The 72,089-nt window shown below is 44.5% G+C and overlaps 1 protein-coding gene across 1 annotated transcript; it reads right to left on the bottom strand.

The window, feature by feature from the left end:
• Positions 1-25,620: 25,620 nt before the first annotated feature.
• angpt2b (angiopoietin 2b) lies at positions 25,621-47,347 on the bottom strand. The gene is made up of 9 exons (XM_030347957.1): positions 46,303-47,347; positions 39,148-39,300; positions 38,298-38,419; positions 35,052-35,284; positions 34,580-34,704; positions 31,424-31,525; positions 28,739-28,905; positions 26,229-26,359; positions 25,621-25,864 (listed from the first exon to the last, which is right to left on the bottom strand). Exons 1-9 carry the CDS (start codon positions 46,663-46,665, stop codon positions 25,704-25,706), a joined length of 1,557 nt encoding a protein of 518 aa, XP_030203817.1. The 5' UTR covers positions 46,666-47,347; the 3' UTR covers positions 25,621-25,703.
• Positions 47,348-72,089: the final 24,742 nt, after the last annotated feature.

The raw sequence follows: 72,089 nt of genomic DNA, 5'->3' as shown, positions 1-72,089 counted from the left end.
CAGGACGTACAACACACAATAATTTCGTACATCAGGTGCCAGGACATACAACATATAATAATTGTGTACATTAAGTGCGAGGACGTAGAGGTGTGTGGAGGGGGTGGGATGGGGGGGGGAAGGGGGAAGGCTATGCAGAGTCTAAGTGAACCCTGAACAAGTGAGTCTGAGTCAACTGCCGAAGCTGGTGAGTGAATCTGCGGTCCTGACATCGGCAGGGAGCTCGTTCCAGCACTGCGGGGACAAAACAGAGAGGAGTTGTGACTTTGATGATCGACCGATCATCGATATTGCAGAAGAAACTAATGGAAACAAAATACCAATTGAATAATGGGTTCAAAAATGTACCATAGCTTTGTTGTTTTAAATTGTAAATATTCAATGCAAACAAAAGCTAATCTACGGTTGAATGTGCTCTGATATGCTAGCAGCTCTTAGTTAGTGGCAATACAATTCACTGCTGCCTCTAATTAAAGATGGTGACAGGGAGGCCTCTCTGTTTTTTTTAACACATTGTGTCAACGAGGGTTTCTACACGATTTTTTTTTTCAGACTGCATGCCTTAGCTCGTTATTTATCTCCCTAAGGGTCAATCTGTGTTGTGTTTCCACTAGTGCATGTGGGATACCCCTGCCTGACTGAATGTAATACACATAGAACTCTAGGTGGACTTTAAATCAATGGTTTGTTGTCTGTTTTTTTTGCAGTTGTTCCACTCGTCTTCTCAAGTCAACAGGGGGGTCGATATTGTTGAGTTGACCTTCTCCTCACGTGACATCTGCATAGTGACAGAGCCAAGCTCGCTGAGTGTGTGTGTGCGTGTGTGTGTGTGTGCGTGTGTGTGTGTGTGCGTGTGTGTGTGTGTGTGTGTGTGTGTGTGTGTGTGTGTGTGTGTGTGTGTGTGTGTGTGTGTGTGTGTTTGGGCGGAAGGGGGGTAGGGGTAGGGGGTCATGCATGGAATAGGCACAGGTCTTGCATTTTGTCTTTACCGGTCTTGTGCCCATACCCTGCCCTATTTTATATCCGTCACCTACTCAGATGTGATTAAAAGACACAAAGTGTCCAATAAGTGTAGTGAAGCTGCAACAATGTACATTTTTGACTTTTGTTGGTCAGCTACTGGAGTGTAATTACAACATGATTTATTAATTAGGGAATCCTGCCACTGAAATATTAAAAGCTATCTGATAGCCTCGTGTCAGGGGAATTGAGCTGCCTTAATTGGAAGAGCACTCTGAGTGGTAATAGTGACCATAAAAGCAGTGTATGAAAATTACTCAAAAGTTATTTATCTTCTTTGGGTGTAGCATCCCCTGCCACCTCCTCTTCCTCCACCCCACTTGGGCCTTCTCCTTTATTAATCTAATAAAGTAGTAACACTTAACTTGTTCAAGAAAAGAAAGCGTAAGAGCTTATCCATTATAAATCCCAGATGAAAGGAAGACACGATTGCTAAATGAAGAAATGAACCAGTTAGAATCTTAAAGTTGTGTTACAAATCGTGTGAACACCATCAGGAACATTTATGAAAATAACTGAACACTTGAAAATGTGTTTTGCCCAAACTTTTGTTTTTATAACCATATCTCAAGGACATACCTCTTTTTCAAACTCAGGATATCACGAAAGTGAAGTGACTCAATACAACATTGAAACATTCTGCAGAAGTTCAGGATTATGTGAGCTGAAATCAATCGACTGATGGCCACCTCATTTGAAAAGATATTGGTACAGGGGTATTTGTTAAAGTGATAAATTGTGCAGTTTCAATGCTCAAAGGGGACACACGTTGTTGCCACAAACCAAAGCTATGTGGACTGACAACTGTAGATAATACATGGCAATGAAATACACCAAACCTTTTAAAGAAATCAGTTCAGTATTTCTAAATCGATTATCACTTGCTGCTATAACTACCATCACATCTAGCCTGTAGGAGAATACAATCGACTGGCTCTTTCAAATACTTACACATTTCCTGTTCGACAACATTTGTCCGGTCCATTACCTTATATATTGATGGTGAAATTATAAATATTTCATACATTTAATTTCATACCCTCCTCCCCTGATACCCATGTATTACCAAGATGTATACGATACAATATTGCATTGATTTCTGATGGAGATATTGTGATTCTGTCTATATATTGACATGACATTTTCGATTTTTTACTTGACCTTATCTTTCGGGGTTCAGACTCTACAAGTCTGAAGTTGACCTCCACTGTTTTTATATGAATGAAGCTGAACAAAGTTTGATGCAAATCAAGTATAGGCAAATACACTATAGCTCCATGTGTAGGAAAGAATATATGTGCCCTAAGATTAGATATAAGATTCGAAGAACTATGACTAAACTATAAATATATAAATCATATCAAGTAATCAATTCAAGTATTGCAGAAGCGAATAGTCCCAATGCTCACATTAATCGATCTCCCTCCCCCACCCCTAACATAAATGTGTTAAATCCTAATTCATATTATTCAAGGAAATTTGGAGTAGAGCCACAGGTTTTTTGCACGATAACTTGCAGGAACTCAGACAGAAGGTAAAGGCCGAGGCAGCCACTGACACATGAAACAAATTTCTCCATTGTCGTAGCTTTCCTCTTGTTCCCAGGGACAAGGAGACACGTTTTCATGGACCGTTGGCCTGATCTAATTTGGTGGAAGAGAACACTCTATGTCTAAATTTGTCACTGCATCCACCAAGGTTGGCACCAAAGGATGGATCACTGAGCATGCGGCCCTGTCTCCCATATCAATTCCACAGCAAACTCTAAAAATACACTCAATTATAGCGAGGAAGGGGGGACGTTAGCACCTATTGAGAGAGAGAGAGAGAGAGAGAGAGAGAGAGAGAGAGAGAGAGAGAGAGAGAGAGAGAGAGAGAGAGAGAGAGAGAGAGAGAGAGAGAGAGAGAGAGAGAGAGAGAGAGATGTCATCAGAAGGCCATTTAATGCCACCTCCATGAATCTGAGCGAAACGTGAAACTTTATCAGCTGCACCGGTTGCCTATTTGTGCTTTCCCTTAATCAAATCAATGTTTATTCATGTGTCTGCATGAAGTGTAAAAAACAAATCAGGACCTCCATGTGACAAATATTGACTAAGACAACATCAACAACCTGTAGAGCCCCAGCCACAACGCATTGCTCATGCATGATTGATGCAGGCGTGGGTTTCCTTTTGCAGTTTTTTCTCCTCAAGCAAAGTGCTGTGTCCTCTGTCCATAGGCAGCCATTCAACACTGTCAAATCAGACTGCTAATTGGCTAGTAACAAAAACAATCGTTAATTAGACTTCCCTGGAGTGAGCAATTAATTAGTGATTGATAATGACCCCCCCCCCTCCACACACACACTCACACTTACGCACACACACACACACACAAACACGCCCATAAGCTTAGAAACACACACATAAGCACACGCCAACACACACACACACACAAACATACACACACACACACAGACACAAACACACATGCATGCGCACATACGCCCACATGCACGCACTCCCACAAGCCCACACACACTCACGTACCCCCCCCCACACACACACACCCACACGTACCCATCCATTTATCTGCTAATGATTTGGTTCAAACATAAAATAATGCATTTTTAATAAACTTGTATTACCTCTAAAACATAAACGGAAAAGTCCATCATTAAAGCAAATGGAGGTGACTCTGGCTCAGGGCAATTCTAAGGAGAAAGCTGATTGAGTAATTTAAATGTACGTAAGTAAATAAAAGGCCAAGAATAATTAGGGATTGGCAGAAGAAGAAAAAAAGGTATTCTGCCGAGAATTATCTTGACTCGTCTATACTCTGTTCTTACATTCTCTCTCCCTCTCCTCCTTGGCAGTCACCCTCCCTTTTGTATTGTGTATGTGCATATTCGCAGGTGTGTTTGGGTGTGTGCGTGTGTGTCTGTGTTCCTACTTGGTAAAGTAACAGCCTGTGCTTTTGCGTGATGTTATTATTATTACTATTATTAGATTTGATGTCTCTCCTATACATATACAGGAGAGACGGGCTGTAATTCTAGGTCTAGTTTTCCCTGCATTAAATCCATCAGTCTTGATTCCTTTATAGAGCGGGATGGTATTGGCCCGTACATACAAGTCTTTAAAGCTTGAAAGAGTGAGACAGACAGATGTGTCTTGTAATTTGTTTTAGATATTCTTCTTCAAACTTCAAACATTCTTAGTTAGCCTATTGTGCGGGTCCAAATACAATGAAAAACCAAGAGATTAATACAAACACTTCTCTTCCCTCAAGCCTTTTCCGTTTCTGCCAAATGTGAAAAGCAAAAGATCTAATTACATCTTGATGTTATTTTAATGCCATTGATTTAGTTTTTGTCAGTGTGCTCACCAGCGGTATTGCATCCAAGACCTTCCTATTGGCTGAACATGTTTTCTCTTCCCCTAATATCGGCCAATCGTAAGAGAGATGTTGATGAGATCTCTGAGCTGACAAAGGAAAAATTAACAATGATGCATTTACCAATGATGCATTTAGAGAGAGAGAGAGAGAGAGAGAGAGAGAGAGAGAGAGAGAGAGAGAGAGAGAGAGAGAGAGAGAGAGAGAGAGAGAGAGAGAGAGAGAGAGAGAGAGAGAGAGAGAGAGAGAGAGAGAGAGAGAGAGAGAGAGAGAGAGATACAGATACAGAGAGAGATACAGATACAGAGAGAGAGAGAGAGAGAGAGAGAGAGAGAGAGAGAGAGAGAGAGAGAGAGAGAGAGACCAAGGCAACAAAATACGAAATAAATACAGGGAGAGAGAAAGAGAGAAGCCCAAAGGACGGATCACTTGGAGAGACAGGGGGAGACAGGAAGTGGCAGGCAGAGGAGACGAGCGTGGAGAGAGAGAGAGAGTGAGAGAACAGGTGAGCTTTGAGCACCCCCTCACCACCTCTCCCTCCCTCCCTCCCTCCCTCCCTCCCTCCCTCCCTCCCTCCCCTCCCCTCCCTCTCCGCCACTGTCAGAATAAAATAAACCCAGGGGCCCCGGGGACCCTACCGGATCAGGACGCCGGCCCGTCAGCTGTCCTGTTAACGCGTCAAAACAAACAAACAAATAGAAAAAAAGACAAAAGGAAAAAACCGACACACACACACACACACACACACACACACACACACACACACACACACACACACACACACACGTATAGTGAGGAGAGTGGGAAAGGCAGAGGTATCACCGCGCTCGACGGAGGAAGACGGAGCCTGTGCATGGAGAGGGTGCGCTGCAGAGTCCTGCGGACCTATCATTAGTCACTGCTCCCGGTTCCACGCCTCTCCTCTCCTCCCTGTCTCTCTCTCTTTATCTCAAGCTTCTTTTTTTGGTGCTTTTTCTCATTTTTGGGGAGGCAGGCGCCGGGCGGGGGGGGTGGAAAAGCCTGGGCTACATTTAGGAAAAGAACGAAGGGGTCTTGAACCGCCACATTCTGGGACGGCGAAGACGAAGAGGTTGTTGACCTTGGCTTTAACAACGTCATTGACTTTTAATGGCAAGGCTAGGTTAGCATCAGATAGGTTGAAGCACAATTGTTATCTTTGCCATGTGATCTGTTGGTTGTCCTCAACACATGGTTATTGAAGTCAGCGCCTCATCGAAGTGGGTCACAGTCAGCCCCAAATGACAGGGAAAGTAACTCCGCCCCTTCTCATCTGGCGTCTCCCTTGCTACAAAGAGAGGGGCATAAGGATTGGGCAGAGGGTGGGGTGGGGAAGTCTTTGCTGCATGTGGGGTTGGGAGGAAAGGCAGGGGGGGGGGGGGGGGGGGGGGGGTTGCTGTGGACTATTGAAGCCTCAATAAGCCGAAATGCAGATCGTCTATTTGTTTATATGCTTTTTGGATTCTTAATCTTGTCAAGTTGGTTATAGAGCACAGCTGTTGATATGCAGAACAAGTAGGAGGGCTGATCCAATACATTGTAGACTTTTTTTTCCCCTTCTCCTTCCCCTAACTTTCTCTCTTCCTCTTCCGCTCTCTTCCGTTTATGGCGGATGGATGTACAGTGCCCCCTGGTGGTCGTCTGCATTGCTGATCGCAGAACACTGGGGGGATGCTGGGGACGTCTTTAATCCTTGACCTACTTCCTCCTCTTCTGCATGCAAAATCGTGCAGGCATTTCTCCGACTGAAAGCAGAGACAAGCGCCCGTCCTTCACATTGATGTAAGTTATGAATTATACTTAAGAGATTGATCTTGCTCAGTTCTTTCTCAGAAGCACTTTTATGCAGATCTTTGGCTTAATGGATGACAACCCCCATTTGATATTGGTGCCCTCGATGGCTTGTGTAGGACAAAAACACCCAGGGAATCCATTTTATATATTGCAGAATGACGTGCATTTCATTCAATGGCAAGGGTATGACAAAATGTTTGGAGGTTTAATGACCTGTGTTGCATCACCCTCATTTCAAAAGGGCCAACCGGGGAAGACCCAGTTAGCAGATACCAGATCCAGGGCGACTGCCAAGCCCCTGCAGCTCTTGGATGAATAGTGTGAACAATCTAGGAGCATTTTGGAGTGCTAGTCCTGCCTGTTCTCCCTCCCAACCTCATCGTCATCTTCATACCCATTTTTCTCCCTACAAACGTGGACATTGTGGGCATGTTGTATATAGTGCAAATCCCAATACTAGAAGGCTTTCTATTTGACAGATATCAATTTCATGCTTTTCTGTACTATTATCAGACCAAGCGGGGAGAAGATGGGCAATTTCAATTCATCAGGTCATAAAGCCGGATGGGGCAATTTATACCAATTTGCAGCAGCAGCACACCGACCGAAAAGCCACGCTTCCAAACGCAGGAATTACCAAAAATACGACCAGGAACCTTTCTGAACCGCTACCCCGTCCCTCATTAAAAAGAGGCACTCCTCCCTTAGGTTTGTCCAGTGGCCACCTCCCAGCTCCCTGAAAAAAAAGTAAAGCGCATGAACAATTGACTTTGGATCTTTTACAAGTGCAGACTTGTAAACAAGGATCCTGGATTGTTACTAAACCATGCTCTATATGGCTCCTACACACACGCACACACACACATTTGCAAATGTACCCACTTACACATGTGTGCGTGCACACACACACCCACACACACACACACACACACACACACACAAACACATGCTCACACACGCACATACATACATCGAAGTATGCCTACACACACAAATGCAAACATGACCAATAATAAATAACTACTTGGGTAATTTATAGGTGGTGGTGATTAAGTGCTCTCCTGGTTCAGATTTGGGCAGGGTAAAGGCATAGGGCCTGTGTAGTGGAGGAGAGCTTGATGAAGGGCCCAAGCTCCTGACAACTTATTTTCGGCAGGTTTATCCGTCAGCCATGTTGATTCCAACAGCCCCGTATCCTGACAGTGCCAGCAGCGGCTTGGGCACTGGGCCCTATCCGTCTCCCATCACTCTCTCCCACTCACACATACACACACACACAAACACATATACACACACATGCACGCACACGCACAAACACACTTCCGAAAAAGAAAGATGGAGAGTGCAGAAAAGACAGATTGATAGAGAGGGAAACACAGAGGGGGAAGAAGGAGAGCGAGGAACATATCTAGAGCATGTGAGTCCCCTCTCTCACTCAGCCTCTCCTGCAACATCTCCCCCAACCCCCCAACCCAATCTGGTTTCATACAACAGGCTTCGGCTGACAACTATATGCTAGCGAGGCAATGAGAAGGCTAACTGAATTTTCACATTGTATTGCAGTGTCGATACGGAACATATTCTTGGAAAAAACGAAATTAGTGTCAAAACTAAGGAGCTTGTGACATGCACATCATTGCTAAATTACATCTAGTCTGGGCCTATTTTATGATTTCTGTCTCTAATTGGAAACGAGAACAAAGCGTAATAAGCCTGACAATCATGAGACTCATTCAAAAGATTATGTACTCAAGATAATGACGATTACAGTGATCGTGGGGAAAGAAGAGATAATTATTGTGGTAAATGCTCAAACCACTCATTTCATCATTGGCAATGCCTGATTGGGCTCGGTAGCACTGTAATATGGTCTTTGTGTGCGGGACTGAGTTTTCAAAGATGACAAAGGTTGTTGGTGTTTTTTTCCTTTTTAATCCCGTTATCTTTTTCGAACCACATGGATATCTGCTGCTCATTTGCTGTTCGGACCATCCAAATTCAATCCCCCGGAAAACCATCCTAAAAAGATATTTTGTGGCCAGTGACTCATCGGTTCATGTGATATCCGTCCCATTTTACTGCAGCTGAATAGAATCTGTGGAACGGGAATGGGGTCAGGCTGCCATTTTTCATCTTCGAGCTAAAAACTCATATTTTCGCATTTCCCTCCATACCTCTCTCTGTGATGGCTGCTCAAATTCAAGTCTCTTGTTTTTTTGGAAAATGGTTCTTTCCTTAGGATAGAGCTTTTTTCTTCAGGCTGTAAGCCATCACCAACCCTGCCATCACATTATGGCCACTTCGCCTTAATGAGATAGATCTGTCTCCAAGACCCGCGCACACTGTTGGCCAGTTACCGGCACCTGCGTTTTGACGCAGGTGGCGAATACTTGGTTAAGGAACTGGGAAGTCTGTTTTTATGTCAATTTTTTATGGAATTTATTAATATTAATTTTTTGCTACTAACATCTCACTAGCGCAACACACTTCAGGCCACAAACTTCTGCTTCAAACAACGTTTTAGTATCCTTTTTCAATCACTCTCATGTGGCTAGCCGATTTCATAGAACAGTGTAGACTCATCTCCGGGTAAACCAATGAGAAAACCAAGAGGAAAAAGGTAGTGACATTGGAACAGCCTGAAAGCTCAAGCACACAAGTCCAGCTAAGCCCAGCGACCATGCTTACATACTGTGTCTGACGGAGGCATGACTTACCCAGCTGGTGCCAAGAAGAGTCAAAAGCCAAACTGAGTCCTTCGCTGTTTACCATGTGGACAGAAAGGAAGAGTCCGGTAAATCCAAAGGGTGGGTTTCATGACTGACAGCAACTAGTGCAACCCCAAGGACATCAGGAGGCTCTGTAGTTCCTGCTTGTCGAAACCCTGGAGCATCCGACAATCTCCTTCCGTCCATTCTACCTTCCAGAGAAGGTCAGCCTTCTCAGTCGTCATCACAGCTGACTACCAAACAGGCTGACAAGGATGTGTCACTATCGGACCTCCATGATGTGTTATGCCGGCATCAAAACAGACATCCTGACCAAGCAATGTTGTTGGCTGTGAACTAATGGGGCAAACCTTGAAAAAGTTATGCTTCGCCTCCATCAACATATTACATGTGCCACCAGGGTGTAAAGAACTTTGGACAACTGTTATACCATTCAAGAGAGGTTTTAAAGGATGTATCTCTTCCAGCATTCGGCAAATCAGAAAATGCCGCCATTTTCAGCTCAGTGGTGTCATGCTTTGAGAGGCTCATCAAGGATTTACACCTTTGTCTTCCTCCCTTTTACAATCGACCCGTTGCAGTACACATATCGGCCATCTCTCAGGTGCTGCACACCACCCACTCAGTCTTATCATTACAGCTGGAAGGGATGCTATGTGAGACTGCTGTTCATTGATTTCAGTTCAGCTTTCAACAGTGCAGTTCCCACCAGACTGGCTGGCAAGCTGATTAAGCAGGGACTGAACATCCCCCTGTGTGTCTGGATCCTTGACTTTCCGAGAGGACAATAGCATCCTCATGAATGTCCCCAAAAACAAGGAGCTGATGGGGGGCCTTTAGAAGGGCACCCCAATAGAGGCAACACACCACTGTGGATTAGCAGGACTACTGTGGAGAGGGTGAGCAGTTAGAAAAACCTGGCAGTCCACATCACAGAGGATCTGACATGGTCAACAAACAAAGACCCCAAAGGAAAGGTAGCACTTTTACCACCTCAGGCAGGTCTCCTGAGACTCCCTGCGGATCATTCAGTCCTGCTACTCTGGAGCTGCGGAGAGCATCCGACTGGAAGCATCACTGCCTGGTCTGGCCACAGCTCCACTCAGGAGCACCACGCTCTGCAGAGAGAAGTGCCCTCGGATGAATGCACCATTTGGACTACACTCCCCTGCTTGCAGGAGTTAATACACAGGAGGGTGCAGAACCAAGGCCTGCAGGAAACCCATAGGAACCCTTCTGAAGGATCCAGGATCCTCTCCACCCCAACAAGAGACTGTTTCATCTGCTGCTGTCAGGCAAGCGCCTGCACAGTCAAGCTGTTAAAACAGAGAGACCGAGACTGAGTTTCTTTCCCCAGGTCATCAGGACTGTGAACATTGATCTCACCAGGGCCCCCAAGTTCCATACGTTTCCCCACTTATGCGCACACACACACACAAACACACACACACACACACACACACACACACACACACACACACACACACACACACACACACACACACACACACACAATATCATTCATTTGGGTGGCAATGGATCTGACCATGACTAAAACTCTCTTGTGTCTTTCATATTTTTTCATTCCTTCAAGCTTGTGCCGAAACAAGTCAGGCTGGAAGGAGCTTGGCTCAAATTCAGCATTTGACAGACCAATTTGTATGACGCCCTAGAACTCATTAGCAAGCCAAAGCTAATTAAAGCTTTCTGAATGGTTCCCTGACCTGTGAAATCTGCAGAACAGGCAACCAGCGGTTAGAAGGCTGAACAAAGTAGAAATCTTGATTAAAAGTCAATAGGAAATCTGTTTCCCCAATGGATTGTTTGAGCTGAGAACATAGACCATTGGGAGGTTGTGCTTTTGAAGGCCCTTTCTGCCACATTGGAGCGTAAATGATCAAATGGGACGGACTGAAAATAACATCAGAAAGACGAAAGCGCAATCAGTGGTATGGACAAAGCACTAATACAGGGGAATTGGTTGGAGAGAGAAATCTTCTATATGGATAGAAAAACATGTGTCCTAGTTGATGATCTTTTTTTTTTCCCAGACCTTTATTTGATCAGAAAACCGTTGAGAAATCATTGAGAAATACTGAAATTGAGAGATTTTCGATATTGTTGATTGCTCTTGAACTCCCCCAAAATAAGTGTGTGTGTGTGTGTGTGTGTGTGTGTGTGTGTGTGTGTGTGCGTGTGTGTGTGTGTGTGTGTGTGTGTGTGTGTGTGTGCGCGTGCGCGTGCGGGGGGATAGGTTCTTACATCAGTTTCCTATCCAGGTCTATCCCCGAATGGGGTGCTGGTGCATGGGTCGCTACTCCAAAGTATCCATTAAGGATTCCTTTCAGCGGAAGTTCACCCCGAGGTACCTCCCGCCCCAATCGCCACGGCAACGGACCCCTATATTTTATTCATCCGCGGCCCGGCTCTGACATATTTAAAAGCCAAGGGAGGTGTGGGATGCATGCCGGGAGGGTGGGTGTGCATGTCGAGAGGGGCCCCTGATGGAAATCGTTGCAGGGCCATCCACAGATTTCCATAGTCTGACACTAGCAATGTGGCTCAAGCCTCCAGAGCAGACTCAAAGCAGACTCACACCCGGAACAGGGAAGGGGTTGAGGGGAAAGGGAAGGAGCGATGGAGATGATGAGGGAGAGGGAGCTGGATGGATGGGTGATGTGTGTGCGGGTGACAGAAGAGAGATGGTTGTATAAACGGCTGAGAGTCTCCTTGACCTTGTCTCGCTACGGCCGGGTGATGTAAGGAGAAAATAATTAGAAAAGAAGGAAGTGAGCAGAGGTTTTTTCTTAAAGCTCACAGGGGTTTTCTTATTTATTTTTTGGGGCTGAATCCCACAGGTGCTTCTCTAAGTCTGACCTCCACAAAACGAAAGCAAAATGAGGGGAACTCTGGCCAGCCGGCCTTCTGAGGAAGTTTGAGGTCAAAGGAGAAGAATGTGAGGGTACGGCGGAAGAGCTTTGTTTCAGGCCTCTCCCAACTCACTTGTTTTGGAAAACGCATTAGAATGAAATTGCGGTGAAATGAGCTTTATCAATTAACACCTGCCGGAGATTGAGTTTACAACCTGACTGAGATCATTTAGATAAAGGCGAGGTTATTAAGTAGGGAATTGCAATTTGTTAATACTGCATTCGTGAGCTCACATATTGAACAACAGGCATGCAGACACACACACACACACACACACACACACACACACACACACACACACACACACACACACACACACACACACACACACACACACACACACACACACACACACACACACACACACACTCACACACACACACACACACACACACACACACACACACACACTCATAGCAGTCCAACTGGGTCAATTGTTCATTACGTTTAAGCACAAAACTGAAAAAGTGTTTGTTGTAAAACACAGGAAAGTTATCCACATAAATCCCATGGTGAATCATGGCTTGAAGTCAAATTCAATTGAATAACTTCATTCCACTTTCTCTTCATCCATTTTTCCTTGCCCATTATCTCTGTTGGTCGTATTTCGGGCTGACTCATTCCAATCTCAGTCTGTGTCCGACTCGCTCTTATCTCTCAGACTAGCTCCATCCCCGCTCTCCTCTCTCTCACTTTCTCTGTCTCTCTCTCTCTCTCTCTCTCTCTCTCTCTCTCTCTCTCTCTCTCTCTCTCTCTCTCTCTCTCTCTCTCTCTCTCTCTCTCTCTCTCTCTCTCTCTCCAGTCAGGATCGAGATCATCATTATTTTGGGGGCTGGTCGATGGCTTTAATGCAGTACCGGGGTCTAGATGTACCTGTAAAACGAGGTACTGTAGTACGGCTCCAAAACGGCCCAATCCAATGGCTCCCAGCACCGTGCCCGGAATCGTTTGAGACGGTCTGAGGCTTTCCGTGTTAAAATAGCGAGTTCGGTAATCAGAGAAGGTTACTCAGTGTCGTGCCTCTTTTGAGTGAGTTTTCTTTGGTTACCATTGTGGGCCTGCTCATCAAGATTTCTAGTTCCTTGTGTGCAGTGCTTTTGTTGGGAAACAAAACATCATGAATGTGTTTAGGTTGTTGACAATGTGTCCGACTCCTCTATATTTTGACATTGTGGTAGCCTTGACAGCTAAACCTGTACACACACACTGCACACACGGATGCACACGCACGCTACAAACACACGCAAACAGAGGCAAGCATACAACCATAGCTAACGTAATAAACATCAATCCTTGCCGACACACACACACACACACACACACACACACACAGACACACACAAACGAAAACAGGGTGACACATTCGTAAACTCTTTCTTGAATTACTTATTCCAAAATGTGCTCACTGCTGGCATTAAGTACTGATCCAGTCGACTAAACACAACAGCTGGCGTGCTGACTTTATTTTTTTGGTCAGGAAATAGACAACTTAATGACAATCAAGTGCAGGAGGCAAGATTAAGCAACATTTCTGATGGGTACTTATGTTTGCTCTGTTGTTCATTCTTTTGGGCTTTTTGAAAAAGCAATACATAGTTACATAGCAATATGCTTATGAATCATGAACACAGGCCATCTGTGGATCGATCCATCTATCTATCCATCCCATGTCAATCCATTTCATCTGGGACTTACAAAGTATCTTATCTTCATACCTCCCTTGATTGGTCAAGCGAGGGATGATCAATCATCTATCTGTCTAAGTGTCCGTCTGTCTGTCCGTCTGTCCGTCTGTGTGTCTAACAGTCTGTATATTTTGATGGTGCGGTGGAGCTTCCTCCACAAGTAGCGTTTTTTTATCAAGGGGAGGATGAAGCTTTGCAGCATGACTAATACTTGTGAACCAGCAGCAGCTGTTTGTGAGCCATCCAAACAGCTGCTAACCCATCCACCCACCCACACACACACATACACACAGACACACACACACACACACACACACACACACACACACACACACACACACACACACACACACACACACACAAACTGCTTTGATGGTCTATCAAGTGGAATTGAAGAGTGAAATGTGTCCACATATTTACTTATCTACAGCTGTAAGCCATTATTTGATTTGGTTTTCTCCATTAATTGCACTCGTATTTGGTCAAGCAGAGTATCTTGTTCTGGTGAGTTCTACATGGGGCGACACAAACAGCAGGGTCAAGTAGATAGAGATGTCAAATGTGTGTTTATGTCTCTACCAGTTTGTACATGTGAGTGCAGGCATGTCTGTGTTTGTTTGTGGGTGTTTGTCTGTGCTTATGTTTGTGTCTCTGCATGTGTTTCATCTTATCTTCATCCCTAACACACACGGGGGGGTGTGTGTGTGTGTGTTTGTGTGTGTGTGTGTGTGTGTGTGTGTGTGTGTGTGTGTGTGTGTGTGTGTGTGTGTGTGTGTGCGTGTGTGTGTACATGAGTGTGTGTTATTTTCTCTTCATGTGAGGTCATGTGTGTCCAGGTATGCTTGTGAGTCTTCATCTGTGTCTCTCTAAGTGTGTGTGCTGGCATGTGTGTGGTTTTGTAAGTCCGTGTGTGTGTGTGTGTGTTTGTGTGTGTGTGTGTGTGTGTGTGTGTGTGTGTGTGTGTGTGTGTGTGTGTGTGTGTGTGTGTGTGTGTGTGTGTGTGTGTATGGTGTGTGTGTGTGTGTATGTTTAATGTGTTTGGGTCTCTGCGTGTGTCTGCTGCTCTTCTTTTGTGTGTGCTCCTGGTTATAGTTACAGAAGGGCAAAGAGATATGCCAGCAGTGGAATAATGGTTTGGCATGTGTGAAAATGAACACAGTGATTGGGATTAATGACCTTATGGGAGCCTAAAGTGGACATAATGAGCTGGAAAAGGCATATTCTCAATATAACCACCGCAATGCTAATGGAACAAACTGCCGCAGCGAAGCTGCTCGTGTTGAGGGACACATTGAGGCAAAATTCATATCCCGGGGGGTAAAAGAATTTCAGGAATTTTTAACATTCCATCTCAACGCGCTGTAAGAGTGATTGGCGAGCACTTTTGGCCGGCCTTTGGCATATATTTTCGCTAAGCATTTTATGTGCTGTTGCTGGACTTTAATAAAGCTTCACTCCCTCCAGTAGTTAAGTGGCGTAAAAGAAAGTGACGTGAAGTGTAACTTACTAGCGGATAAAGACTCATATCTACCCTGGTGCTTTAACGCGTCAACGCAGTGCCTCCAGTCCATTATATCGAAGTCGGTCGTGCATTCAAAGACTTTCTTTCAAATGAAAGCTATTTAGCTAACATAGAGTCATCTGGGTTCTATCACTCATCAGCCAAGAGTTAATATCTCTTTTGTTATTTCTTTCCCTTGTCGCTCAACGTCGTGACTCTCGCCCGCTTTGGGGGCTCCTGGGAGCAGATGTTCTCTGGCGTTCACAGCGCCGCTGTGACCTGGGGAGCGGAGAACAGGGCTGAGATGGAGCCGAGAGACGGATGGGTGGGTGTGGATGGGCTGACGTGATGCACGACGGACGGACAGACAGATTGAAGCAGGAGAATGTGAAGCGGTGGAATGACCAGATCAGGGGAGCGCCGGGGCGGTCACAAAGGAGAGAAGGAGTGCACTTAAGCAAAGCCACCAGTCGGAGATATTTTTCTTAGTTTGGCCAACATGTGTCCTCCACATCTGGTTCCTTGGAGCCATGCTTTGGGGGGGGGGGGGGGGGGGGGGGGGGGGTTGGGGGCGGGGCATTAAAGCCACAACTCTGGACATTGCATGCCAGAAAGCATTGGAACCTGGAGTACGTGTGTGAGTACTTCATTACCATTGAGCAGACACTAAAGTAAATTGCAGCCAGTTAAGTAAAGAACAGATAGAGGTCATTAAGTGGTGTTGTCTTCAGTGTGCCTGCCATCGAACTGAACCCACACACACACGCGGCAAAACATACATACACACTACTACACACATCTACGCACACGCACACACGTCCACCCGCGCAAGCACCACCCTCCATCACCACCTGCACTGCACTGATTGCCAGTGTCCCGCCACGGCACTGATCACTTTTACCGACCGTCCGTGTGTACGGTCCCTCTGGGACCGAACCGGGGGGGGATTTATGTGGGCACGGGGGGGGGGGGGGGGGGGGGGGGGCTGGGAGCAGCAGAGGCACGTCGTTCCTGGGACTGAATGAGTGAGGCGCTGCTGGGTTGAGGTAGAGCCTCCGTCCGTCGTCCCGATGGTCCACTTGATCACAGCCTTCACCACCTATTACCACCATGAACACCATCAGCATCATCAGCCCCGCCCACACACCACCACCGGGGAGGGAGGAGGGCGGGGGGGTGATAGTCTGGTGTGTGTTTTCCGTCATGGACAGATGGACAGAGAAAGAGAGAGAGAGAGAGAGAGAGAGAGAGAGAGAGAGAGAGAGAGGGAGCAATTACCACCAGCAATTACACAACAACAAAATGTTTTCCAATGCTTGAGCAAGCATGTGTTATGTAGGAGTGTGTTTGCGTGTTTGGTTGTGTTGGTGCTCATGCGCCACACGTCTTGCAGCGTGGGTTAGATTGCTGCGGTGCCCCACGGGGGTCGTATTCCACTGTTGACCAGGGAAAAGGCCGTCATGCAAGCGAATTCATCACACAGATGAATGTGCCTCACTCCTGGATGACGGAAACCCTCCCTGACCTACCCCTGTTTACTAAGCCACCCGTCACCGTGGTGATAGGAGTCGCCGAGCCCTCGGCACACAGCATTACAAATAAACCCCCGAGAATGTTCACAAGCTCCTGCCAGAGGAGGCATCGTGTGTGTGTGTGTGTGTGTGTGTGTGTGTGTGTGTGTGTGTGTGTGTGTGTGTGTGTGTGTGTGTGTGTGTGTGTGTGTGTGTGTGTGTGTGTGTGTGTGTGTGTGTGTGAAAAACCTAATCCACCCGCATACTGAATACATTACTCCTAAATAGTTGTATGTAGGTTTATGTGCGTTTATTTATATATATGTGTGTGTGTGTGTGTGTGTGTGTGTGTGTGTGTGTGTGTGTGTGTGTGTGTGTGTGTGTGTGTGTGTGTGTCTGTGTGTGTGTGTGTGTGTATGCGCGTGTATGTGGGTCTGTGTGTAAGTGTGGATAATATGCATGCAGGTACATATGTGTATGTGTACGTGCATCACCGATATGTTTATTTACATCTGCGTGCATTATTATAATGTATATGCATTTTCTATATGCGTACGTGTGTGAATCAGTAATATTCTTATTTTTTTCATAATGAATATGCCATTCTGGCTTTGGAATGCTGACTTCATCTCTACTCAGTACAGAGCAAAATGTAGGCTGATATTTGCATGAAATTATTTACAGTCATTTCAAGTAGAAAGAGCGATCCTGGCAGTGCGGCAATTGCCTTATGCTGTGTGTGTGTGTGTGTGTGTGTGTGTGTGTGTGTGTGTGTGTGTGTGTGTGTGTGTGTGTGTGTGTGTGTGTGTGTGTGTGTGTGTGTGTGTGCACGGTGCATTTCGGCGTGCATGCAAATGTACATTTACATATGAGTGTGAGTGCAGACATGAAAAAAACAACCTTTGCAGGAATGCCCCTTGAAGCATTAATCCTTTATGTATCCTCTTAGATGTGCTGCAGAGGAGTGCTTTTACTTTCTCATGACTGTGATACTTTACAGCCCAATTGAGGGTCTGGTGCAGGGAGCCTTACAGATATCCTTGTGTTGAAAGGTTATTTATATCTGCCTGGCTTGTTTGTATATGTTGAATGGGCTGTTATACAGTCATCCATCTTGTGATCGATCATAGTGCGACGGCTGCTTTGCAACCCCCTAGGTGTGTTTTAAAAATAAATATTTGATATATATTTTGACCAGATATAACAGGCCCTTGCCATCCCTAACAAATTGACACCAATGACTCTAAATGTATCCTCATCTGAGGCAATGACCATGAACACTTAAGCCTGTCCTGCACCATCCAAAACCCCTTTACTCTCTTGCTCTGACTTACTTTGGCTGTTGTAAGATATCCGTTAAGTGTCATTTACTGCAGCTCATCATTTTAGGTAACAGACAATATAAAACCTTTATTAGCTTGGGGGGGAGGGGACTGTGATTGGGGTGGGGTTGTCTCTATGCATGCAATCTTGTGTTTTTGTTGTAAACCAAAGCATATTGGTGACCAACTTTATAGGTGAAGCTGTACATCTTTCACTTCCCTTCTTCCCCAATGATCTCTCCCTCTCTCTCTCTCTCTCTCTCTCTCTCTCTCTCTCTCTCTCTCTCTCTCTCTCTCTCTCTCTCTCTCTCTCTTTCAACCCCCCCCACCCTCTGGTGACTATAGCAACACTGCGGTAGCAAGTGAAATAAATAAAATAATAAAGTGCTCACTGTGTTGTATAATTGCAGCAAGTGTGCTGCTCAGTGTGCCAGCAAATTTTATAAAGCCTGTAAGTGGCCCAACTTTCATCAAATTATATTGGTACAGACGTTACACTGAGGTAGACTCAGCCACAGATGTGAGCACGCAATCCAAGTCAGAAATATGAACTCACTCACTTGAGACTGTAGGTTCAACAGATGACGTCGCAATCTCTTTTGGTCTGGCACTTGGATTCTACTATGGTAAGCTGTTTAAGCTTTAAATGGTCTTCGCTTACTCTGCAGAATTTAATTCTTACAATAAATAATTATTGTATTGTAATAATGCTGACTAGTCAAAGTGTAATTTTGTACTAACAATGAGTTCAATTCTTACTAATTTGGGCCACTGGAAAGAGTACTAAAACTGAAACGGATTGCCATATTCCTCAACAAGGCTTCCTGGTGTTAAACTACATTGCTTAATCATGCTGTGTGCATGCCACATTTCCTCTCTCTCTCTCTCTCTTTCTATTTTTAAAAAGGAAGAACCAAATAAAACTCTATTCTCTAGCGGTCGACCAGGGGTAAAGCCCTGCGTGTTGCTGTGAACGCTACTACAATCGCAGAGCCTGAGTCCCACTGCCCCCGGCCAGTAGTTTGCAGCCGAGGACTCCTGGCAAACAGAGAGGGGCTTTTGGGATCTGCAGCCCTATGAATTTTTCATACACTTCTTTCTGCCAAACTCTCCCTCTCTTTCTCTATCTCTCTTTTTCTCTCTCGCCCTCGATCCTCCACCTCACACATACAAACACGCGTCTTCTCCTCTCTCTCGCTTTCTCTCTCTCTCTCTCTGTCTCTGTCTCTGTCTCTCTCTCTCTCTCTCTCTCTCTCTCTCTCTCTCTCTCTCTCTCTCTCTCTCTCTCTCTCTCTCTCTCTCTCTCTCTCTATGTCTGTCTGTGTCTTTCTTTCTCTCCCTCCCATATCTTCTTTATCTCTATCTCTCTGTTGCTGACATACAAACATGGGTCTTCTCTGTCTGTCTGTGTCTCCCTGCCTTGCTCACACTTTCCCTCGTTCTATGTGATCTCAATCCCTCTCTCTCTCTCTCGCTCTCGCTCTCGCTCTCGCTCTCGCTCTCGCTCTCTCTCTCTCTCGCTCTCCCTATGCGGGTTTTCGCGGGGTGTGCAGGAGACCTGCACACAAAACATGGACACCAACAGAGCATGTGGTTGGCAAAAAGCCTGAACGGCAGCCGTCTCGGTCGAGGGCGTTTATTATTTTTCCCACTCTCCATGTTCCTGGCTTTCTCTCCTTCCTTCGTCGTCGTCGTCACCATCTTCCTCTTCGTTTAGCGCTTCCGCTCGTAGGCGGCGGGCGTGCGAAATGGCAGAGACGTGCGCAGACATCAAGGCGACTACAGCGTGCACACAGTCACACGAGCCATGATAAATGAGAGGGAGAGGGAGAGAGAGAGCGAGAGAGTGTCGGAGATAATGTGATTACTTTTGATCTAAATTCCATCCATCTAAATTGCAATCTCGTCCCGTCCATGCCACCTTATCCCCCGTCCCATCTCCTCTTATCAATAATACACACACAGCTTAACTTTGGCATCTCAACTTGAGACTTCCTGGACAGGAAGACAAAGAGGGAGGCAGCTGCACAACGTACTGTGGCGTCCCACTGTCCCCCTGTTTTGTTTTTTTTAACAACAAGCCACCAGATAAGGCCGTAGCTGTCCACTAGGTCACCCATCTGTGCGGATTATCTCAAGCAAATGAGCCACACGTAGAAGCAGTTGAAACCATTTGTTCAAGAGGAGAGCAGGGGGTCTTTTTATTATTTGTAATACACTTCGGCCACCCCCAACCCCCTCCCCCCCCTCTCCCTCGAGACATTTTAGACCTCAGCGGGAGCGATGTCACCTTGGCCTGTTGTCTGATCTTTCCGTACAGGACGTGACAGTTCATGGGGCTTGAAGGTAATGTCAAACCTGTGGGGGATCCCATGTATCCGTGTGAAAAGGTCTTGTCTGTGCAGAGGGAGAGTGAGGGAGAGAGAGAGAGAGAGAGAGAGAGAGAGAGAGAGAGAGAGAGAGACACTAGGAGGATCGGTGAAGCTTTAAGCTGTCTCTTCCTGTGACTGGATATTGAGAGGATGAGACCGAGAAAAAAAAAAGGAAAAGAATGGCTGCCTTCGTGGCCACCGCAGCCTTGACTGTCTTAGAACAGAGAGAAGATTCCTTTGATCAATTATTGATCAAAGCCTTTACAAAGTTCTGTGCGTGGTTGCGTGCTATGTGGTATTCATGTGTGTGGGCTGTATGTGTGTGGTGAAGGACTGAAAGATAGAGAGCGAAAGAATGGAGCTACAGAGGGTCATTTGGAGAGGAAATTCGCAAAACTTTTTCCGCGTTTCTTTGCCACATTCTTTGTGCTGAACACACATACGCCATCAAACCCAAAGCAGAAAAAACTCAGACCCTTTTAATCATTCTTGACTGACCATTTCCTCTGAATTCAGAATGGCTCACAAAGTGTGTCAGCTTGTGACGTGGTCCATTATGGATCCCGGTAAAGTCAGTCCAGAGTAGAGCCGTGCAAAAATGATTACCTAATCCGATACAATGATGATTGGCACCGGTGAGCTGACTCCATTAATGGGAACAATATCGACAACAACAGCCCCCCCCCCGCGCCCCGACAACACCGGATTACAACCATTACATGTTAGATGAAAGGTGGCGAAGAGCCATAATGACAATTGGCAGTGTAGTCAAAAAGCAGAGTGACATTGTAACTATGAGTGAAGGAATACATTGATGATTTCCTTGTTTATCTAGAAGTTGTTTTGTACCAATTCTTGTTTGGTTATTACCATCAGAACACATTGTCTGTTGACAACACATTAAGAGCGGGTGACATAAGAGGTCGACAGCCTCTTCATTCAACATCTGGTTCACTGTGCAAGTTGACGTCCAATCATAATTCATTTTACATGAATACTAACCAGATTTAAAGGGATGCATGGAGAATGTGGAAAATTGGCGTTTGCCTGTCTGACCCAGAATCAGACACGTTATTCAATTCCAAATTCATCATTGTGTGTCCAGACGGGGAGTTCGCTGGGTTAGCATTGGCTAACCATTAGCTTCCATTGACTTGAGAATACACTTTTAATTGCTTTCAAAGGTTTGAGAATACGCTTTTAATTAATTTCCAAAGATAATCAATTGTAATTTCTCTTAAAAGACACATTCAGATCTGCGACTATCAGTCTACCTGTGATGTGCCACTGACAGGTCACCCTTCACGTTGACTACCTAGCAAAAAGCAGCTCATGATCTAAGTGAGCCAGCGCCAAAAATAGTGCCAAATTATCTGTATTTGTAGATAAACTACAACGATGTGTGATTGATGTGTCATTAGTTGCACTTGTTTCGTATAAGCGATTATTCTGAAGACGTTGGAAATCCTTGGGAAACTATTTATTGTATATTCCCCGCAGATGGACAGTAACTAAGCTCCTGCAAATCTGCAAGCCAACCAAGTCAAGCCATCAAACAACTATCTGGTTTGGAATCTGGTTAAGACAGACAAACTGCCAAGTACAGATACATCGGTGTATCCCATTACCGTAAAAAAAAGAGCGAGAGATCCCTCTCGCTCTGATCCCAAACCCATTTGACATTATGCTACTTCCTTAGCCGATAATTGTGTCAGTCTGCGCCGAAGAGTACCCCAAGAATGAGTCAAGGCTAGCAGCCTAACGAGGTCCTGCCGTTAAGGCAGCACCAATGAGGTGTGATTAAACACACCTGTCTGTGATGCGTGCTCTTAGACACCGACTTTAGACAAGTACTAATGGGCAATTCAAGTCAATCGCAGCAGTAATTGCACTGAGCATGGCATTTGGCCTTGTGACAAGCGAAACCTGTTCTGATTGGCCTTGACTTTGGACAGGGGAAAGGGAGACAGAAATAGACCCTTGTTGTCGGGTACGCAGTGAGACTGCTGTCGCTCTCGTGAGAACCAATGTTAGAAAATGGAAATTATATTCGTAGGATGAATCAATGTCACGGTGCTATGCCAAACCAATATTCTACCATGCAATGAAATGCCTGTAACTAGTCGGGTTACAGAGAAATCATACAATTGGTAACAGGATGAATGCCTATCAAAGGTGTGTTGTTTACTATTTGACCGTAGAATCTTTTGATCTGGGGGCCAATATGTTGGTTCAGGGAAATAATTTACTAATTAGCTGAGTAGATCCAAACGATTGATCCATACTAGAGGGTTGTTGTTTTTTTTGTTGTTTTTTTTATTGCCATGGGCCCCCCCTTGGCCTTGGGCCCCCCCACAACTGTCCACCTTTCCCCCGCAATCCGACGGCCCTGCACACACACACACACACACACACACACACACACACACACACACACACACACACACACACACACACACACACACACACACACACACACACACACACACACACACATACACACACACACACACACACACACATAGAAACATAGATTTCCTAACAGGAATATGTATGTATACATATCCTAGGACGTTCCATCTACCATGTAAAATCTCAAGGTAATGGAATATTTAGGGATAAAGTTTCTCTCAAATTTTCACTGAATAATAAATAATAAGATGAGAGGCAAAAGAGTGGAAGAAGATACAATATGAACGAAGAGTCTATTTATCAATACATTGGTTGGCAAAATGAAAAGTTCAACCTAATGAAGTAAGAGGGGATGTATGATGTTAATGGAGTACGACCCTCCACTTTGGCTGGTGTCCCCAATTGCAAAACAACACATTAACCACTTCGATTTGTTTTGTTGTATTAATATAAGCGGTTATAGAAGGATAGTTTTTATTTAGTTGAACCATAACTCGAAAGAAAAGCAAAAACAATTTGGTATCAAAATACTATCTCCCTGTCTTATTCCCCATCGTGTCTTCGCGTGCTGTGATTTGGAGAGCCTCATTTCCTGAGATGAGCTGGGATTGTCCTGACGCAACAAACACCCTCTTCAGTCCACACATTTGGCCTAAACAGCCCGTCTGATAGGAGCAACTGGAGTGCAGGGCAGATGATGTTTAAGAAGACGTTATGTAATTCGAACCTGTGGTGGGAAAGAGAGCATGAAATAGTGGGAGCAACAACTGCGGAAAAGACGAGAAAGCATGCTACCAGTGCCCCCAAGTGGATCATAGTGGCATTACCGGTCCACGGCTTCAGTCTTCCTCCAATTTCTCTTAAGAGCTGCCGAGAAAACAAACACTAAACAGGATATCGAACAGCATACTGCATTACTGATGCAGCCTGCCTTTACTCAACAATAGTGGTTTGGTTGTAAGGTAAATCCACAGCAAGTCCTTAAATACACCCCCGCACACACTACCCCACCCCTCATCGCCATCCTATCACCACACTACCAATCCATCCGTGTTAGCCGTCAGGCATCATAACCCCTGGGTAAATTAAAGACACTGATGCAGACAGTAGGCAGGGGACAAAGCCTTAACTGCGGTCCCTCCATCACTCTCTGCTGCCTGGCCGTCGCTGCTCCATAATTCTCTTTTTTCATCCCTCTGCATCTTTCCATCAATCTGTCTATCTTAGCGTTGCCTGATGAATTCCCAGTGAAGTTAAAGGCTCTGGCGGAGCAGAAACTCACCCCACACCACACACACACGTTGTGCAAGAAATATATAAACACAGACACACACACACACACACACACACACACACACACACACACACACACACACACACACAGAACATGAGAACATACATAACACACACAAACTCCCATCCCTCTTTTTAGCTCTCAATTGTGCCCTGTCCTCCACATCCACTAATCCTAGTAATAATAATCATAATACGTTTTTGTTGTTTTTATTGTACATAAAATAAGGGGCTGAATGGAGAACCGGAGGCGGAAGGCCTGACCCAGAGAAGATGGCTGCTCCACTGGACTGGAACACAAGCACTCGAGCTGGCTCCTAATGCTGACCGGTTCAGCCAGTCGCCCGGAGAGAGGGTGCTCCGTAACCTGCCCTCTCCCAACCCGGACCCCCCAACACACTGTGATTCATCACCCCATCTTCACCCCCAAGGTCACTAGAAACCCCATTAGCCAAGGGGTCAGGGAGTATACCCGGTTGGTTGCACACTTTTGGTGTGTATTGGTGTGTGTACGTGTGTGTATGTGTTGGTCGGTCAGTTTTCCGATGTCTACTGCATTCAGTGCACTGCTAGGAGACTGCTTTCACTATCCCACATTAGCTCCCGGGGAACTTTGACAATCGAAGCCGATCTGTGATTTCCTTCACATTCTTTCTTCTTCTTTTTTTCGTTAGTTTGCTTGATTGCAAGAGCCCCACAGATTTTAATGGAGAAGCAGCATGTTGTCCATTTGCCGATGACTCATGCTTATTATCCCACACGGTGGACTCACAAGCTGTGCCCGCTTCACGGAGGCAGGCACATGGGTCCATTGTTGCAGGGGATAAACCCATCCTGTTGCCAATGGGTCTCCAGGCACCAAGTGGTTCTCAATGAGTCACCGGACTAAGTGCGCAAGACGACCTCGTTTTTTCTTATTATTTTACTCCGATTAATTGTAGGGCCCAGCTGCAGCTTGTGTTGTACACATGGGTAAAAAGTAGCACTTTTATTTAAGCATTAAAGTAAACCATAAAGAACGCATTCGAAGGCATGGTCTTAAACAGATGATTTTTTTTGGCTTGAGTTCTAACTGGGGACGGCATTGATTTGTAAATGCATCTTTTAAAAAATACATCAAGGATGGTCCTTTAAAATTTAAATGGAGGGTAAAAAAAAAAGCAATTTGCCACTGCGATAGTAAAATGCCGTTAGAATAAAAAGAATGGGACCAACACAAATGTTTGAAAATAAATGCATGAAAGAATCACTATAGACTGTAATATCTTACTAGCTGATGAGCTCAATGGTTAGCAATCATTTTTAAATATGTTTTCTTCAATTATAGACTCGGCACTTCATGGAAATGTACTTTTCAGTGCATTTCAGTTTCTTCACTGGGACTCCGGAACATTGTTCTGTTTAAGTCGTTAGACAGGAATCCTAAGTGTCCCAATGTCCGTTCTGAGGCTCTGCGTTCAAACAGTCTCCCGGTGGGGGCTGCGTTCCATTTGAACCATTCGTCTTACCGCAACCATGCCCACCTCACCATATAGACACACACAGGCCGATGCCCACACACACCCAGTCACGCACGCACGCACGCACGCACGCACGCACACACGCACGCACGCACGCACGCACGCACGCACGCACGCACGCACGCACGCACACATACATACACACACACGCACGCACGCATACGCACACACACACACACACACACACACACAACAAATGAACAGAATGTTCCCGGCTCTACAGGTTTGCCGGGCGCACCATCATGGTTGTCATGGTAGCCATCAGCGTGGGGCCCTTCCAGTAGTACCACTTGATGCCGTTGTAGCTGACCACGGTGGAGGATGCCGGGTAGTACATCCCATTCAGGTTAGATGGACCGCAGGCCTCAAACCACCAGCCTGAAACCAAGGGGGGGGGGGGGGGTCAGGATCAACTCATGTCTGCATGATTTAAATTGGATTCAGATAGAAGGGTCAGGGTGTTTCACTCCCAGCTGAAAGGAACTGGATGATTACCCCCCTCCTCCCATCCCCCCCTGCAGCCCCCCTTTACTCCCCCACCTGCTCATCACAGACGAATATGTCTAACGATATACTATAAGTTGCTTTAAAAAAGTCTCTGCTGAACGACTAAATATATGTATAAAGGCTGGCAGATGCGCTGAGACGCCCTTCGGGGCCGTTTGCGTCAAAGAATGAGAAATAATGGGTCGAAGTGTAATTAAGAGCGAGCGGAGAGGGAAGGCGCTCCCCGTCTCCTTACCCCCAGAGGCGATCTGCGCACACTTGCAGGTGCAGCCGTCGTTGTCCCTGTCCTTGGTGCTGAAGGCCGTGCCGGAGTGAGTCAGGCTGCTTGTGCGCCCCGCTGTGCCGCTGAACCCTTGGGCGTGGAGGCTATAAAATAAAGCCCCCCCGCCGAAAAAAAATAACATGAAAGGCTTTTAGCAACAAAAGAGAAAGTGGCATTAAAGTTGGATGAAAAAACTTGTCACCTAACAAAGTGAAGCTGCCATGGAACGGCAGGATCTAAGCCGGAGCCCAGCGGGATGGGGTTGCTATGCAACAATGATTAAGGAGTGTGAGACGAAACCACCATTCTTTCTTTATTATCCCCGCATCACTTTTTTTTTTGGAGGGAAATGGATGATTTGTCTCACAGAATTCCTAGAGGTACAAGCTGTTTATTGTTTTATTCTTGCAGAGTGTGTGTGTGCCAGTGTCCATCTGTCTGTGAGTGCGTAAGTGCGTCTATGCGTCTAACTGTGTCTCTGCATTGTGTGTGTGTGTGTGTGTGTGTGTGTGTGTGTGTGTGTGCGCATGTGTGTGTGCGGTGCATGAGTGGGCCGGTTTATGTTTGAAGGGGAAGTTCACGAGGTCGAGTGCTGTCTGCACCGTGTCTCACCCCGCCGTTCGGCGTGCTAAGCATCAGTCCCTTCCCCCCCTGCAGAGAATGTGACCTTATCCGCAGCCCCCCGGAGCATGTGGTCTGGGATGACTCGACGAATCTGCTCCTCCCCTGCCTCCCCCTGCCCCCCGACAGCTCCTAAGTTCAGAGGGCATTGACCGCCGAACTCCTGGGCTGTAGACAGACGGCGCGTGCGTCTCCGGCCACTTAAGTGGGAGAGAGGAGGCTGTGCTCGTGGCTTACGGGGGCCACGGGGTCGGGGAGGGAGACGATGCTTGGAAAATTGTAGTAGGTAATTGCTGAGATGGTGTGAAACACACAACTTCGAGCTGTGTGCTGCATGCCGGCTTGACAGGAACAGTGGTATGAGCTGGCGTATAGCTCGGTGTCAATACAAATCAACACGGGGGCTATGCCTCGTGTTTTTGACTATCTTGTTGGTGAAAGGATCATTTTCCCCCGCACAGATGACACTTTCCAGTATTATTGTACTGTGCTAATGTTTCCTGAAATGTATCATCCTATGCTGATTGAAGAAAGAGGTGCTCTGGGGTGAGGACCTCCCTGGATGAGAGAGAGAGAGAGAGAGCGAGAGAGAGAGAGAGAGAGAGAGAGAGAGAGAGAGAGAGAGAGAGAGAGAGAGAGAGAGAGAGAGAGAGAGTGAGAGTGGTGGTGAGGGGAAGGAGGGGATGGGTGTCACGCATTGACATGATCAAGCCGAGATGGGAAAATGAACATGTCAGTGTGCTCCGTTATCAAAGACTCTTGTTGGATGGCTATTTAATTTTAATTTTTTATAGCGAGAGAGAGGTTTCATTGGCTGAATGATTGCGTGGACCACAGGCCTCTGGCTCAATGGGTCCAGTTCAAAAGCCAGGATTGCACAGCAAACTTATAAAACTGGTGCATCCTTAGCTCGTAAAGATATTCACACTCTCTCCCTCACACACACACATTAACGTACACGAAAAGCTCACACAAGAAGTAGCTGGCTTCATACAAGGATGACGTCTGACTGAACAGGTGGCCTCTCTCAGACAGAGAGGGAACTCACGCTTACAACTTCGTTGAAACCAACTAAACTGACTGACTGCCCACTGATTATGTCAAAAGAGAGGGAGTAAGCACTCGCACGCAATGAGTAGATCTCATCATCGCATTATCTGAGAATTGTTTGGCGAAATAACATTTCTGGTGAAGGTTTTTGCTCACTTAAAAGCATCCTCCTCTGGCTCAAGAATTGTGATTATTTGTTTTTGTATTTTTTTTACTCATAGATTCCCGAGAAGCAATGGGTTTCCGTGACTCAATAGTTTCCTGGCAGTTTGTTGGTAATACTGGGTGTTTTCCTTTTATCCTGTTCCCGCGTAAGAGGCCACCCATGGAGATTTGCCGCAGCGTGATAGTGGGAAAACAATGACGGTAGATTAGAGCAGCAGCCTGCCTTTCTATTAACTCATATATCTGAGTGACAGAAAATGAATGGCAGTGTGGTCATAGGATTGAGCTTGTAAATAAGCTATTGGATAATAGCTTCTTGTTTGCCCCGGGTCACAGTTGTTGTATTATATTGAATTGTATTATTATCAAAATCAAATTATTTATTGCAAGGTGGTAATTGTAGTGTGGTTCAACTAATCTCAGAACTCTGATGATAAGCAATCACTTATGCAATAAAAGAACTGCACCAATAATTATGCTGAAAAACATAATAACACGGTAAATAATAGTAACCCACAACATATCAAAATCCAACCCGTAATATTGATTCCAATCATTACTTTTACCCATCTATGTTATTCACTGTTTACACTTCTAGTTCAGTTTTTACAATTGTATTGGTCAATTGTAAAGGATTGAAAGTCGACCTGTAGTTGGCGTCCTCAGCGTCCACGTGGAAGTGGTCGTAATGGGAGAAGACCTCGCTGCCGCCACGGTCCCTCAGACGCACCTGCAGGCTGTAGTCCTGGGAGCTGGTCAGCTGGTGGATGATGTCATTCCCCAGCCAGTGCTCTCCGGACGGATCTCCAAAGCCCTGGGGTGTGGCCACAGAGAGGGGGGGGGGGGTATAAAGAGGTGTGATTCACGTTAATGACGCCTTTACTTTTTTTACCCAGTAGCCCACAGTGAGTGTCTCCATCCCATCTCCTAATCAAGGAGAGTAAAAAGCCACAAAACTGCTGCCTTATCAAAAAGGAAATATTGAAGACGTGAAATGTACCATTTGATTGCAATGCGATTCCAACCCCAAATCCATGTGACGCCATTCTTCATAGTTAAGGGCCAGTGTGTTAAACTGAGTTGTTCACAAATTGAGACGTGGTTGGATGTGTAGATCTCCATCTGTGCAGCGGTTTGTGTCCATGTTCCAAAGAGGGTCAAGCTTTGAGGACACATATATATATATATATATATATATATATATATATATACACACACTCTGTGGCATTATATACAGTCTATTTATATACATATAGAAGCTGTGTTGAGCTCCTGACCTTCGAGTGATTTTGATGTCTGCGTCCAAGATGATTAAGCTTTTTGGAAGCATAGTATAAGGCCACGGTGTGTGTTGCATTTCTTTTCCAACATCGCTCATAGAGATAATACACCCAAATCATTCCTACACCGCTTAGCCCAAAATGTAATTCCTTGTAAACGCGTTTAAACTCTCTAGAGCTGTTTGTCCATCCTGGGCTACTATAGAAACAATGGCGGTTAAACATGGCGGCCTCCGTGGAAGAGGGCCGACTCCCCATGTAGGGCTCAAATGATCGAAACACACCAATTTGCATTTTCTTGGGATTAAACAATAATTTAAATGATATATTCAGTAACAGTATATATTAAGAAAAAGGTTTTCTCTTTGGTTTCTCTGTTATGTCATTGTCTGAAAGTGATCAGACAGTTAGGATTCACTTATCAAGGCAAGGTGAAATGTAATTAAATTCATATAATGAAAATAACATTAAAATAAAATGAGTTTGGTTCCCTTGAGCCTTAAGGCAAAGTAAAAAAATATATATTTATAATATATATATATATTGTATTGAAATAGAAAAGAACTGAACAAATGGAACAATATTACATGTAATCAGATACAATCTTTGAAGGGAGTGATTAGCTGTATAGAGTCAATTCTGTAATTGAAACGAGGCCTGTCACCCCATAGTAATACGAATGAATAAAGACAAGTCTGTTTGCAGAGACTTGCATGAGAGGTGATGGAAAGCAATTACTATCGCAGTTTAGGCGATTGTATTCTAATTGTATTCATCAATCTATCATGTAAGTCAGGGGCCTCATTTATCTTTAGCGTAAAGAGATGGTTGTTTGTCACGTCTAATAACTGTGGCTTGATTTTAAAAAGCATGTGTCTTAAGGGTCAAGGAAAGCATTCCGCACATACACAGTGCCACGGTGCCATCTAAACAACAAACTACCGCAAAACCACTAAACAAGCTAACATATTGATCATACGCTTGTAAAGATATGAGTCCAATAAATCCATTTTATTTCTCTCTAACCTGCCCTTCCTCATCTGCTCTCACTCAATCGCTCTTTCCGTGCCAAGCCATATGAGTTCAACAGCTGAGGAAGGTTGAAAAAGCATTTCAATTTTAATTTCAATCACAAAAACCCCAGGCAAACCGCACTCATTAGCACGTTGGGCCAATTGAATTAGAGTCCTAATTGTTTCTTCTCATTCTTTTGTCGTTTGAACACACGAGTTGGGGTCGATTGACGGATCGCATAACGTCTCGCCGGCACTGAGGCTGGCATGGGGGGCAGTTATACTGCACTGCTGCTCGCATGGGGGGCAGTTATACTGCACTGCTGCTCGCATGGGGGGCAGTTATACTGCACTGCTGCTCGCATGGGGGGCAGTTATACTGCACTGCTGCTCGCATGGGGGGCAGTTATACTGCACTGCTGCTCGCATGGGGGGCAGTTATACTGCACTGCTGCGGCAAGGCTGGCACACTGTTGCGTAACAGCGCACTGAAGCGTGTTTTTTGTGGTCAGGTCGAGGAATGGCCCCAGGATGAGGGACTCGTGTGTACTGCAGTGTTATTTGCTGTCAGCACTTGTTGCTCAGGGCTCATCTTTCATAACCACTCATATTTTCACTACAATTTTTCCGGAGAGAGAACGGCAGAGAGAGAGGGTGATAGAGAAGGATAGAGAGGCCATTGGGACTTGGATGATGGATAAAAGACAGTGCTCCATGGATCAGGGAAATGCAGAATGTGTGTGTGTGTGTGTGTGTGTGTGTGTGTGTGTGTGTGTGTGTGTGTGTGTGTGTGTGTGTGTGTGTGTGTGTGTGTGTGTGTGTGTGTGTGTGTGTTGATGTGTGGGGGTTTGACAGAGAGTTGGAGAGAGAGCAGGTGCAATAACATGAGGATTGTGAAGGGTGGGGGGGTAAGACTGGGCTGCGGGGGGGGGGGGGGGGGGGGGGGGGCAGTCAGACACAACAAGCACCCCCCACCCTACCAGGATGTACAGAAACACTACGTCTGAATTCAGCTGGGATGGGGTCAGCAGAAGCGTACCGCCTTGTAGTCGCTCCATCCGCGGTGGAAGTCCACCGAGCCGTTCCACCGGTGCTGCAGCACGGTCCACCCCCCGCCGCGGGTCTGCATGTCACAGAACACCTGCCGAGAGAACCAGAGGAGGGGAGAGGGCGACCGGGGGAGGGGGTCGGGGCTTACTGATTTGCTTCGGTTGAACGGGTTCAGTTGCAGAGACAGCGCTGAGTTTGAGTTCACAGAGAGGGGGGGGTGAGGAGAAGAAAAAAGAGCGACAGCAGAGAAAATGTGAAACATGCAAATACAGAAGAAGATGGTTGCATCAGTGGATGCAGAGGAAGCGCGGAAAAGAGATGACGTTTTACACCTGGCGGGAACAAGGCAGTGGAACGATGCCAGCGAGGCCTCGGAGAGAGAGGGAGCAGGAGAGAGAGAGAGAGAGAGAGAGAGAGAGAGAGAGAGAGAGAGAGAGAGAGAGAGAGAGAGAGAGAGAGAGAGAGAGAGAGAGAGAGAGAGAGAGAGAGAGAGAGAGAGAGAGAGAGAGAGAGAGAGAGAGAGAGAGAGAGGGAGGGAGGGAGGGAGGGAGGGAGGGAGTGGGAGAGAGAGAGAGAGAGAGAAAGAGCAAGAGAGAGAGAGAGAGAGAGAGAGAGAGAGAGAGTGGGAAAGAGAGAGAGAGAGAGAGAGAAAGAAAGAGAGAGAGAGAAAGAAAGAGAGAGAGAGCAGGGGAGAGAGAGAGAGAGAGAGAGAGAGAGAGAGAGAGCAGGGGGAGAGAGAGAGAGAGAGAGAGAGAGAGAGAGAGAGAGAGAGAGCAGGGGAGAGAGAGAGAGAGAGAGAGAGAGAGAGAGAGAGCAGGGGAGAGAGAGAGAGAGAGAGAGTGGTGGTGAGGGGAAGGAGGGGATGGGTGTCACGCATTGACATGATCAAGGCGAGATGGGAAAATGAACATGTCAGTGTGCTCCGTTATCAAAGACTCTTGTTGGACGGCTATTTAATTTTAATTTTTTATAGCACACGCAAGAACGCACGCACAAGCACGCACACAAAATGATGATGCACAGTTACTCGCAAGAGACACTCACATACACACCAACACATGCAACAAATCATTTTTATTGGCTTTGTCATGGCTTGACATAGTTTTCCTTTCAGATATGTAGATGTGAGATCTCTCAGCTGTAAAAGTAATATTTTGTAATTGTAATATTGTGGCATTATCATTTGTGTATTTTATTTGTTTTCAGCTAACTGGATTTTGCTACTGCCATATTTTCAATTCAAACGCATTTTATCCAAACAGCCGATGGCTTAGCCCAACAGAAATGCAACTTTGACGAAAAACAATGCAATGTTTGCAACCAGTAGTTTTCTGATGAAATGTTTGGCTTCTGTATTCTGTTGAATGTTGATAGACAATACCTCTGTCAGATAATAATCCCTAGACCGGAAGCACCGATTAACCAGGGAAAACACCCCCTCATTCCTCACGAAAGATAATCTGATTTAAGACTTCATAACTTGTTTAATGCAAGCACATGGTTTGGGTTAGACATGGCCTCTGTGGAGACTGTTGACCATTGTAATAAAATAGTTTATCTTTTAGAAGTTTTGAAGTTGATTTTGAAGTTGAGGATAGCAATCGTTAGAAAACCGGTTGCGTTGGCGTCCACACTCGGTGTCACGGTGATGGACACTTATAGGGGGTTGCTAAGATACAAGAATATCCCACCCACCTACCCGTTTTCCTCCTGATTGATTCCAGTTGTGTTCTCAGAATAGCTGCAGAGTGGACTTAAAAATGGATGATTGTGGGTGTTAAGTATAGGTCTTCTTGGATGCCATTAATTTTGCTGTCGTAACTCGCTATCTTCTGCTTGGGGAAAAATTATGCCAAATGAGTTGGTGTTATGAAATATGGGCCAGAATAGGACATTGTTAATCAGGGTCAGACGGTTGGGCTGAATTCCGATGTGCTGTGTTATTATTTGGTACATTAGAGAGCAAGACAATGTATTGAATACTGATTTGGAGCAGATAAATATTTATTATACCTTTACCAAAATGAATTGATTACAATCATTTATGAGCAAAATCCTGACCACTTGGGTATTATATGACTTGTTTTTTTATGGCCTCCAGCAGTTTCATTAGGCTTTAGGGTTCTTTTTCTAAGTATTTTTATGTAGCCACGTTTATAATTTTAACGACTCCGTTTTGCATTCATCAATCTAAAAAGGGAAATCTGTCTCGGCTCTTTTCTCTCTCTTATTCATGCGCTCCTAATGAAGGTAGTATAAATTTCAAATGGAAAGTGCATGCTTGTCCCTTGTCCAACTAAATAAAACCGACACACCAAATATAAAAAAGATGCCGATTTTAATCTGCCCCACATTATTACAACCTCCCATTTTTTGCCAGCTGCAGTGAAATAAAATGGCACGAACTGAAGGCAGAAAACACAGCTGGAAAGCACTGACATCTATCGCAATCTGTACGGCCCGTGTCTGGCAGGAAACGCATGGCTCCGATGCCAAACTACTGGCTCATTTGACCCACAGGAAATGAGAAGAACCAGGGAGGGAGGGAGGGAGTTAGGGGGAGGAAAGAGGCAGTTGTACCAGCCAACCAGTGGTGCAGAGGCATGGCAACCTGTTTTTTGCTAACTTTATTTTCTCTGGAAAAACTCAAAGATCTGACCACGGAATGCGTGTCTTGATTGAGGAAACCTCATAGGCTCGCGGTCAGGTTAATGATAGCGAATTACTTTTGGGTGGCTAAGCTATATGCTATATGTTTCTATATGCAATTTCCTCCACACATACACTTGCTGAATCCAGAGCCCTGAAGGGCCTGATGTGCCTGTTGTTTGTAATGCTACCTCCCACAAAACGAAGGCATGACATTTCCGTAGACGACTGTGCCAGGAAAAGTTCGGAGAATGTCATTGCACGAATCGTTTGTCTGAGTTCAACGATGCCCATAATAATAATAATGAAGCTTCTGAATGTCACAGTGGATAAGGTTGGACACTGCAGCCAGTATCACTATAAATCAATATCAGTAATATGAAGGAAGGGACACGTGCTTAATATCAGCAATGATAAAATGTTTCGCAACAATGCCTAGAATGTATGTGATATTTAGAGGAAGAGGTCATTGGATTTATGTGTAACGTTACAGCACCTTGACGGTTTGGGTGGAGTTTGGGAGGCGGATGCTGTATATCCCGTTGTCTTTCACTCCGGAACGCAGGATGTCTGCACAGTCTCTGAAACTGGCCTGCTCCTCTTTTGCCGTTGTGGCGATCTCTGTGAATACACTTTCAGATGAGCACCTGCTTTTTAGAAATACGACTGAGAGCTCAAGTTGGCGTCAGGCAATGGACTTGGTCACCTTTGAACTTTACATACGTCATCAAACATGTGCTTTACCAGCAAAAAAATAATCCAGTATAATGGCTCTAAGGTTTCAGTCTAATCACTAGGCAAGGGTTCTGAGAGGGACTGGATTTGGAATATCCGCGTCGACCTCCTTGACATGCCTAACCACCGTTGGCTCTTTGATGAGCTGTCTGGAAAAAACACATCCCATGCCACGTTGGCCACGTGTGTCTACTGAGTGTGTGTGCTCCCATTTCCCCTGGGAGGGGCTTTACCATTGCAGTGGTTGACCATAGCCAGCAGCTGCTGAACAGAGTTGGTGAGCAGGGCCTGCTGCCTCTGCAGCATGGAGCTGTTGGCCGTGGAGCCGTCCACCTCCCCCTGGAGCTGTCCCACTAGGCGGCTCTGCCTGTCCAGGAGCTCCTGCAGCTGCTGCTTCTCCTGCTGCAGCCCCTGGAGCTCCCTGCCGTAGCGGGACTCCAGCGCCGAGAACCGCTGCTCCAGGAAACTGGGGGGGCAGGGCAGTCCAAGGACATCAGTCGAGGGGAGGAAGGGGAGAGAAGGAGAGAGAAGGAAAGGAGGCGTGACATGAGATCTCCTTAGCTCACTCTTGTTTGGGGTTGCCGTTTGGACTAGGGTTGTGTTAGGTTAGGGTGAAGGCTTGTGTTGCGGTCGGAGCTAGGATGAGGGGCACGGGTTATGGGCTTGCATCAGAGTTGCAGCAAAGAATGGGGCAAGGGTTTTGGTTAGAATGAGGGCTAAAGTTTGTGTTAGAGTTAGGGACAAGGCAAGGGTTTGGATAAGAGCTAGGGCTAGAGTGAGGGCTAAGGTTGGAGTTATAGCTAGCTTTATGTTATGGCTGGGGTTGAAAGTGGATGTTTTGCAAATAAAAGTAAGATTTAGTGGCCCTCATGTGTGTGATGATGGATGATATATAGACCTTAGAATAGAGTAGAGTCTCGCTGGGTACACATACAGCAGTACGGCTGAGACCATCACAGGTAGGCAACCTGTAATGCCCCTCCATCACAGCCATAATTCAACAAGCTGACAGTCACCTGCGTGTGTTTGTGTGTGTGTGTATGTGTGTGTGTGTGTGTGTGTGTGTGTGTGTGTGTGTGTGTGTGTGTGTGTGTGTGTGTGTGTGTGTGTGTGTGTGTGTGTGTGTGCGTGGGCATGTGTGTCGGTCTGTTGGTGCATTGATACGCACGTGTGTGTGTGTGCGTGTACGTGTGGCGTGTACGTGTGTGCGTGTACGTTTGTGTGTGTGTGTACGTGTGTGCGTGTACGTGTGTGTGTGTGTGTGTTGGGTTGTCATTTTGGTTCATGTCTGTTTGCTCCACACCCTCAGCACCAAATGAACATCATAAATCTTTGGGCAAGATCTTTATGGGCTTGACTCACAGCTCTGGGGTTACTTTTGAATCAACTCCAGCCCCCCACGTTGAACAAGCTACTTTTTGGGTCTCCGTTCATGCTGTGGCCAGATGGAAACATGTTTATTTAATCTCATGCATGCAAGGGATCATAGTGATGAAGTAGCAGAAATGTACTGGTCGGGATTCATCATTGCAATGCAATGATGAATAATTATTAATTAATGAATTGTGAACAAAAATAAAATATATAAAGAGTACAAATAAGAGTAGAAAAATGTAGTGGAAAGAAATATGTACTTTTTTGTGTGGGAGGAGTCTTATGTAGAGGAGAAATTCTATTATATATATTTTATGGGTTTTTGTATTCATGAACTTGGAGTCAACTCATATGTCACCTGACCACAATCTGAAAAGAAAGTTTGAGTCAGAGGAGCCTGCTTTAGCAGCGACCTGAATTTTCATCTCAACATTCATCATCTTATTGCATCTCCTTTGTCTGAATTCATCATCATACAGAGCGCATTTTCATGAAGACAAAACGTCTCTACATTTTTAAATCTCATGTATCACTGCATGGCACGGCTGCCTCCTCCAACTCTGCGAGCCAATGTTGTTCACGAGAACCCAAACTCAAAACAAAAAGCATCTCCTCATCCTCCATTTTAGAAATCAGAGATTCTCTGAGATTCTCTGTTCTGCAGGATCCAGAAGTGGTGGTGACCACTGAAGCTCTTCTGTTCTTCTTCTACTCCACAGGGGGCCGCTGCCCCCTCCCCCCCTCCCCCCTCCCCAACAACCCACCGACCCTCCCCTCACTCTAACGGGTTCTGCCTCAGAGTGTGCCCTGCATAGGTACTGTACTGTAAAGGTTATGGTCCCCTAAAACCTGACACAGAACCAAAACAGGGACTGCGTCGAGGCGTGGTCCTTGCGTTGCATCGACGTGGAACCATAACTGAGCCTTAAGAGTGTTACATCAATGTATATGCCAGGTCCTTATAGATGTGTATATATATATATATATATATATATATATATACATATATGTGTACAACATAGAGAGGAGCAGGTCCTAGCTCCCTCTGGATTCCAATCGGATGTGTAACAGGAGTCTAGGCCCCAGCTCTCACATGCTCACAGTTGGATGGAATCACAAACAACCAGATACCAGGGCCACGCCCCCCCCCTCGCTGCTAGGCGACCCGTCCTGGCCCCCCTGCTTTTATGATTGGACCAGACGGAGTACCGCCCTTGTTTCATTTAATAGGAGACATGGGAACCCCTTTCATATATATTCACACGTTATGGTACTATCCACACACATGCAGTGCATTTGCAAACAACGACACACACACACAAGCACAGACATTAATGCACTCACACATTATCGTGCACACACAAAAACACACACAGACACACACCCACACATTAATGCACACACCCGCTGACTGCTTGACAGCCCTTAACCATGAGGGTTCACCCCTGTGGATCCCATCTGCAAGTGTTTGGGCAGTTGGCTTTAAAGCCCTACTGTATGGAAAACAATTGTTTAACACCATTAATAACGATCAACTCTGATGTAGATCAAGTTTGATTGTTGACACAGCGTGCACTTCTGGGGATAAATGAGCCCATATGTTTCTTCTCTGTGTCAAATACAGTAAGACTAGGACTCAATCACTGTATGTGCGTGTGTGTGTGTGTGTGTGTGTGTGTGTGTGTGTGTGTGTGTGTGTGTGTGTGTGTGTGTGTGTGTGTGTGTGTGTGTGTCTGTCTATGTGTGTGTGTGTGTGTGTGTGTGTGTGTGTGTGTGTGTGTGTGTGTGTGTGTGTGTGTCAATGTATGTCTGTCGATCTGTGGGGAATGAGTCTGTTGACAAGACTATGGGTTTGTAACTATTAATGTGTGTATGTGTGTATGTGTGCAGTGTGCGTGTGTGGCCATGAATGTGTGTGTGTGTCGACATGAATCTGTGTTGTTGTGTGTGACTATGTCTATGAATGTGTGTGTGTGTGTGTGTGTGTGTGTGTGTGTGTGTGTGTGTGTTTGTGCGTGCGTGCGTGCGTGCGTGCGTGCGTGCGTGCGTGCGTGCGTGCGTGCGTGCGTGCGTGCGTGCGTGCGTGCGTGTGTGTGTGTGTTCACCTGTTTTTCTCATTGAGCCGGGAGATCTCCTGGGTCTGCTGCAGGATGTGTTTCTCCAGCCGGTTGGTGAACAGCGAGTACTCCAGCAACTGGATCTCCAGCCGGCTGGTCTGGTTCAACACCTACCAACGGCCACAAACCCAGAGGAATGGATGCCTCCCTCGCTCACAGAGGGATCAACCAGCAGCACAAGAACAGCCCAGAGGGAGTCATGGATGAATGTAGAATACGGATGAAAACTTGATAGATATGCCGTTCTGTCTACTAATAGACTCCATGTAGAGTTTCAGTTCAGCTTTGATCTTTTGATGAACGCTGCTATTATCTCGCTGTGCACCTGTGTTGTGTTTTCTAGCAAATTGCAGATTAAACAAAAGCTCAAACTAACAGGCTTTGATATTTACACTGTTTTGGGTGTTCTTTGTTAACCTGGCTAGGGTGGGAGTGTCCCGCGACCCCAGCAGACTGTCATAACAAGTCTGTGGCACGACAAAAAACACATCTGTGTTGTTGCATTGCACTGTATGTTTTAATTGGCATGTTGTCAGTCACTTCTCTTAACTTCCCCACTGTCAGCCCCCCTATCAGTAGAGCGAAACACAATCTGCTTAAAATCCATTGCTCTTCCCCTGTGGACCACACCGACCTTGAGTAATAGGCTTATATTGGCAATACACGTTCATGTAATGATCTTCTCAAATTATGCCTGAGTTTAGCACAAATGGTTCACAGCCATCGTGTCTGTTCAGATGGTTCACAGCCATCGTGTCTGTTCAAATGGTTCATAGCCATCGTGTCTGATCAAATTGCATTCAAACAGCTCCACACTGCCCCCTGCTGGTTGACTCACCTGGGTCTCCACGTCCGTCAGCTTGCGGGTTTGCTCCGCCGATTGGCTGAGGAGGTTGGTGCCCATTTCCAACATGGCCGCCGTCTGTGTGTGCACCTCGTTCCTCTTCTCCTCCATACCGGAGCGCACATTCTCCCTGATGAAGCTCTCCAACTGCCCGGAAACACAGGTAATACAAATATATTATTCACCAATTCTCTGTGAATAAGTTTAAAAAAATCGGACTTTCTACTAAAAGATGCTAGGCCTACTTCCCATCAATCCCTCTGTGTATCATCCACACATCCGCTTCTCTATCTATCTGTCAATCTATTCATCACCCATCAAAATCAATCCATCCATTCATCAATCTGGTAAGAATCATGCCCAGAGCACCATGCAAAACAAACCCCTTAGCATGACTTCCACCCCCATCACGGAAGCATGGCCTTTCTGAAAACCATGTGCAACAAGGTTCAATGGCCGTTTCCCAAACAGCTACAATCCCATTCCAATGGTGGAAAATCGTGCCATTTCCGGGACTTCCGAGGGGGGGAGGGGGGAATGTGTGAACTCTAATCAATCACACACTGGGAAGCGGGAAAGGCGTGAAATGTTAAAACGGTTGGTTTAGAAATAGCACGCCATCCATCTTGTTCCATGAGCGAGGCACATGGAAGGCAAACGCAGCCACCAGTCAGGCATTTAATATACCATGTTTTGCACGTCAGCGGTGGGGGTGGTGGTGGGTGGGGGGGGGCAATTTGGTTTGACATGCAGCGCCGGTCTTGTGATAAAGACGGGTTGAAAACCGCAGAGAGAATTAATGCTATTTTTTGGGGTGAGAAATGTCACAGCAAAATAGTCGAGTGAACGGGAGGGAGGGTGGGGTTAAATATGGAGAGTTGATCAAAGGGATTTTTCTGCCATAGGCACCGCACCCCGACCACGAACGATTGAAGAGAATACCATAGCTTGTGTTTTTGTGTGTATCCATACTGTTTCTCCCAACCCCACCCTACACTCAACTTCAACATCTTTGCTACGGATGAAAACCAGACAAAGATAAGAAGCAGTCCAGAAAAAATACTTCAAAAACTCATCAAATACGAAAGATGACTTTGAGGAGATTACCGCGGCGTCTCAAACCAACTTGATAGCTCGCGATCACATTCCTTCTCACGGAAGCTTCTGGTCCGTCCAAAGAGCTTTTCCACACACTTTCCATCATAGCTGTCTGATTCGATTGACCTCAGGTTCAGAAGTCGGGGTGCACTGCCCGCCAAAACAGAACCATTTATATTAACGCTGGTAGAAGCCATTACATCTTGTCTACATGGATCCAAATTAGTTTTGCCGGCTGCGTGTCTGGTTTTGGGGGGGGGGGGGGGGGGGGGGGTTGTGGGAGAGACAGTGGGGGTCAGCAATGGCCGGGTTCATCCCAGTGTCTGTAAGGCTTCAGCGTTGTTACAGCAAATGTTGAATGTTTTTTTTGGGGTGTCTACGAATCCGTCACAAGGGAGGATTTCCTATGATGGAGGAGCATGAGAACCGCTCTGATGGCTTACAAAAGCCAAAACACGGAAAAGGTGGCTTTACTCAGACATGGAATCGGCTCCTAATTTATGTGTCATGTCAACCTTGTTGGTTTGAAGGTTGAAATAAATGAGGTTGCGACCCGAGTGTGTTGTCAACACCGCTGAATAACGTAGTGCCTGTTGTATTTTCTCCTTCGTCTTGATGGTGGTGAGTCGGTGGCGCTTGAGGTGTCGTTGGCTTAATGAACTAGGCTGGTAGAACAACAACTCCACGGGTTACCTTGCCACCGCCATCTCTCATAATATGACCGTATTAACATAAGCTGTTTGGGCTCCGGAAAGTCGCCTTAAAAACACTTTCAAAGCCACTCCATCAACCCCCCGAGGAGAGCAGGAGTTGAGCGGAGCACAATATTGGGAGGTTGTGTGAGGTTTCAAAACAAAAGCAAAGAAATCGCTTGTTTCTCCTCTCTGAATTCCCCGGAGAAGTCAACTGGGACAAGGCATAGGATGCTAGGTCAACTCTGAAACTCCACAGAGGAGTAATGTGTGTGTTTGTGTTTGTGCGCGTGTGTGTGTGTTTGTTTTCTTTTATCGAATACCAAAGAGAGGGTCATATTTAGACACATACACACAGACAAACAAACACATGCACACATTCCCTCTCACACATATTCTTTCCCCAACCCACTCTCTCTAGTCTCTCTGTCTCTCTCTCTCTCCCTCACACACATACACACAAACACAACTACACACACACACACACACACACACACACACACACACACACACACACACACACATACACACACACGTGCACACACTCAAACCCTTAGGCTATCCCACCTTGGCACATGGTCCAGTTTTACATGAAACACATAGCCAGGTGTTTAAAGGGGCCTTCACCACGAGGTCAAAGGTCAGAATACTCATACTCACTTACATGCATATCGGCGTTCTTGCTAAGGTTGTGTGGAACTTTAGCCTTGTGAAGCAAGGAGGCGAATCGTTGAATAAATCATGTAACTTTGTAACGGTACTGGTGGCGGCCCAGCTATTTGCTGGCTCTGGGTGACATTTTAGGTTTACAAGACCTGTTTATGAGATCCAAGGCACATATTCAGACTACTGATCTACTTCTTGTGAGCAGCCCTCAAAACCAGGCAGGAGGGGTGGGCCCGGAGAGGCAGTTGAGTTTTGGTTCAAACAAACGCATACACACAAACCATACACATAACCTAAGATACACACAAGGGTAAATGCTTGACATGGTCGCACGGGGGGGGCGTGATATTGAAGTCTGGTCTCACAGCAGGAAGGCATAGACAGCACTCGCAGGATCGCCCCTCCTGTGTTGTTTAGCTGGTGTTTTTGTAAGCGCGTGCCGCCGGAGCGAGTGAGCAAGACGAGACGCAATGATCAGGACCTGACAGTGAACATGGCAGGCTTCCACACAAGCAACTTTATTCACCAGCCATGATGAAAACCAGCCAAGGCTGAAGAGTGAGACAGGGGGATTAATCGAGAAGAATGGAAGCCATTAAAAAAAACTGAACAAAGGATCACCAAAATCAGGAAAAAAAGTCATCATTTGATCTCAACTCTTAAAAACAGCCATTTTCGTTTTTAAACTCACATCAAACATGATATTTTTCCATAACTTTAGATAAATGAAAAAAACACTCAACAAAATATACCCACAAACAACTTAAATAGTTGAATAGTTCTTAACATCGTTAAGAACAACGTTTCATCTACAACATGGATGTCTCCGTGGGCGACTGGCAGTAAAGGTTTGATTCTCTTGCTGAACATCTTTCTTTAATTATTTTGTGATTGAGGAAGGGGGTTAGCTATTTTCTGTGATAGTCTGAATGTTATATGCCCTATAATATTGTAACCTTAATGGTCCAGTGTGTGAAATGTTGCCGGAACAAGCAATGAGGTTGCAAATTGCAACCAAGTGAAACCCCACCCACCTCCAATCCTTCCTTCCCAACTATGTTGGCCTGTACTGGCCCGTAATGTGTTAGGGGCCAGTAGGTATGACTGTTTTGCGGGAAAGAAACATCCATTTTAATCCAACCAAGAGCATCAAAACGACGAGAGCATCAAATTTTGATGCTCTCGTCGAATAAATCAGTTTAACCAATCACAATCAGGTATCGTGTCTTATTCACCATGGTCCCTGGATACGTTGTACATGACATTGGGGATGTCACCGCCAATTTACGTTTCTCACAGATAGTACTCTTATTGCATCCATAGTGGTCAACTACCTTCATGGACAATTATCGCTCTCTGTAATATGCATTGATCATTCATCTCGAAAGCAGTTGGCGCTGCAAGCCAATGTTGACTTGCCCTGAGGTACGTGAATATAGGTTGCTTTTTATAACATAACAGTGTGCAACCGTTTTGTTTGGATACAAACTTACTCTGAAAGATTGATAGCGTACCTTTAGTTATGGAACAGGGAAACTACCTAAAAAACAAACGTCGCCAAGGCATAGATGTATTAAAGGATGAACTGCCACTTCATAATTCCGCTCATCCGCAAACTACCATCCGCTACACTATTTTACACTTGAATGTAGAAGTTTAGCTCCTACGTAATTGAATCCTCGAAAGACTGAGGATATTCTGGTGAAAGGACATAACCTAAGCTTGGATTCACTGGCTATATGAGGTGGGTCCGATAGAGGGTTAAGCTTCATGGACAATTACGGTATAATGCCACGGGGCCCGGCGCTTTGTGGAGCTCAATCTGTGCATCGTGTATGTTGATGTCCACCTCTGACATTCAAGGACACTTTTATGCCCACGGTTTGGCGTATCTCAAGTACAACATCTTAATTTACTATGCCCCTACACAACGACAGTACTTGAAAATGATCACAAAAGCGTCTAAGCCATGGCTCTTCCTAACCTCTTTGTCAAAAGGCATTCCCTCTTGAGCCGTTTTGGGCTACTGTAGAATAATGGCGGTCTCCATGGAAGAGGACACCGCCCCTATTTTGATATTAAGGGGCATTTTTTTAGGCAAGGAACACAAATCATGGGATAATACAATAATTAAAACCTATTTAAGAATATTATATTCCAATTCTGCCAAATCTGTAAAGCTAGATGCCTCTACATCTGACACACTGTGCCTTAACCCTTATTAATCACTCTAATAATCGATAAATAATGAGGTTACAACAAAGTAACTATGGACAAATGTTAGGTTGCGTGCACGCTGCAACATGTGAGTGCAATGCCAGTCTCGCCAGTGTAATCCTTGTTTTTTAGTATTGTAGTAAAGACACAATTAAGTTTCTGTGTTCATTAAGATTCTTTACATAATTCGCAACAGATTTCTGTAATTCTACTTCCTCTATAATTTGCAAAGTCTGATTGTAGATTTCCTTGTGTCTATTATGTATTTATCACCAGCAAATCAAAGGTTACGATTTGAAATGAGAGGAAATTGCCTATTCAGTCAGATCCCACATGTAATTCTGAACAGATTGTGGTCATTCAAACAACTTGGAATTAGTTTACTTATTGACAACCAACTTACTAAGAAAAGGTTGGTTTGACCCAGGCTCAGGCCCATGTTTTTACTGTTTTTCTCGATTGTATACACACAAAAATTACAGTAAAAATGTCCTGGCCCAATCAGGCTCATTCAATCTGGCCCCCTAATCATCCCCCTGTATAATTGTATAATTGGCTGACTCATTAATTCCCTCACCCTCCACCTCGAGCTGGTGTGTGGCGAGCGTTCTGGCGCAGATTGGCTGCCGTGCATCACCCCTAGTGGGTGCTACACACTGGTGGTGGTGAGTGAGGTCCCCCCCTTCAATGTAAAGCGTCTTTGAGTGTCTAGGAAAAAGCGCTATATAAATTCAATGCATTATTATTATTATTATTATTATTATATGCTTTGTTACCTTTTTGTACTTGTACTTGCAAGTTTGTGCATATTTGTGTATTGTCAGAACAATGTTGCAGCATTAACTATAGATGTACATTATGACTCTGGGAAGCTGGGATTGTGAGTTTAGCCCATTAGAGCTCATTGGATAGACAAATATGCATTGGATCCTATTCTGATACGATTGTGTCAATGCAATATTTCTATGATATATTCACAGTGTTGTATTACAATTTGGCAACTGTCTTTATACTATATGTACCACCTAATTTCAACTTTAAAAAAGAAAGCTATTTCTAAACAATTGTATACATTGGAATATGTAACTTGGCCTCATAAAGCCAAAACATATGTAAATGGTATTTTGATGGAAGTGTTTTGAATTGATCACACCAGTGTTTAATTTATGCTCTCTAAGATGTATTCATTTAATAGCTGTGTTTACTGTTTGGTGGAAAAAATCTATTTTGAGTAGAATTTGTGTAGTTTTGACAAAATGATTAACTCTTCTCAGGTCTATGTTTAGTTTTGAGAAATTGAGCTATAGTTTCAGAAAACGTGTTTGAACGATTAAGAAAAATTGTAAGTGGAACGGGCCCACGCCGGGCTCAGACAAAACGTGCACAGGCTCTGGTATGGTGGTGCTAGTTCCCAATCCGGGGAAGAACTCTTGACCAGTACTTGCAAGAAAATATAGGAAAACAGACGGCACCTCCATGATCTTAGCCACAAAAAAAACTGTTTTCTGAAGATCTTTTAATCACCTCCTCACAGTTTAGCCTCTTAATAACCACAGCTAAATGACCTGACACAGGCCAGCGGTCTGGCAGACAACACACGCTAATCACTGTCTCCCACTGATAAGGACGTGTTCTGTTGGGGAAAAGCATGGCCTTCCTCCAGCCGGGTGTTGGACTTTCAATGCTACGACGTGTAGGACTTTATCTGGGGGAGTTCATGACTGAACTGGATCCTACTCTGTGTTATGATTGCAGGCAGTGAGAAGGAACGTTACATTCGTTTTTAACCGACCGCGCAATTTCTTTCCGCCATCCAATATTAGCAAAGAATCTTTTCTGTATCTTCCCTCTCCTCTTTCTCATGCAATCGGGATTTCTGGGCAGCCCAGTGGTCTTAAATACAGTACACACACATGGACAGACGCACACACACACACGCACGCACACACACAGACACACACACACACACACACACACACACACACACACACACACACACAATCTGTCTCAATCAGTCTGTCTATATCCACACACATACAGACAGACATCACTCCCATCTCATAAAACAAGTAAACATTTAAACAGTGATCATCTGGGAAATCACAGCAAAACCCTTCACTAATCCCCACTAAAGTCCTGTCCTTAGCCCGGATCCAAACTGTGCAATTTTGCCAGCGAACCCGGGGCGTGAACATTGATATTGAAAAGAACATGGGAACTAGCAGTTCATCCTCAGCCGCCAGATGTAGACGGCGTTGATGACGACCGAGGAGACAAGGCCGGCGCACTGTGCACACTGACGTAAATACAGTGAACAACAGAATAAACACAGCCAACGAGATCATGCAGAGAGGGGGGTGGGGGGGTGGGGGAGGAGCAGGTACTCTCTGGAAGTTCACCCTAAGATTCCCTGAGCAGCCTTCGCCACGTCTATCCCCGACCGCCCGCGTTTGACCCCACCGAGGGCATCGCTCACCCTCCGCAACCACAGCGTGTTGTTCTCCATGGCGCTCTCCAGGCTCTCCAGCTTCCTCTCCTGCCTGGCGTGCTTCATCCGGGCTGCCCTCCCCTCCGTGTCCTCCTCCCCCCGGGGGGAGTCCTCCACACCCGGGCCTGCCTGGGATGGGGAGTCCCTCTGCGGGGCGTCGGCCGCCCCCTGGGGGAGGTCCTGGAGGGGTGACAGGGCGGGACGACAGTGGTCGAGCTCGGGCAGCACGAAGGTGTAGGTGCAGGGGCCGTGCTGCACGCGGTGTCGCTGGCGCTCAGAACCCGCCGCCGCCGAGGCCAGCAGAGAGGCCAGGTGATAGCTCAGCAGCAGCAGGGCCCGCCAACGGACCATCTCCAGGGAGGAGGAGGAGGAGGAGGAGGAGGGTGAGATAAAGGAAGCGAGGAAGAGAGAGAGAGAGAGAGAGAGAGAGAGAGAGGGTTTAGAGAGTGCAGGCTGTCCCACCTGGCAAGCGCGTCAGGTGAGTCGGGGCTTGCTTCAAGTCTTGTGTTGCCTTCGATTTACTCCTCTCCCGCGTTTTCTTTTTCTCACACCTCTCTATTTCCACTTTCGCTCAGCTCCTGCTCGTCCCGGTAGAATAAAAAACAACAGAGCTTTCCTCTGTTATTATTTTTCCGCTGCTGGTGCCAATGTTGCTCTGTTCTATATTATCTCCCTCCACCACCACCACCTCCCCTTCTCCTCCTGCAGCACCTCTCTCTCGGGCGGCGTTGGTGTGTTTCCTCGCGCGGTGGTTCCCCCCTGAAGGACGCAACTGCTCCCGTTTTTCACCACCGTTGGTTCGGATAAACGCAATTTACACAAGAAAAAAAAAAAGAAAAATTACTTCCTCATGTTTAAAAGTGTGACGCTCTGGCGGGAGCTCAAGGAAGCCCCCAAAAAAAAAATGTCAACAAAAGAATGGAAAGTGCAACCTACAAATTCCTCTCCCTACCATTGAACCTTCTTTCTTACCTTCTTTCTCTCTCTCATCACGCTTTATACACTTCTCTCTTCTTCCCCACACTGAGCCGGAGACAGGGAGAGGCGGATGAGAGGGGTGGAGGAGAGGAGAGGAGGAGTGCACCCGACATGGCCCGTTGTTTTTTTGGGGGTGGGGGGGGGGGCTAGGGTGGGATCTCAGGCTGAAGTGGTAATACCCCTAAAACAGTTAGAGAGAGAGATGGGGGGAGAGAGAGAGAGAGAGAGAGAGAGCTGCATACCTCCCTAAGACTTTCTCTCCCCTACTCTTAATCACTCATTCTCTCTCTCTCTCTCTCTCTCTCTCTCTCTCTCTCTCTCTCTCTCTCTCTCTCTCTCTCTCTCTCTCTCTCTCTCTCTCTCTCTCTCTCTCTCTCTCTCTCTCTCTCTCTCTCTCTCTCTCTCTCTCCCCCCCTCTCTCTCTCTCTCTCTCTCTCCTCTCTCTCTCTCTCTCTCTCCCTCTCTTGCACACAACCAGACATACTTGGTGTACACACGCCACCCCCTTCCTCCCCCGCTTCGCTCCCCCTGTTTGCAGGGGGTAAGCGGAACAACACACAGTGACGAGGACTTTTCTCATTGTGTTGTCACGTGTTTCCCTCTGGCCACTCACTCCTTCCCCTCTACATCTCTCTGTTTTTCACTAATTTTACTTTTTTTCAATACTTTCTTCCCAGACTCTGCCCTTTGAAAATGAATTTTAAGTTCCCCTTGCACACACTTCTGGCAAAAATTACTTGTGGGGTGATAAAGGATATTCTTATTTGACTTTGATTTTAATCTCCTGTGACCGTGATTGAGGATCATTCACTCACTTGTGAGGGCACAAAGCCAAACACTGGCCAGCTTACATTGTTTATACGATACCCAAGTTTGAGTTTGCTTGCTTGCCTTCCCATGCAAGAGATGCCATGAAGATTAAATCACAAAAACCTTTGAACCATTCTCTTATTTCTGGAGCTTGTCTATTTATGGTCATTTCCTTTCATTTTTTATCTTTCTTTCCTTTCCTTTCTTTCTTTCTTCTCATCACTTTCACTTCAACCCTACAAGTACAACTGTGTGTTCCAATGGCTATTATGGTTTGTCATTGAAATACAGGAATACTTGATGTTTCTAACAACCATGCAAATAGTGCCCTTACCCTCTTTCTCTTCGTTGAGTTAACTCCAACACCAGCCACTCTCAGCTTTGCTCAGATTCTCTCAGATTCCTTCCTCTGACAATCTTGTATAAAATATCTCTCTCTATTTCTCTGTCTCTATCCCTCCCTCTCTGTGTATATCTCTGTAACTATCTGCATCACTCTCTCTTTGTGTATATCTCTGTAACTATCTGCATCCCTCTCTCTGTGTGTATATCTCTGTAACTATCTGCATCACTCTCTCTGTGTGTATATCTCTGTAACTATCTGCATCACTCTCTCTCTCTCTCTGTATGTCTCTGTTACTATCTGCATCTCTCTCTCTCTCTCTCTCTCTCTCTCTCTCTCTCTCTCTCTCTCTCTCTCTCTCTCTCTCTCTCTCTCTCTCTCTCTCTCTCTCTCTCTCTCTCTGTATGTCTCTGTAACTACTTAGAACTTGGAAACGCGCAACATGACAACCATAATCAGCCAGCTTGTCTTAAACGTTTTGTGCGTCATCCACTCTGCATGCTTGTCACTCTTCAGATGTAAGGATTTCCACTCACAAGAGTGAAAGTAATCAACATGCAGGCCCTAATCCCCCATTCTCAAGGACACATAGGGTAAGTATGCAGAGCGTGTTACAATGAGAATGATTACTATTATTATTGTCATCTTAGTGATGTATAATGTATGCAGTTCCAATATTTAATAAAGTGATATTTTATATTACTGTTGGTTTACCCAAGCAAGAGAGCTCTTTATGCAGGGAGGGTTTTGAAATCGCTGCTGTAGATCCCTGAAGGGGATCGTTTTGGCTGGCCCACTAGATTTTCGACAGAAAACCCCAACAATTGACGCTTGATTTGCGAAATACAACAGAAAGCCCCCAACAATGTGAATTCCAAAAACGGATTGACCTGGCACCGTCAGCCATCTCACCCTTGCAAAAGGCCTTCAAAATCAACATTGTACATTGAAGAACGCTGTTTGTAGCCACACTGACCGATACACCTTGAGGTCAACCAAGGATGAGAGAGGGAGTGATAGAGCGGAAAGTCATACATATTCCCACAATACTACAGCTGGGATTTCGATTTAGGAATCAAAAGATTGACATGGATTATCTTCAGCGATCGTCATGCCTCAGTGACCTCCGGTAGTGCCTGCTGTGTTTAACGTGCAGAGCAAATATTTTCCCGAACACATGCGGCCGATTGACATATGAATGGACCACCTGTCTTTCTCTGAACGGTAGCTGTCTCTATCTGAACGTTACATGGAAGAGAGTAATTGTTCTCCTTCAAACTCACCGACATGATGGTGGACCACAGGAAGAGAGGCACATTCTGTTCTCCGAGCGCCTCTCCCAAGCATGAAAAAAAAAAGGACGTATCATGTGTTTTCTTGCCTTTGACTTATTTATATCACTGAATCAAGGTCAGACGTAAAGATAGGGATTACATTTCTTTGCAATGGAAGAGGCTGAATCAAGAAAATAAATAAAGAAGTTGCAAGTAACGTCAACTCTGGTAATTAATGAAGGTGGCTTTCACGTCCAAACTGTTTTACCTTTGTTGTATTTCCAGAAGCCTGCGATGTATCACATAGCAGAGTAAATATTTAATATTGGGGATTCAACTGTGAGGGCGGTTGTGCAATCCGACGCATAGGCATTGAAATAGTGTTCACTGCACGAGTTGGAGGCCTCACCAATAAAAACATCAAAAAACCTTTATCTCATGGTGGGGTTTTGTCTTTGTCTATGATCAGTGTTCATGGCATGCTTCGTGTCCATTCAATGCCTCTGACAGTGTGGCTGCAAAGAACACACTTGCAAGCAAGTACATACTCAAATGTACGTTTTCCTGGCACCCCTTCTCGCCTATAGATCGAGAGAGAAGAGCGAGTGAGGAGAGCGGAAAGTAGAACGAAGCATCGTATTTTTTCAGTTAACAGTCTGCCAGCACTAAACGCTTTGACACAGCAGAAACAGACAATACCTGGGGGGAATGTTAAGGCAGATTTGGCCTACCCATGCCAGTGAAGAACCTCAGAAGACGAAGAATCAGTTATGTTTGCCTAATGTTTGTGACATTCCTCAGAAATTCAGTCATACATTATGTGCAGCCTATTTATCAAAAGTGGTCACTCAGATGTATACATGAAACACACACATATTTCCACCTCTGAATACGTGTTTGATTTACGATTTTTCTTCTACCCATAATTCATAGTGGCCGAGTCTTAAAGCACGACTGGAGGAGCTCTGGCTGTTTCTTTTAATGCCCCCCCCCCCCCCCCCCCCCCCCCCCCACCCACACCCATGGGCCCTGAATCATCCGCCTGCCGAATTTCAAGGTGACACCCACCATCCTCTCCTAAACGTGTGGATATGGGGACCGGCTTTCTGCCTCCTGTCTTGTCACCCGGCCCCGAGTCCCCAGTGGATGTGGGAAGGGGTTGATGGGGATGTGACAGGGATTCGCTCCACCTTAGGCAGGCTGTAAAAGGCTCCCTTCTCAGGCAATCCATCGCGGAGCAGATAGATGTGCGTCGTCAAGTTGAGGAATAGAAAGTGTGTATCCGGTGACTACTTTTTTGTTTTTACTACACCGTGTGTAGCAGATTTTGTTCCTGCCACCAGGTGAAACCTGTGTTAGAGGAGAACCGAAGGGATTCTAAACTGTAAAATCCATGCTCGCGGGATGGTGCGGGTGGGTCGTATTGAGAGAGAGAGAGAGAACAGTGTCCCAGTTTCCACTTCAGACACTCGCCGAACACTGCCCCCAAAGGATACAACTCGACTCAACTTTGCGTCGTCATCAAGCCCGTTGAGGCCATCGTTAAAGAGCAGCAAGAGTCTGCTTAGGATCCGTCTGGGAACAGCGGTTTGTTATCTGCCTTTCCTGTTGGATCGCAACAAGAGACAAATTGGGAGATCTGATTGCCCGTTGGGTGGGATTCATGTCTCTGCGGGCTCTGGGGAATAATAATGTTCATGGTGATGGTGCTGGTGAGGAAACGGTTTGTTAAAGAGCAGGGGAGGCAGGCCATACCATTTTCCAGCCGATGTTTTTTGTAAGCTGCGGATGGTTAAAAAAACTTGCGGACGGTTAAAGCTGCCGATGTTTTTTGGTAAACTGTGGATGGTTAAAAAGTAAAAAAGAATAACTAATGTAATATAATGTCTGGTGTAGAATGCTTTAAATGTGGGCATCGTAACAAACCAACCAGAATACAGAATGATACAGCCGCTGGGTTGACAACTGTGGAATGATTCTGTGGACCAAACAGAATGTCATATTAATGTCATGGATCCCCTGCCTCACATCACGATTAATGCTCTCGTTTCCATGGAGACAATGGAGGAGATAAAGCTCCATGGATCAACTCTTCTTGCCTGACAAAGGCTCCGGCCCTACCCCCATTAACTCGCCTGTCAAAGCGTCCGTGCCTAGGCTGGTGAACGCACTTCATGAGGGGCTGTAAAAGTTGAGCTCCGGCACCATCAAATAAAAAGTGATGGAGTCATTTATATAACAGAGACAGAGGGGAAGACAGCATGATCGACACTTGGGGAAATACCAATTATATATATTTTTTATTGTTATTATTGAACAACAAGCTTCAAACTTCTCAGATCGTACAAAACGCTTGGAGGTAGGTGTTGCAGCTGTGTGTGTGTGTGTGTGTGTGTGTGTGTGTGTGTGTGTGTGTGTGTGTGTGTGTGTGTGTGTGTGTGTGTGTGTGTGTGTGTGTGTGTGTGTGTGTGTGGTTGTGTCTGTCTGTCTGTCTGTCTGTGTGTGTGCGTCTGCCAGTGTGTGCGTGTGTGTGTGTATGATGGCGGTACTGAGTGGCTGTTTGAGGCCAACTGAGTGCTATAGTTGAATAGTCCTCATAAAAGCAGGGACATTTAGCGGAGCGGGTGCAGCGCTGCCTATGCCCATCCCACTTTGTATCGTCTCTCCTTTTCTACACGACACTGTTGGTATTTATTACAGTTTTTACCTCATAACTTCTTCACCCAAACTCAACTTCATAGCATCCTTAGAGAAAGCAATACCTAGAGCTCTTAATCATTGCCACGCACGCACACGATGAAATCTGCCGTGTTTTATCACCCGCAGAAGAGCGCTTTCCCAGCGAAAGCTTCCTCTTGTAAACCACCACAGGATAACATGTTTTAAAAGGCGGAGGCGAAATTAATTGAGGCGATAAGAGGCTGATCAGTCAAAGCAAAGGGGAACCGGCATTCAGAACCAGGGGTATGTTGTAGGCCACACAATCCTTTCACTGGTGGTGATGGGTTTGGGCGCATTCTTTGTTGCAGTTACAGTTAGCGATTTATTTCCCGTGATGGTGGTCGTGGTGATATTGACACGTGATGATGATAATGGTGATGATGATGATGATGGTGGTTGTGAAGATGATGACAGCCTTAAGCGATTATCCTTGATGGCCCATGCCATTATCCGTTCTGTTGCTCTGCCGAGGTCAAACATCCATGAAGTGTAATGTGGGAAATCATGTGTTTTTGGGACTTATCCCTTTTCTTGAAGGGCCTGGACAGCAGTTCTACATTACGTATATTCCCCTGCACCCCTGTCCTAATATCCATCATATGTGATATATATTTATATATATATACATATATTATGTTCTCTAGTTGTTAGTTTATGACTACATTTACGTGTGTGTGTGTGTGTGTGTGTGTGTGTGTGTGTGTGTGTGTGTGTGTGTGTGTGTGTGTTGTGTGTGTGTGTGTGTGTGTGTGTGTGTGTGTGTGTGTGTGTGCGTGCATTAATAGAATGAATGTGAATTGTGGTGAGGTTTGAAAAATGTTAAGTTGCATTTAATGGGTGAAACACATATTGGACCCAGCTGCTAGGCTGATCCCGTCTCATATGCTTCTCCTGTGTTGTTGTGTGTGTGTGTGTGTGTGTGTGTGTGTGTGTGTGTGTGTGTGTGTGTGTGTGTGTGTGTGTGTGTGTGTGTGTGTGTGTGTGTGTGTGTGTGTGCGGTCAGACTCTGTGTTCTCTCTGTTGTGTGTTACAAAGCCAGGAAATCTGCTCTCCTTCATCCCAATAACTTCCCAGCTGGCCCCTCTCACCCCACCACCCACCCACCCAACCACCACCCATTCCCAGTCACCCCCCCACCCACCCGTCCACACCCAGCCACGCTCGGTTCTCTTCCGTTTTAATCTGTGTCACTGCGAGGCGGCCGCGCGTCGCCAGGGCTGGTTTGGCGAGACCACGTGTGGCCTCCGCTCCATTAAACCAGAGGCAGCTTCCACTCGTGTGTGCCTCTATCTGTGGTGGGGCGAGAGAGAGAGAGAGAGAGAGAGAGATGAGAGAGAGAGAGAGAGAGAGGAGAGAGAGAGAGAGAGAGAGAGAGAGAGAGAGAGAGAGAGAGAGAGAGAGAGAGAGAGAGAGAGAGAGAGAGAGAGAGAGAGAGAGAGAGAGAGAGAGAGCGAGAGTGAGAGGTGCACAGTGGGATAGCAAGACCAAGAGAGAAAAACTGAGTCAAAGAGCACAATCCCTGAATAGAAAAAGGTAGGAGGTAAGAAAATAAATCGATTTCATTTGCGTTGTACCCATTTTTTTTTCTTTACGCCTTTGACTCGGCTTGGGAGGGGGAGTCTGGATGTCAATACATGTGGAAGTCATGTACATGCGACCTTTGACTTCTCACACAATCTCACAGTCAGTTCCCCTTTCCTGACAAGCCCAGCCACTGCACCTGGATGCAATTTGACTCTGCGTTTTCATGCCCTCCCTGGGCGGGGAGGGTCTGGTGAAGGGTCCTCTGTGATGCATTGTATGGAGGGTGTGTGTTTATGTGTATGTGTATGTGTATCTTTGTGTGTGTGTGTGTGTGTTTGTGTGTATGCATGATCATTAGGCCCTTTATGTCCGGTTTTGGAGGGGATGACATGGCCCAAGTTTGAAGCTCATTTGCGGCTCAGCCTTTCAGAAGTGTGTATGTGTGGTGTGTGTGTTCGTGTGTGTGTGTGTGTGTGTGTGTGTTTACCATTACAACCAGTGATATACTGCACATATTCTTGCTACTGGTTCCTCCCCTTGCAACTCTCATCAGATATGCGCCGCGCGAGCTAGCTAGCTAGCACGCTGCATACCGCCATAAGTCTCGTCTTACAAATAGAATTGGCTCACAAAATTTCACGAGCAAATGAGCACCCAAACACTATACTTTATGTCATTTACGAAGTGTGGACATTATGACTTGCAGGCAGAGAAGGCGACTGGATGGGATCTTTTAATAATGTAAATAATATATAAAAATAACAGCAAGTATGTGGCAGTAGAGCATCATTCAAACCGTTTACACCCCACAGTTAATCTAACGATGAAGAGGTCTTTCCTGCTGCAGTATATTACAGTCTGGCGATACGAGGAACATTATACGACTTGTTCTGCGAGCAGCGTTGGGATATTTCCTCATACGCGGTAGGATTGTGTAGTACATACATTGAGGCTTAATACACAAGCAGTCCGTCTTGCGTCGATGCCAGGGGGAAGTCGTGGAACATTACGTCTGGCTCTGAATCGTAGTTGTAATGTTCCGTCTCTGCTCCCGTCAGGCCATCCATCACCCAGAGGTGGCGGGGAGATGTTTGGTTCAGGGGAAAACCATGGCAACGTATCGAGAGATGGCGTGCACCAGCTTAGGTGCAAAAGCGAGACAGAGACAAGGAAAACAGAGATGGAAGGATTGAGAGACATGAGGTGAGAGTGAAGGGAAGGAAGTAGGGAACAGCGGAAATCCGTGAAACGCTACAGAAAAGGGGGGTCGTAAAGTGGACGGGGCGAGATACGGAGGAGAGAGAGCGACGGAGGAATGGAGGCATGGGAGAACTGTAGGCTAAGATAACCTCCACAGATAGAGTGGGCGAGGGAGAACCTAGGTGGAAAGAGATGAGGGAGGGAGAGAGAGGGAATGGGTACTTCTAGACAGATTGATGTTCAGGAGAGCGAGGGGACATTAGATACCCTAGGATGCTGATAACTCCTCCGAGACCATCTCATAGTGGAAATGGACTTTGTTTATTTTTCTGTGTGTGTGTGTGCGTGTGTCTGTTTGTCTGTGTGTGTCTGTGCTCTGCATGCGTAATGTCTTAAAGACCAACGGGATATCAAGACATCCCTCATCGCATGAGAAACAAGAAAAAGGAGATGGAAACCCACGAAAGTGTAACTCATTCACTCTAACAATCCCCTGATGCATGAAGCGTTAAGCCACGTCACCTGCCGTCGACTTGTTCTACAAATCCTTTATTGGGAAATAAATGCCTTAACATTTTCCCCGCAAAAACAGACCAGCAGAGTTGGTCACACACCATTAGCCCCAAAACGCCACCGGGGCGAACGCTGATGTTGCTAAAAACGAGCCTCGTGATGGTGATGATGTCGTTCGTATTGATGACCGAGATGATGATTTGGACGATGAAGACTATAAAACCAAAACGACAGAACAAGAATAAAGCAGCCAAAGACGGAGAGGAGAGGCCTTGTTAGCTTTTGATCTTCTTCTTTCTCTGCTGGGCCAGTCCATTGCACCCCTGCTTTTCTATGGAGGAGTATGGCTAGCTCCAAGCAAGCAAGGTGCCAAACACTGACAAACACAGTGTGGTAGACCCATAGGCCACACACCAGCCCTACATCACTCTGTGAGCCCTAGCAGCACAAACATCCAACACCTCCCCTCCTGCCAGCCAAGGGATGGAGATGGAAGGTGTGAGCTATAGCGAGGAGGAGGAGGGTGATGGATGAAGACTGCGAGGAAGAGTGAGACGGATGGAGGGGTGGAGTCATGGTGGGATGCAGAGATAGAAATGGCGCAAATGAAGACGTGTAGCGTTGCGGGGGGGGGGGGGGGACATCTCGTCCTTCCAGACGAGATGTCTGGAAGGAGTAGAACCGGCACAACAATATGAGGACCATCCAAGGTGGATTTAAAAGGTGGGATTGAAAGGACTGGATAAGAAAGAAGAGGAAATACATGACAAAAAAAAAGGAAGGAAAGAAGGACGGGAAAAGCAGAGGAAAGAAGAGGAATATAAAAGAGAGGGAAGGAATGAGAGAGGAAATGAAAGGAAAGGAAATTAGGGGAGTAGACTTGAGGAAGGGAGAGGAAAGGACCGGAAAACAGGGGAGAGGATAGGAAAGGAAATGAGGAAAGGAAAGAACAGGAGTGAAGGAGGAGTGTAATAGAGAGGATGGGAGTGTCAACAGCTTGTCGTCTTTACCCCTTGAGCGGAGAAAGATGGAAAACAGAGTCAGTGCGTGGCCCATATGCTCAGCTCATTTCATGCACGATGCATACATGCATATGTGCAAGCGTGCAAGCATGCAGACACACACACGCACACACAGTCACACACACACACACACACGCACACACACACCACACACACACACACACACACACACACACACACACACACACACACACACACACACACACACACAGACGTAATATTTCCTCCCCAGTGACAGAACTCATGTCATTAGTCTTTGAGAGTGAGACATAGAGAGAGAGAGATAATCCAGCATGCTGGTGATTAAGCTATACAGCTGTTAGACCACGACACCGACAACAGGATGCCGTGGTAACTATGAGCCAGGAATTAAGTTTGTCAGTATAGTAAATCCCACATATAATAAATCAATGTGTACGTATGCATACATAGATAAACACACGCAAACCCTGGGGACAATTATCGAAGCCTATATTGTTAGCGATGCAGCGTAGGCGACCAATTGTCTCTCTCCATCATTCACGTCTGTCCCTCTCCCTCCTTCTTTCCGCTTTTACTTTATTTTCGAATGACTTTCTGTTTCTCGCTCTCACTAGCTCTAGCTGTGTGTGTGTGTGTGTGTGTGTGTGTGTGTGTGTGTGTGTGTGTGTGTGTGTGTGTGTGTGTGTGTGTGTGTGTGTGTGTGTGTGTGTGTGTGGTTATGTGTGAGAAAGAGAGTTAAAGAAGGAGTATGTACAAAGGCTTCAATTGTATTTGAAATCGTATAAAAATGTTAGTCTATGTGCACTTAGATTTACAAACTTACCTTTTTCCCTCCCACACACAAACGCATGCACGCACACACAAACACACACACAATATCACTTTTTGGTTTTACAAAATAAAACAAAACAATGGCACTTAAAGAAAACACGACCATTAAAGGATATTGCATCGACCGCTTCCCCTCGCCATCGTTTGACATCATCCTAGATAGTGTAATGGACAGGCCGTTGAAAAGGTCTTGTCGTGTCAGTTTGTCTTGGAGGCAGTAATCGGGGCCCTGCTGAGAGCTTATTGGCCGACCCCTTCTGATTTATGCCTGTGACCATCAGCGCTTTAAAGGCTTTGCTTCAATGTCAAACAAACACCACATTTTTCACCCATGTCTTGAAGGATTGCTGGGATTTGCTCCCAAATCGCCCCCAGGTCAGGTTCCCAAGGCTAACTTCTGGCGAGGCTGCGTAGGAAACATGACGAGAGACACACCAAGGGTTTTTGTGTGGAAAGGTGCTGTAATGCCTCTTAATGTCTGCTATTATTCTTTCCTGGGAAGAGCAGAGCAGAGAGCGGAGAAGAAGAGGAGGATGACATGGTGGACGCTATGGTAGTCATACTTCATCATCGTCATCTACTCTTTCAGCACAACGCCGTTGAATGAAGTTAGAGTAGACGGCATTGCCACCTTCTCCATTCTTACCCTGAGAATCTTATTCTTTAGGAATCTTTTAATAAAAATCAATCGCTTCAACAATAAAACCTTTCCCACCCGGCCTATTTTTCAAATGTGTATCATGATTTGTGACTGTTGTATTAACAATGAGTTGCATCCCATCCTGCATCAAGCCCCACGAAACGATCTAGATTAAGATAAATTGGGATTTAACTATGATGAATTGGATTCTATTCTATTCTAGGCGCCAGGGGCTGACCGGTTGAGATCCAACAAACCTGCAGCTAACAAGTAGCACCTCGTCCCCCACCATCTCCCCAAACAGCCCTGCTCACTGCATTGCGCAAGGATCCGCTCTGGCTCCAAAGTCACATGGGAAACTTTGATTCAGTCAGGGCATCTTAAACCACCACTGGTAGAGGCTAAACAGATGTGTGGTCATGCACTTTAATGGTTAATCTCTGAATAGAGGTCTGTTCTTTTTTCTTTTTATTCAGAGAGAGCAGCATTTGTTTAGATGATGGTGTTTCCTATAAACACTGTCTCACACACTTGGGTGCTTGTGAGTAAATACTGGACCACCGGTTCAGATTCCTTTTTTGTTACGCTTTCATTTGTTTTACCGTGAATATATAGTGTAGAGGGCTTGATAGCGCGTCGGGATATGAAACATATGTGGCAGGTCCACCCCCCCCCCCCCCCCCCCCCCCCCTCCCCTCCACCCACCCCTCCTTCAAACCCCGGAGGACAGAGCTGTAGAAGAATCAGCCTGTTTCCAATTCAAGTCCTAAAATACACGAGTAGAAGTGGATTTGAACTGTGCGTTGATGACAGATTTTCAATATGGGAATTTTCTGGCAAATAAAGTTTTGGGAGTGTTGGAAGTTAACACCAGGGAACTTTTAATGGGCGATACACCCACTGTAATTGGGAACGCTTTCAAAAATAGGCATTTTACCGCCCCTGAAACAAAAGCGTGGAACTCACTGGGAAACACCTCCTGGGGTGTAACATAAAAAAATAACTCCAACGTCAAAGTGAATCATTAAAAGAAAACATCACAAGAATCCAAGTGTCGGAGCGCTTGTTTGCGTAACGGGAGGTTTGAATAACCGCCTCGTGACGATGTTAGCGGCAAAAGACCTCACGGTCCAGGACGACATCAGGAGGAGTTTGATCAACAATTGTTGCTAACGCTTAGCAACAACACCTCAGCAGAAACCAAACAGAGGTTTGTGTGCTCTGTTGTATGAATTCTTTCTTTCCCATGGTTGTGTATGTGTGTGTGTGTGTGTGTGTGTGTGTGTGTGTGTGTGTGTGTGTGTGTGTGTGTGTGTGTGTGTGTGTGTGTGTGTGTGTGTGTGTGTGTGTGTGTGTGTGTGTGTGTCTGTGTGTGTAAGTATGTGTGTGTGGGTCTTCTTTTGCTTGTTGTCTTGCTTTTCTGTTTCCTGGCTTGCCAGAGGGTCAGGCAGCAGGTATAAATGATTGATTAGAAGCATTTACGTTAAATTTACAGTAACAGGCGTGTGGACATTCTTCCATTTCATAGTAGGCTACTTTGTTTCTTTTTACAACTTTTTTTATTTATTTTTATTACTATTTTTATGCTTTCATACATCTGAAGATAATCTACAGTATATCAATGCGGCTGACAACGTTTTTTCAAGTCAAATTCCTCAACCGTGGAATGATTCTAAACAATTTAATGCATAACATTGCAAAGATGTGCAAACACATAAACAAGCACGTATCCATATAACACGAACAGTACATGCAGTATCACGCAGCCTGTGAAATAGGGCCCAGCAAAACCTGTGAAATTCGCTTTTATTATCCTGTCAGAGCATCATGGTTCATATCAACGCTAAATATGGAAGTAATTCATCCAAACATCATGTTATGCATCATGCTAAATATGGAAGCTTTATATTAGCATCAGGTTCTAGCATCAGGTTTTAAGTAGAAGTTATGCATACAGCATCATGCTCTGGGATCGGTAACACATCGACAGATGGTTCTGGGTGGCAGCAAAGCTCTCCAGGGGGGAAGGGGGATCGCTGACAAGGCATCAGGTTCCTAACCAGGTCGGGCCACTTATGGTTGCTTTGTTATCAATCTACTAGCAGTGCCAGCCAACACACACCTGCTCTCAGGCATAATATTTACTCTGTCAGGATGTGGGAGCGTCTGTTTTTTTCATCTCATACCCGCATGCCTCCGTGTGTGTGCGTATGTCTGTGCTTTTCAGTGTATTGTGTGGGTTCATGAGTCGGCGTGCGTGTGCGTGTGCCTGCGTGTGTTTTTCATGATGGCTAGCCCTCACCCCCCTTCCTCTTGTTATGGTGGATCTGCCCAGGCTGCCCGGGGTTGGTTCTGCAGCAGGGAGCACAGAGCTAAACACCTCTGCCAGTCATAAAAACTCCCCGGCCACTCATAACGTTTCAATCAGACAGCAAATTAATTCACCATTTCTTGCTCTTGCTGCCTCTCCCTGTGTTGGTGCATGCGTGCATCTGTCCATGTGGGTGGGTGTGTGTGTGTGTGTGTGTATGTATGTGTGTGTGTGTGTGTGTGTGTGTGTGTGCGTGTGCGTGTGTGTGTGTTTGTGTGCGTACTATAGATTTCGAGTGTAATGTGCGTGTCTGTGTGCATGGCACGTCTGTGCAATAATACATCTCTCCAATGCCTATTTAAAATTCATAATCAGTCTCTGAGTGTCTGAAACGTGAGCGTTGACAGTGAACCAAACACAGGAAGGCAAACATCAGAGAGACACAGGGGAGGGTAAACAGGGCGAGAGACTAAGAGCTTGATTGAGGGACAGAGACCGGGAGGAGGCTAACATAGAGACTGAGAGAGGGACTGAGAAAGAGTCTGAGCAAGAGACCAAGGGACTGGGTGAAAGGACAGGGAATGCAGCGTGGCCAATGTTCCTCTTCTCTGACTCCAAAATTTGAGGAGACAAAGTGTACACAGTGTGTAATCAGAAACACAGGCAGTGCACGTTGGCTGCTTTCACTTTCTCACCAATAGAAAATATTGAAAGGCTCTTCTTTGGGATTTAAACAACCGAGGGTCTCTGAAAAATGAATTGTTATGAAAACATTTGTTTCTAAAGCTTTGCTATGGGAAAATAGTTTGTACGCTATAAGTCATGTTTAAAACGTTCCTTTTAAAGTGCATATTTAGGCACACACTCCACATTTTTCAGCCAACACAAGGTATTTTTATGATTCTGCTTGATTATAAGTACTTGGTTGTGTTAAGGGAGGTGGAGGTCCAAGTTTATTCAAGGGTAGCGGTAGTAGCAGTCACAGCCAGGCGAACATCACCATGAAAACCAGCAGTAGCAGCAGGAACAGCAGTGGCAACACGTCCATGTCCTCCACCAACACCACCACCGGCAGTGCCAACACCGGTAAGGCGACCAGCCACTCAAACAGCAACAGCGTGAGCAACAACTGTGGGAAAAACAGCGGGGGGTTTGGCCTACGATTGGCACCATTTCGTCTTGGCAAGGACCCTGCAGCAGCACATGCTTCTGCACCTCCTCCCCGAACCCAGCCTCTTCAGCACGGTGCAGCTGTACAGGCAGAGCAACAAGCTCTACGGGCCCGTGTTCACCGGCGCCTACGACACGCTGGTGGGCCTGACCGCTGCACATGAACGTGTCTGGCCACCACCGGGATGACATCAAGGACAAGGAGACCGACCGGGGCAAGGCCTGGTCCAAGCCCCGCAAGCGTTCTCTCATGGAGGTGGAGGGCAAGGAGGACGCCCAGAAGTGTCGAGTGCGGCAACTCCTTGCAACACCTGAACGTGTACACAATCAAGAAACCGCAGAAACTTGTCAACCCTCTCCTTCCAGGACTGCCTGGAAGATATTGTATCTCATTGGGACCTTCCTGGTAAATAGTAAATAAAAAAAAATTCACTGCAAACAATCAGTACGGTTACCAAAACAGCGCTAGTTAAAGCCCCGTGGCAGTTGCTAAGACGCCCTGCAGAAGCTGACCGGACACATGATTGTATAGGAGGTATAGAGAAATGATGGAGAAGATAACAATTTAGAAATAGGAGGTATATTTTTGAATATTTTGGGGGGAAAGGAGGTATAGAAAAGTAGGACTATCTTCAATGCGGCGTACAGCTGTGTGTTCCAAATCAACAAAGCAAGTGTGTTTGCTAACACTGCCATCTAGTGGACAAGTATACTGATCAATAACACATTCGATGCTTTGCTTCGTGATGTAGAAAAATTTAAAAAATAAAAATCTGGAGAAACGACTGTATCAAAGACAGTGCCAAGAATCTTCCATGCTTGTTTATATCCATGTCTCAGTCCTTTAGCGAAGGAGTGACTCTTGTTGTTCCTCAGCAAGATTCTCAAAGGACAAGCATAAGTCGGCTCTTGACTCTTTAGCTCTTTATTTAGCCCATGGATGCATTAATAATCATTTAGCTGGACTGTTACAAAGGGTCTTAGAGGCCGATCTCACATGATCAAGAAGTGTTTTCTGTTATTGTTTCGCTGACGCAATATAAATTACAGAAGTAACAATCGTTTGTTTGCCCGGTTTTTATTACGTCACAATATGAATTGAAAACTGCTTTATAAATGTGTTTCTTTATAAAAGGGACAATTCAAAGAAAAAACGTTGCATACCAAATTGAATTAAACTGAAGTTTCAGATTAACACTATTTGGCTTTAACTACATAAATCAAAATGAATAAATAAAGGACAATAATAATACCTTTGTAAAGAATTATTATTCATTATAATTATTCAAAGATGTATGTTTCAGTTCAAGTGCAGTGAAAGAGGTTCTCAAGAATTAAATACTGATTTTCAAAGTCCACTTTGGCTGTTTCATATTGCAAATTTGTTCTCTAGCTAAGCGGTGAAGAAACATGGAGGATATTGTTTGGGGAACCAGTGGTTTGTAGTCCTCGGCCCTTCTAGCATGCAAGCAAAGTTTTAGATCAGGAAAGTTGGGCAACGGGAAGACTGTTTTTTTTTGTTACATTAGCGATTTTACAATGATAGAACGCCGGTTCTGCATCGGTGAAGTATCCCTTTAAGTGTTTTTGAAAAATTAAGACTGACAGGATTAGCGGCTTGATTCCCACTAGGCGTGCCCATGCTGAGATTTTATTTTAATTTATTTATATTTCCCCTGCAGGGCGCCTGTGACCATGCGTCTCCCATCACCAAACCCGAAATCTACGTTGTACAGTTATTAATATAGGGAGAGTTTGGCTTGCAGCTGGGATGCGTAGCTAGCTCGCTGGGGTGGGTGGCTGGCTCCCTGGGGTGCAGGGCTAGCTCCCTGGGGAGTGTGGCTAGCTAGCTTGGTAGCGGGTCACAGTCGTTTTTTATTGGTCATCATAAAAAAAAAACATAAGGGGTAACACTGTTGTTTTTATTGGTCGTCATGAAAAAAAACATAAGGGGTAACACTGTTGTATTTTATTGGTCGTCATGAAAAAAAACATAAGGGGTAACACTGTTGTTTTTTATTGGTCGTCATGAAAGAAAACATAAGGGGTAACACTGTTGTTTTTTATTGGTCGTCATGAAAAAAAACATAAGGGCTAACACTGTTGTTTTTAATTGGTCGTCTTGAAAAAAAACCATAAAGGGTAACACTGCTGTCTTTGTCAAATAAAATATAAGGGGTAACACTGTTGTTTATTATTGGTCGTCATGAAAAAAAACATAAGGGAAATAATAGAAATACACACATACATTTTAATGTCATGTATATCCTCTTTATTGATGATTGATTATTGTGTATTGTCATCGCCTCAGTGGTGCAGTGGAGTGCCTTCTGCCTAAACCACTGGAAACCGTATCTCAATTTCTGTGGAAAACACAATGTCTTTCATTTTAATCATAATGCTATCATGTCTATTGCACTGTCTATTGCATAAAGGGTAACACTGCTGTCTTTGTCAAATAAAATATAAGGGGTAACACTGTTGTTTTTTATTGGTCGTCATGAAAAAAAACATAAGGGGTAACACTGTTGTTTTTTATTGGTCGACATGAAAAAAATATAAGGGGTAACACTGTTGTTTTTTATTGGTCGTCATGAAAAAAAACATAAGGGGTAACACTGTTGTTTTTTATTGGTCGTCTTGAAAAAAAACACAAGGGGTAGCACCGTCGTTTTTTATTGGTCGTCATGAAAAAAAAACATAAGGGGTAGCACTGTCGTTTTTTATTGGTCGTCATGAAAAAAAACATAGGGGTAACACTGTTTTTTTTTATTGGTCGTCTTGAAAAAAAACACAAGGGGTAGCACCGTCGTTTTTTATTGGTCGTCATGAAAAAAAAACATAAGGGGTAGCACTGTCGTTTTTTATTGGTCGTCATGAAAAAAACCATAAGGGGTAACACAGTTGTTTTTTATTGGTCTTCATGAAAAAAAACATAAGGTGTAACACTGTTGTTTTTTATTGGTCGTCATGAAAAAAAACATAAGGGGTAACACTGTTGTTTTTTATTGGTCGTCTTGAAAAAAAAACATAAAGGGTAACACTGCTGTCTTTGTCAAATAAAATATAAGGGGTAACACTGTTGTTTTTTATTGGTCGTCATGAAAAAAAACACAAGGGGTAGCACTGTCGTTTTTTAATGGTCGTCATGAAAAAAAACATAAGGGGTAACACTGTTGTCACTGTCAAATAAAATATAAGGGGTAACACAGTTGTTTTTTATCGGTCGTCATGAAAAAAAACATAAGGGGTAACACTGTCATTTTTTATTGGTGGTCATGAAAAAAAACATAAGGGGTAACACTGTCGTTTTTTATTGTCGTCATGAAAAAAAACATAAGGGGTAACACTGTCATTTTTTATTGGTGGTCATGAAAAAAAACATAAGGGGTAACACTGTCGTTTTTTATTGTCGTCATGAAAAAAAACATAAGGGGTGACACTGTAGTTTTTTATTGGTTTTCATGAAAAAAAAAACATAAGGGGTAACACTGTCATTTTTTATTGGTGGTCATGAAAAAAAACATAAGGGGTAACACTGTTGATATTTATCAATCAAAACATAGGGGGTAACACTGTCGTTTTTATCAAATGAAACATGAGAGGTGACACTGTCGTTTTTCTTTGGTCGTCATGAAAAAAACCATAAGGGGTAGCACTGTTGTTTTTTATTGGTCGTCATGAAAAAAAACATAAGGGGTAACACAGTTGTTTTTTATTGGTCGTCATGAAAAAAAACATAAGGGGTAACACTGTTGTTTTTTATTGGTCGTCGTGAAAAAAAACATAAGGGGTAACACTGTTGTTTACCCCTTTAACAGTGTTGTTTTTCATCATGCATCATGGGAGAAAAACATAAGGGGTAACACTGTTGTTTTTTATTGGTCGTCATGAAAAAAAAAAAAAGGGGCAACACTGTTGTTTTTTATTGGTCGTCATGAAAAAAATTATAAGGGGTAACACTGTTGTCTTTTATTGGTCTTTATGAAAAAAACCATAAGGGGTAACACTGTTGTTTTTTATTGGTCGTCATGAAAAAAAACATAAGGGGTAACACTGTTGTTTTTTATTGGTCGTCATGAAAAAAACTATAAGGGGTAACACTGTTGTCTTTTATTGGTCGTCAAGAAAAAAACCATAAGGGGTAACACTGTTGTTTTTTTATTGGTCGTCATGAAAAAAAACATAAGGGGTAACACTGTTGTTTTTTATTGGTCGTCATGTAAAAAAACATAAGGGGTAACACTGTTGTCCTTGTCAAATAGAATATAAGGGGTAACACTGTCGTATTTTATTGGTCGTCATGAAAAAAAACCATATTTGACGAAAAAAAAATTGTCCTTGTCAAATAAAATATTTGGGGTAACAGTGTTGTTTTTCATCATGCATCATGGGAAAAAAACATAAGGGGTAACACTGTTGTTTTTTATTGGTCGTCATGAAAAAAAAAATAAGGGGTAACACTGTTTTTTTTTATTGGTCGTCATGAAAAAAACTATAAGGGGTAACACTGTTGTTTTTTTATTGGTCGTCATGAATAAAAACAGAAGGGGTAACACTGTTGATATTTATCAATTAAATCATAGGGGGTAACACTGTCGTTTTTATCAAATGAAACATGAGGGGTAACACTGTCGTTTTTATCAAATGAAACATGAGGGGTGACACTGTCATTTTTCTTTGGTCGTCATGTAAAAAACCATAAGGGGTAACACTGTTGTTTTTTATTGGTCGTCATGAAAAAAACCATAAGGGGAAACACTGTTGTATTTTTATTGGTCGTCATGAATAAAAACATAAGGGGTAACACTGTTGTTTTTTAATGGTCGTCATGAAAAAAAACATAAGGGGTAACACTGTTGTCACTGTCAAATAAAATATAAGGGGTAACACGGTTTTTTTTTATTGGTCGTCATGAAAAAAAACATAAGGGGTAACACTGTCATTTTTTATTGGTGGTCATGAAAAAAAACATAAGGGGTAACACTGTCGTTTTTTATTGTCGTCATGAAAAAAAACATAAGGGGTAACACTGTAGTTTTTTATTGGTTTTCATGAAAAATAACATAAGGGGTAACACTGTCATTTTTTATTGGTCGTCATGAAAAAAAACACGAGGGGTAACACTGTCGTTTTTTATTGGTCGTCATGAAAAAAAACATAAGGGGCAACACTGTTGTTTTTTATTGGTCGACATGAAAAAAACATAAGGGGTAACACTGTTGTTTTTTATTGGTTGTCATGAAAAAAAACATAAGGGGTAACACTGTTGTTTTTTATTGGTCGTCATGAAAAAAAAAATAAAGGGTAACACTGTTGTTTTTTATTGGTCGTCATGAAAAAAAACATAAAGGGTAACACTGCTGTCTTTGTCAAATAAAATATAAGGGGTAACACTGTCGTTTTTTATTGGTCGTCATGAAAAAAAACATAAGGGGTAACACTGTTGTTTTTAATTGGTCGTCTTGAAAAAAAAACATAAGGGGTAACCCTGCTGTCTTTGTCAAATAAAATATAAGGGGTAACACTGTTGTTTTTTATTGGTCGTCATGAAAAAAAACCACAAGGGGTAACACTGTCGTTTTTTATTGGTCGTCATGAAAATAAACATAAGGGGTAACACTGTTGTTTTTGTCAAATAAAATATAAGGGGTAACACTGTTGTTTTTTATTGGTCGTCATGAAAAAAAACATAAGGGGTAACACTGTTGTTTTTCATTGGTCGTCATGAAAAAAACTATAAGGGGTAACACTGTTGTCTTTTATTGGTCTTTATGAAAAAAACCATAAGGGGTAACACTGTTGTTTTTGTCAAATAAAATATAAGGGGTAACACTGTTGTTTTTTCATGGTCGTCATGAAAAAAACCATAAGGGGTAGCACTGTTGTTTTTGTCAAATAAAATATTGGTCGTCTTGAAAAAAAAAAAGGGGTAACACTGCTGTCTTTGTCAAATAAAATATATGGGGTAACACTGTTGTTTTTTATTGGTCGTCATGAAAAAAAACACAAGGGGTAACACTGTCGTTTTTTATTGGTCGTCATGAAAAAAAACATAAGGGGCAACACTGTTGTTTTTTATTGGTCGACATGAAAAAAACATAAGGGGTAACACTGTTGTTTTTTATTGGTTGTCATGAAAAAAACATAAGGGGTAACACTGTTGTTTTTTATTGGTCGTCATGAAAAAAAAAATAAAGGGTAACACTGTTGTTTTTTATTGGTCGTCATGAAAAAAAACATAAGGGGTAACACTGTCGTTTTTATCAAATAAAATATAAGGGGTAACTCTGTTGTTTTTTATTGGTCGTCATGAAAAAAAACCACAAGGGGTAACACTGTCGTTTTTTATTGGTCGTCATGAAAATAAACATAAGGGGTAACACTGTTGTTTTTGTCAAATAAAATATAAGGGGTAACACTGTTGTTTTTTATTGGTCGTCATGAAAAAAAACATAAGGGGTAACACTGTTGTTTTTTATTGGTCGTCATGAAAAAAACTATAAGGGGTAACACTGTTGTCTTTTATTGGTCTTTATGAAAAAAACCATAAGGGGTAACACTGTTGTTTTTGTCAAATAAAATATAAGGGGTAACACTGTTGTTTTTTCATGGTCGTCATGAAAAAAACCATAAGGGGTAGCACTGTTGTTTTTGTCAAATAAAATATTGGTCGTCTTGAAAAAAAAAAAAGGGGTAACACTGCTGTCTTTGTCAAATAAAATATATGGGGTAACACTGTTGTTTTTTATTGGTCGTCATGAAAAAAAACACAAGGGGTAACACTGTCGTTTTTTATTGGTCGTCATGAAAAAAAACATAAGGGGCAACACTGTTGTTTTTTATTGGTCGACATGAAAAAAACATAAGGGGTAACACTGTTGTTTTTTATTGGTTGTCATGAAAAAAAACATAAGGGGTAACACTGTTGTTTTTTATTGGTCGTCATGAAAAAAAAAATAAAGGGTAACACTGTTGTTTTTTATTGGTCGTCATGAAAAAAAACATAAGGGGTAACACTGTCGTTTTTATCAAATAAAATATAAGGGGTAACTCTGTTGTTTTTTATTGGTCGTCATGAAAAAAAACATAAGGGGTAACACTGTTGTTATTTATTGGTCGTCATGAAAAAAAACATAAGGGGTAACACTGTTGTTTTTTTATTGGTCGTCATGAATAAAAACATAAGGGGTAACACTGTTGATATTTATCAATTAAAAAATAGGGGGTAACACTGTCGTTTTTATCAAATGAAACATGAGGGGTGACACTGTCGTTTTTCTTTGGTCGTCATGAAAAAAACCATAAGGGGTAACACTGTTGTTTTTTATTGGTCGTCATGAAAAAAACCATAAGGGGTAACACAGTTGTTTTTTTATTGGTCGTCATGAATAAAAACATAAGGGGTAACACTGTTGTTTTTTATTGGTCGTCATGAAAAAAAACATAAGGGGTAACACTGTTGTTTTTTTATTGGTCGTCATGAATAAAAACATAAGGGGTAACACTGTTGATATTTATCAATTAAAACATAGGGGGTAACACTGTCGTTTTTATCAAATAAAACATATGGGGTAACACTGTTGTTTTTTATTGGTCGTCATAAAGAAAACATAAGGGGTAACACTGTTGTCTTTGTCAAATAAAACATAAGGGGTAACACTGTTGTTTTTTATTGGTCGTCATGAAAAAAAACATAAGGGATAACACAGTTGTTTTTTATTGGTCGTCATGAAAAAAAACATAAGGGGTAACACTGTTGTTTTTTTATTGGTCGTCATGAATAAAAACATAAGGGGTAAAACTGTTGTTTTTTATTGGTCGTCATGAAAAAAAACATAAGGGGTAACACTGTTGTTTTTTATCGGTCGTCATGAAAAAAAACATAAGGGGTAACACTGTTGTTTTTTTATTGGTCGTCATGAATAAAAACATAAGGGGTAACACTGTTGTTTTTTATTGGTCGTCATGAAAAAAAACATAAGGGGTAACACTGTTGTCTTTGTCAAATAGAATATAAGGGGTTACACTGTCGTTTTTATCAAATGAAACATGAGGGGTAACACTGTCGTTTTTATCAAATGAAACATGAGGGGTGACACTGTCGTTTTTCTTTGGTCGTCATGAAAAAAACCATAAGGGGTAACACTGTTGTTTTTTATTGGTCGTCATGAAAAAAACCATAAGGGGTAACACTGTTGTTTTTTTATTGGTCGTCATGAAAAAAAACACAAGGGGTAGCACTGTCGTTTTTTATTGGTCGTCATGAAAAAAAACATAGGGGTTAACACTGTCGTTTTTTATTGGTCGTCATGAAAAAAAACATGAGGGGTAACACTGTCGTTTTTTATTGGTCGCAATGAAAAAAAACATAGGGGTTAACATTGTTGTTTTTTATTGGTCGTCATGAAAAAAAACATAAGGGGTAACGCTGTAGTTTTTTATTTGTCGTCATGAAAAAAAACATAAGGGTTAACACTGTTGTATTTTATTGGTCTTCATGAAAAAAAACATAAGGGGTAACACTGTTGTTTTTTATTGGTCGTCATGAAAAAAAACATAAGGGGTAACACTGTTGTTTTTTATTGGTCGTCATGAAAAAAAACATAAGGGGTAACACTGTTGTTTTTTATTGGTCGTCATGAAAAAAAACATAAAGGGTAACACTGCTGTCTTTGTCAAATAAAATATAAGGGGTAACACTGTTGTTTTTTATTGGTCGTCATGAAAAAAAACATAAGGGCTAACACTGTTGTTTTTAATTGGTCGTCTTGAAAAAAACCACAAGGGGTAACACTGTCGTTGGTCGTCATGAAAAAAAACATAAGGGGTAACACTGTTGTTTTTTATTGGTCGTCATGAAAAAAAACATAAAGGGTAACACTGCTGTCTTTGTCAAATAAAATATTTGTGAGTGTTACTTTTCAGTAACACTCAACACTCAACCGTCAATACGTTTCTCAGACTGTGCAAACAAGAAATAGGAGGGGTGATGAATATGGCAGGCTAAATGTGCTGGATATTGAATATATAATAATAATAATAATAATAATAGATTCAATTTATATAGCGCTTTTCTCATACTCAAAGCGCTTTACATAGGGGCAAAACAATAGATAAACAAGAAAAAAGTTAGAGTTGACGGGGCTAGGGTTAGTGAGTTATCTAGGGGTAGGCAGAGGAGAAGAGATGATCCAGTATATATATATTCAATATACCCAAAATATATATTGGATACATTCAATATATATTGGATATATCCAATATCCTTCACAGGCCACCACAGGCCTCTGTCTGTACATAGTAAGGGATCTCCTTAGTTTTGGATCAGTCACAGTTAAATATGCGTTCTAGGTTACCAAGAGGTTGTCAAAATTAATATGAGTAAATAACATAATGCATGAATGTATTACTTGTAACTATTTAACTATTACGTATTTAAGTGCTCTTGTGGTGACCCACAATTACTGTGTGAGACATTCACATTCAAGGGACTGTACCTTTAAGATAAACAGTTCCGGTTTACGTCAGTTTCGATTTGAACTCATGTGCGAGTATCACTCGTTTGTTTGGAAGTGGAGAGTAAAGCTGACTCGACCCATCTCCGTCTCTTGTCTCATCATTTACATACTCCACAATTGGTGACCCCCGACGCGAGTTGGATACGACTGTAAAATGTTTCACATCGACGGTGATAACAACGCGCCTGCCGCGGCGCCGGCCGCCGCTGGCGGTGCGGCTATCGACGCGGCGAACGTCGGCGCTATCTATGCTGCCACCGTCAAGTTACCGGACTTCTGGCAGAACAACCCACGGTCGTGGTTCCAGCATATCGAAGCCCAGTTCCAGCTGAGAGGAATAACACAGGACGTGACTAAGTATTTCCACGTGGTAGCAGCCTTAGATGCCTCGACGACGGCCAGGTGTATGGCGCGGTTGGAGGCTCCTCCAGCTGTCGGCAAGTACGACGCGCTCAAGGCGTTCCTCGTGAACCTTTTTGAACTGTCGGAGCTGGAGAAGGCGGACCGCCTGCTTTCCCTGAACGGCCTGGGCGACGGCAAGCCGTCCGAGTTGATGGAGAGGATGCTGGCTGTGCTGGGCTCGGCGGATCCCTCCTTCCTTTTCGCCCACATCTTCCTGCGGCAGCTTCCAGCACCCGTGCGCACCGCACTGGCCAGCTCACCCCTCTTTGCCTCCAAGGACTACCGGGCGGTGGCTGTAGAGGCCGACAGGATTTTCCTCGCCAACAGGCAGCAGTTTGTTCATGCGCTGTTGCCCCCCCAGCACACATCGGCCCCGTTTCCGCCGCAGGGATACGACCCGGACACCGCAGCCGCTGTGACCGCCCGCCGACAGAATGACGACGGGTGTTGTTACTACCACGCCAGGTTCGGGGCCAAAGCCAAGCAGTGTCGCCAGCCTTGCAGTTTTGGGGCCCCGGGAAAAGCCCGGGCCA

This window comes from Gadus morhua, chromosome 22, assembly GCF_902167405.1.
Source record: "Gadus morhua chromosome 22, gadMor3.0, whole genome shotgun sequence".
Classification (NCBI taxonomy): domain Eukaryota; kingdom Metazoa; phylum Chordata; class Actinopteri; order Gadiformes; family Gadidae; genus Gadus; species Gadus morhua.
This window is presented reverse-complemented; position numbering and strand designations above follow the sequence as displayed.

Excerpts from the sequence above, each read along its gene's own strand:
- angpt2b (XM_030347957.1), bottom strand. The coding sequence starts at position 46,665 with ATGGTCCGTTGGCGGGCCCTGCTGCTGCTGAGCTATCACCTGGCCTCT. Across the intron at positions 38,420-39,147 it reads TGACGGACGTGGAGACCCAG|GTGTTGAACCAGACCAGCCG; the intron begins GTGAGTCAACCA and ends GGCCGTTGGTAG. Across the intron at positions 26,360-28,738 it reads GCTGAGGACGCCAACTACAG|CCTCCACGCCCAAGGGTTCA; the intron begins GTCGACTTTCAA and ends TTTATTTTATAG.